This window comes from Pituophis catenifer, unplaced genomic scaffold (genome assembly GCF_029215685.1).
Source record: "Pituophis catenifer annectens isolate HBS135680 unplaced genomic scaffold, rPitCat1.0.hap2 SCAF_6, whole genome shotgun sequence".
Taxonomy (NCBI): Eukaryota; Metazoa; Chordata; class Lepidosauria; order Squamata; family Colubridae; genus Pituophis; species Pituophis catenifer.
Genome location: NW_027256886.1, coordinates 91,661,704 through 91,733,041, shown reverse-complemented (window position 1 = coordinate 91,733,041; position 71,338 = coordinate 91,661,704). Strand labels below are relative to the sequence as shown.

At 44.4% G+C, this 71,338-nt stretch overlaps 2 protein-coding genes across 3 annotated transcripts; one reads left to right on the top strand and one right to left on the bottom strand.

Moving 5' to 3' along the window:
- Positions 1-11,959: 11,959 nt before the first annotated feature.
- On the top strand, positions 11,960-31,636 carry SHLD2 (shieldin complex subunit 2). The gene is made up of 8 exons (XM_070945221.1): positions 11,960-13,327; positions 14,445-14,552; positions 16,722-16,916; positions 18,899-19,033; positions 20,658-20,864; positions 24,338-24,572; positions 29,785-29,896; positions 31,387-31,636. The coding sequence occupies exons 1-8, from the start codon at positions 12,157-12,159 to the stop codon at positions 31,471-31,473; spliced, it is 2,250 nt and encodes a 749-aa protein (XP_070801322.1). The 5' UTR covers positions 11,960-12,156; the 3' UTR covers positions 31,474-31,636.
- A 6,647-nt stretch (positions 31,637-38,283) lies between these two features.
- Positions 38,284-44,173, bottom strand: NRBF2 (nuclear receptor binding factor 2). 2 transcript variants are annotated; one of them, XM_070945085.1, is made up of 4 exons: positions 44,036-44,173; positions 41,983-42,067; positions 41,169-41,209; positions 38,284-39,701 (listed from the first exon to the last, which is right to left on the bottom strand). In XM_070945085.1, exons 1-4 carry the CDS (start codon positions 44,081-44,083, stop codon positions 38,976-38,978), a joined length of 900 nt encoding a protein of 299 aa, XP_070801186.1. In that variant the 5' UTR covers positions 44,084-44,173; the 3' UTR covers positions 38,284-38,975. The 2 variants fall into 2 exon arrangements, with proteins under 2 accessions (XP_070801186.1, XP_070801187.1); XM_070945086.1 differs by lacking the exon at positions 44,036-44,173 and having other exon boundaries at positions 41,905-41,985.
- Between the last annotated feature and the right edge of the window lie 27,165 nt (positions 44,174-71,338).

Below are 71,338 nucleotides of genomic sequence, written 5' to 3'. Positions count from 1 at the left end.
TCTCTCATCTATTATCTATCCATCCATCCATCCATCCATCCCATGCCTCTAGTCTGTCCGTCCATCCATCCACCTTCCATCCCAGGCCTCTTGTCCATCTGTCTGTCCATCCACCCACCCACTCATCCATCTATCCATTCTAGGCCTCTGGTCTGTCCATCCATTCATCTATCCCAGGCCTCTGGTCTGTCCGTCCATCCATCCATCCATCCATCCATCCATCCATCCATCCATCCCAGGCCTCTGGTCTGTCTATACATCCATCTATCCCAGGCCTCTGGTCTGTCCATCCGTCCATCCATCCATCTATCCATCCCAGGCCTCTGGTCTGTCCGTCCATCCATCCATCTATCCATCCCAGGCCTCTGATCCGTCCATCCATCCCAAGCCTATGGTAGAGGACCCTAGATTGAGGAAGACACAAACCACCCATAAGAGTGAGAAAGGAATTTTTATATTTTTCTCTGTGGCTAAGTGTCTGTGTATACAGTACAGTGTGCTGTGGTGTGTGTGTGTGTAGTATTTCCCACCATTATATATACTGAACCTTAATTCATAATTTTACAATCACTGACATAAAAAAAAAAAGAAATGTGCCAAACCTTTCAAAGCTCCCCCTTGACCCCATGATCAATTTGATGTTGCTATTAAAGAGTCCTCCATCTTTTGATCTTTTTTCCGAGCTAGCTTTCTGCTGAGCACAATAGCAGTCCCTTCTCGTAGCTGTCTTGTGACAGGCGAGTCCATTCCTTGCTTTCATTCATTGCATAATACGGTCTTTGATTAGTTATGCATTCATTTTTCACATTAGTTACATTTTAACAGGAACACTCCATATTGTATAACTGTAAACTTCCTTGATTGTGCCAAAGGTATTTGTTTACGTTTCAGACCTAACTTCTCTCCGAGTTCCCATTTTTATTGGAATCTGGTTAGAACCTATAATGATGGATGGTTTTTAATTGGAAAATGTGAGTATGGAAAGAATAATTGCGAGAAAGGTATATCTTGTTGGACTCCATGGGATTGGTGATCCTATCATAATTGAACATCTACATAAAATATTCCGAAACAAAGTACAAACACACGTCATTCAGAAAAAGATCCTTTTCAAGTGAGAGGATTCAATATAAGGAAACTAAATCTTATTGCGTTGGAAGTTTCATCTTGCAATTGTCCAAAATAATAAGGAGAGATATAGATAGCAACAAAGAACATAGAGTGAACTTGGTGATAAAGCTGGAAAGAAAAATAGGAGCAAATAGCTAGAAGGATAAGGAAACAGAGTAACAGAGTTCGAAGGGACCTTGGAGGTCTTTTAGTCTAACCCCCTGCTCAGGTAGGAAACCTTACACCATTCTAGATAAGTGGCTGTCCAGTCTCTTCTTAAAAACCTTCAGTATTAGAATACCCACAGCTTCCAAAAATAAACTGTTTCAATGATTAATTGTTCTCACTGTCAGGAAATTTCTCCTTAGTTCTAGGTTGCTTCTCTCCGTGATGGAAAATGACTGTCCTCCATTCTTTTTGAAAACAGTGGCAAGAACATACATGTTTCTCTTATCCTCACACCTATTTTTTTGCCCCCAACAATCTGGGTCAGGGGTGAAATCTACCTACCAGTTCGGAAGTGCATGCACCATGCATGCACGCAGACCCTCTGCACATGTGCAAACCCTTCTGCACATGCGCAGAGGGTAAAAAACATGGTTTTAACCAGGAAGTAACGATACCCAGATGGGTGGGCGGAGCCTCGCACTGTCGTCGCTACCGGTTCTCCGAACCACCTGCCGCCATCGCTACCAGTTCGGCTGAACCGGTCCTAACCGGTAGCATTTCACCCCTGATCTGAGTCCTCATGTTACCGACCTCGGAAGGATAGAAAGCTGAGTCGACCTTGAGCCAATGAGAATCGATCTGCCGAACTGCTGGCAGCTGGCAGTCAGCAGAAGTAGCCTGCAGTACTGCATTCTCACCACTGCGCCACCACAGCTCATTAGATGATGTTGATCCATTGAAGTCGATGCTGGGCCATTTTTCAGGGTCAAATCTGATTATGCTACATGGCATTTTCTTTGTACGCTAGATAATCCGTGACCCGTTGGGTTCCTGCAAGGTCCCCATTGACTTTCTCCTTGCGAACTTCCCAGGAAAGAAATTGCAAGTCCAAATCTGTGCTCCGGCCATCAGCCGAGTCATAAAAATAAATAAAAATAAATAAAATAAATTGGGTGATCCCCATTGATTTTTTTTAAAAAACTTGCAAGCTTCTGAGGCCTCCCCACTGACTCATGGGAAGATGTCAAGGAACATGGGAATTTGATTCCCATGGGAGTCACAAGTCCTGGCATCCCGTAAAATTAGCCTGTGTGAGATATGTTGGTTGAAAAGATTTTGCTCTTTGATGCGCTGTTTCACCCAGTTAAAAGTTACAGACATGGGAGATTATGTAGAAAATGTCATGAACTGAATCTCAGAATTTCTTAAAAAGCAGTTCTTCCTTTGATCTAAGATTTTGTCTCCCAAGTTTTTTTGAATATTCAGTTTTGTTGTCATTTAAACCAGATCAATAACTTTAAAATGCAATCAAATGAGACTGGCCAAAATATATTCCATAGAAAAGCACAGTACATCTGAGCAAATACCCTAAGGATTTACCAGCTTATTATGCGAATTCCCTTTTGTAGCTTTTTTTATGCAACACCAAACTGAAAAATTAAACTTGACTAATGATGCAGTTGCAACGCAGGCTTAATTTTAAAAATGCACTTCGTACTTTTGCCTGTTAAATTTTGGCTGCATGAGCTGCATGTTATTGATAACTTAGAACATCTCATTAAATGGTTTGTTAGTCTATAAAATCTGCCCCTTGCTGATTTTTTTCAGTCAAAAACTGGAATATCCCAGCTGTATTTTAGCTATACCTGCCCACTTGATAGCCAAGGTGACCCAAATCTTCATTATTATTTTCATGGCACCCAGGTGTTCAGCATACATAGTTATCTAATTTGATGCCTATCCTTATCTGTTGTTCTAAGAAATAACGATTAACTTGATTTCGAGATAGCTGCAGATTTTACAGTGGCTTGTGGTAACCTGTCCATTTCAAACCTAACTCTATTCTTCCTATATAGTAACACCAGCTGGCACGAACACTAACATCCCTGGTGCTAAGTTGCAGTGCGAGTTCTGTAATTCTGAATAATTACAATGTGCGAGCCTGGCCTTACGGTTGGTAAAATATAGTTTACAGTTCTCTAAGGTGTAATCCAGGCCATTGAGAGAAGTGATCTGGAATCATAGTTGCAGAAAAATATATGTTGCATTAAGTCCTCCTCCTCCTCCTCCTCCTCCTCCTCCTCCTCCTCCTCCTCCTCCTCCTCCTCCTCCTCCTCCTCCTCCTGAGATGCAAAGTTTTGGCTCTTGCTCTTTTGCCAGCTTCATCCATTGTTAATTGATGTTGTTGTAGGGCAGTGATAACTAACCTTTTTGCCATTGTGTGCCAAAAGTGGGGGGAGCCTGGGAGGGTCACGTGCAAGCATATCCACACCCATAATTCAATGCCCCCCACACCCCGCCCCCCGTGCTTTTGGCACGCAATGGCAAAAAGGTTACTGGTAGGCCCATTTTTCACCCTCCCAGGCTCCAGAGGTTTTCTTGGAGCCTGGGGAGGGCAAAAACAGCCTCTCCCCCCACCACCCAAGGCCCTCCGGAGGCCGGAAACTGCTGTTTCCTGACTTCCAGAAGGCCCAGAAGGCCAGCTCACACCTGCGCTTTGGAGCTGAGCTAGGGCAACACTTGCGTGTCTATAGATATGGCTCCGTGTGCCACCTGTGCCATAGGTTCGCCATCACGGTTGTAGGGTGTCTTTGATGTGGTCTCTCCATCTTCTTCTGGGTCTGCTTCATGTTCTTTGACTTTCTCTTTTTGTATATGCCTCGAACTGCATTGAATCCCACAATATTAAGACTTGGCTGTATAAATCCTGTAGGGCTGGGTATGTTTCAGAAAAGATTCCTAAGAATGGATCTGGAATAGGAAGAGTGCAAAGACTGGTTTTTTTCCCTTTTCAAAAAGAAAAAAAAGACCTGTCCTCTTTAAAGAGATGTTCCATGGTGTGTGTCTGAACGTATTCCAAAACCTCTGTTCAAATTCATTTTCAAAACACGTACGGCCTTAGTATAAAAACGTACCAAACAGTATTGCCCAAACCATAGCAGATGATCAAGAATCGCACGTACAAATCCTTCATCTTATTAACATGCTTGTGCAAGTACTTTTTTCCCTCTCGGTCTCTTCCTTGCTTTCATGTGTTCAAATAGTGTGGTAAGAGCAGTTTCAACAATTGGTTGCGGTTCCTAGCAAAGCTCAAAAGCTGCTGATGCAACTAGTTGGATTTTAATAGATCATTGACCCATCTATAAGACTCTGACCACTTTACAGATAAAGAGGGAATGTTCTATTGGCTGCCCATATGGGGAACATATTGGGAAATGGTGTAATAATTAACTGTGCTAATGGAAATGTGCCTTTTCACTTCCAACCAGGATATGTGAGTGGCAGATATTTTTCCCCCATTCAGTAACATTAACCTTTTTTTTTTTTTTAACTGTATTGCACGGTCAAAATGTAAGTTAGAATTTCAGGTGGCCATTAAGCCCCCAGGGAGATGCAGAAACGTTGAACCAAGGGGACTCTCAACAGGTGGCAGTACCTAGCTTGGCTGTAGCTTAGTCTAAAAACCAAAGTAGGGGTAGATTTGATTGGAATTAATGGAAGATCCCACCACCCCAAGACTATAGGCTACACCCCAGGACTATAGGCTACACTGGCAATTAGAACCAAAAAACGGAGGAAGAAGAGGAGCAGAAAGGAGGAGGAGGAGGAAGAAGGAGAAGGAGAAGAGATGATGATATGATGATCATGATGATTCACAAGGAATTCACATTCACAATTCACAAGGAACTGAACAACACCAAAACCAACAGGGAGGCACCTCAAATGTCATTACATCCCCAAAATCTCCCCTGGCTTGGCTATTGGTAAAACATTCTTTTAATAATAAGAATAACTTTTGCCAGGCATGCCATATGGCATGTTTATTGTCAAGAATACTTTTGGGGTTCACTAAACCAATCTTGTTAGGTTAGACTTGAGTAGAAAGGTAGGATATTAGTTGATTAGATAATCAATAAAATCCCCCAGAAGGCAACTTTCGGATTAATGGTGGGGGATGATGTGTACTGGTCAGCCCTTTGAAAGGTGGCCGCCTCTGGCTACTCTCCGTTGCATGTCTACTTTGACCTTCAGCCTACTCTTTATCCAAGAGTACTGTATGTATATGCGGTCTATAGAAGTGACTAGGCAAATAATCCCTGTCTAGGGATGAAATGACCAACAAGGATGTATGTAACAAAACCTAGGTTAGGCCTCTCATAGCTGCAATTATCCAGATTCGATTTTATCTAAGAACTTGAGCAAATTGTTTGACCAGTGCTGCAGTGTGCTTGCTCAACCCTTGTCCTTCTTGGCTCACAGCAGCAAAGCCATCAAGCCTCCACTGGAGGATGGAGGCTTCCTAAATATAGTGATCAAACCAGGTTAGAGGCCACCTTTTTTGGGCCACGCATGATTTTGGAGCTGGAGGCCAGATAAGGCCAGAGCATACAATTGTTCCACGCCTTCCTTTGCAAGACTAAACTTATTGTTAAGCCTACTTCAAACTAAAAAAAGTAGTTTGAAGTAGGCTTAACCGTAAGTTTAGTCTTTACCTTAGAATAGTCAGAAACCATAGTACTGATTTTGATCATTATGCATTTTCCCCTCAAGTCTAGGAGTAGAAAATTTAAAATGATGATGTTCTTCATGTAGAAGACCAGAGCTAACAACTGCTACTTTGACTTAGTTATCCTGTTTTTCACATGGATCAGAGATAAATGCTATCTGGAATATACTGTATTTTTCAGACTATAAGATATATATAAGACACACCAAGATTTCGAAGAGGTAACTAAGAAAAAAAAGGTTTTGCCCTCCCTGGCCCCCAGGAGCACTCTGCAGGCCTCCCAAACCCTCTGCGTCCCCCGTTTTTGCGAAAAACAGGTCCATTTTTTCACAAAAATGGGACGAGCGGGACGGGGCTTCGGGAGGCCAAAAATGGCTGTATTCCGTGTATAAGACGCACCAACATTTCCAACCTCTTTGGGGGGGGCGGAGTGCGTCTTACACTCGAAAAAATACGGTAAACAGTATTCACACAAAATAGCAGGGTGATAATAACTGGCAAGATGGGCATGGATGGCTCATGATTTAGGATTCATCATCCATAACGGTAATCTATATACAGTATATAAAAGCGAAATCCACTCACTCATCACGAAATCTCCAGAACGGTAAAACCTACAAACTTGAAATTTGGTACATATGTTCCTCTTGGCGTCTAGGTGCTCGCTAAGAAAGGATTTTTCAAAATGACCATAATTAATATTTCATATACAGTATATTCATATACAGTATATTCACATGCTCTGATGCTAAGGAGTTAGAGGTTCTATTTCCCCTCCCCACCTGAAAAGTTCCAACTGCCGGTTGCCTCACATTCCGTTACCTCAGTTCACACTGGCAGACGTTCCACTCCTTCACTCAGGAGCGGTCTGGGGCTCCTTCCAATACTAAACATCCCTACCTCACCAAAATGTCTACGCCTTCCACCTATGGAATTGCTTCCAAACTCAAGACGGCGGGAGAGATATTCCCTTATGAGTTTCAATCACCGACCACCGAAAATATTTCAAAAAATATAGTTCAAAACAGCAACGTGCTTGTAAAGTGAACAGTTTGGAAAACTAGGTATTGTCTAGTACCGTGATGGCGAACCTATAGCACGTGGGCAACAGATGGCGCGCGTAGCCATATCAGTGGGCACGCCAGCTCAGCTCTGGCGCGCATGTGTGCACCGGCCAGCTGATGTTTGGGCCTTCTGGGCCCACTAGAAGTAGGAAAGCTGTTTCCTGCCTCGGGGGGGGGGGTTCTTTCTCACCTGGCTCCAGATCCCCTCTATGCATCTGGGGAGGGTGAAAACATTTTTTGCTGTCCCTCCTAGAGAGGCCCTGGAGGCTGGGGACAGCAAAAAAGTCACTTCCTGTCAAACCAGAAGTTGGGAAACGGGCCGTTTCGGGCCTCCAGAGGGCCTCCGAGGGGGTTGGGGAAGGCTGTTTTCGCCCTCCCCAGATGCATAGAGGGGATCTGGAGCCAGGTGAGAAAGAAAAACGGGCCTACTGGGCCATCACGTGCCAGGAGCAGGGGTGGGAGGGGGGGTCACGTGCGCAACGTGCAGGGCGGGACACAGAATTATGTGTGGGCACGCGCACACGCAAACCTCCCCCGCCCCGCCCCTCCTGGCACGTCATGGCAAAAAGGTTAGCCATCACTGGTCTAGTCTAATGAAGAGAACTAGAATGACATGACAATTGTAGTCTAGAACTTGAGGGTTTGTCACAGAGAAAGGGGGGGGGGGTGTCAACCTATTCTCCAAAGCACCTGAGGGCAGGACAAGAAGTAATAGATGGAAACTAATCAAGGAGAGAACCACCCTAGAACTAAGGAGAAATTTCCTCACAGTGAGAACTATTAATCAGTGGAAAGGCTTCCCTCCAGAAGTTGTGGATGCTCCATCACTGGAGGTTTTTAAGAAGAGATTGGACAACCATTTGTCCTCAATGGGATACAGTTTGCTGCTTGAGCAGAAGGTTGGACTAGAAGACCTCCAAGGTCCCTTCCAACCTTGCTATTCTATGTTAAACCACTTCCATAAGTTCAATAGACGATTTTCACCAGCCAAGAGGGTTCCACCTTGTAGATGCAGACCCATAGAAAACCCAATTTTTTTCCTGTGTCTAAGGTAACATAAATATGCAACTAAAAGTATCAGCAAGTGATGTCAGACCTGCTTCAAGAGCCCTGCAGAAGTGGGTCTACAGATTAAGGGACCGGTCCCAGAAAACAATTGACAGATCAGAAATGGCAGGCCACGATTTTCACTTTGTTGCCTTTTTGCTTAATATGTGTTCTCCTTCAAGTAATCTTCCAAGGGTGTTTTGCTGAGCAATCTCAAGATCAGAGTGGATAAAAATCAATGATTTTTTTAAAAAAATCAAAAAAAATCAGATTCTTTTTATTTAAATCGGATTTTTTTTTATTTAAATCGGATTTTTTTTTATTTAAATCGAATTTATTTTAATAAAAAACTTTTGGGGTAAAAATCTATCGTAAGATAGTTTTCTATTTAAGATACATAATTTAGTTTATTCAGCATGAAATGGAGCTTAGTTATGTAGCATGAGGCTGTATATTCTGCAACACTGGGACTATCGGTGAGTCAACAGTGGGTCAAAGGAGTAGCAGAGATGACAGTTGCTCTTTAAAAATTATGATTTAAACGAGTTGATTTAAATCAAGCCTTTTTACTAGCGAGTTAAATCATGATTTAAATTGTGATTTAAATCAACTCGATTTAAATCAAATCCACCCTGCTCAAGATTTCCAATGAATAAATACTAACTGAGGATTCTGAAATTTTGAGAACATTACAAAGTTACAAATCTAAAATAAAATATCCCCTTTTTACTAGTAAATGTAATTTATCTACGAACGAGGATGGAGTGGAATTTCAATTTTTTTTTTTGCCTGAAATATTTACTTTTGTTATTCTTTTTTTACTTTTGAACTCTCCCAACAGATAGCAAATTCCATCTTGCTGATAGTAGGTCACTGCCTAAAATTTCATCATGTCTCTTGTTAAACATAGCATAACCTTTAATCTGTGATTGGCTATTACTGATACACAACTGTTTATGGAATTTTCCCAGGATTATAATACAGAATAAACATGTTTGAGCCCAATCAAACTGACTTAACTCCTACAAATTTTATTTAAATATTTAAGCATTAAATTTGTTAGCTGAAACTATTCTTCATTGAATTTAAGAGTTTCTCTTTTTTTTTCCCCCCTTTACTTGATCCTTGAATTCTCATCTGTTAATTCCATCCTTGGTTTATTTGGTTTGGTAATCTACAAATGTTTGTAGTGATTTCATATTGTATTTTACTGCAGTGAAAAAGATTGGAACTCAATACCTTTTTTTTTCTCTCCCTTATCCTACACCAGTGATGGCTAACGTTTTCTGGAGCGAGTGCCCAAAGCGCGTGCAGCCCCAGAACATGACTTTGTGCCCCTCCTACATGCGCCCCCCCTGCATGCACCTGTGGCCACCACACACACACACCGCATGCAGCTCCCCGCATGCCCCACGCATGTGCACTCGCCCTCCCGCTCGCGCCCTGCCCCCTGCATATGCACGCCGGAAACCTGACCCCCAGCTGGCCGGCAGGAGGTGCGCGTGTATGCACGGTGGAGCTGAACTAGGGCGACGGCTCGCATGTCCACAGAGAGGGCACTACATGCCACCTGTGGCATACATGCCATAGGTTCACCATCACGGTCCTACACCTTTCTTTTCCTTTTCTTTCCATCCCCTGCTTCCCTACTACCTTTATTTTATTTTCATTTTCATTTTATAGTATGATAATCTCAATAAAATGTATAGGGGGGAAAAATAGGATAGGGAAGGAGGTTTTCAGAATTTTGTCTGAGATGGCTTGTAAATGACCAATGTTGCCACCAGATGGTCTTCGTTGGGACCTGTAGGTTTCTGCATCGGTCATCTTCTGTTCTTAACTCTTCTAACTTATTACCTGTATACTGTAGTAATAAAATATTCCTGGTATCAGTGTCTGTGGAGATTCTCCATCATCCAAGTCATGGTTGAGCCAGAGTTGCTTTTCCAAAAGGCAAGTGGGCTTTCTTCTTATTTACCTTGAGAAAGTTTCGCTTCTCAGTCAAAGAGCTTCTTCAGTTCGGAATGAAAGAAGCTTCTTAGATGAGAAGCGAAACATTTTCAAGGAAAAAAACCCCAAGAAAGTCCAATTGTCTTTTGGAAAAGCACCTTTGGGTTTAAGGGATCAATTGTCAACCGTCCCATTCAGTCATCTAGCAAAGAAAGACTCCTGCCCATTATACTTCTGGAGTATACTTTAATGAAGCTTAAACAGTTAAGAAGTAGCGTAAGCTGGCTCTGACGTTTTCCCGTGCAAACAACACAAAGGAAAGTTCCCAGTATTGCTCTCTTCATCTTTTTCGGCTGCATTTATTTAATGACTATAAGCCAGGGGTGTCAAACTCAAGGCCTGGGGGCCAGATTGGGCCCCCGGGGTGCTTAGATCCGGCCCACAGGGCCACCCTAGAAACAGCAAAGGACCAGCCCGCGTTGCCTCTGCCAGTGAAAATGGAGGTCTGGTGGCCCTCCCGACCTCCGTTTTTGCAGCCAGAGGGTTGCAGGAGGTTGTCGTAGCCAAAAAGGGAGCTTAGGAGCCTGTTTTCGTTGGCAGAGCGCTCGGGCCAGCACAGGCGCCCCTGATATGAGTGACGTTGAGCTGACATTCCCCCCCCTCGCCCCGAGGTCAAACACAACCCTGTCCGGCCCTCAATGAAATCGAGTTTGACACCCCTGCTATATGCAGTTTTAAGAAAGGCCGACTAGAAATCCTTAAATGTTTTTGTATTTGTATGCAATTGTGTAGCGCGAACCTAAAAAAATACCATTATTTCTGGAAATCTTTTCTCCCCCCCCCCCCCATTTTTTTACTTTTTATATTTTATAAACGCTGTTTACAAAAGCGGAATGAAAAAAAAATGTGATTCCGATGTCCAAAAGTTCAGGACATTTTGCTTGAAATAATGATTATGATTCAAATTACCTTCAGAGGGACTTCTATCTTAGTGCTTTTCATTGGAAATATAAGCTTCGTATTTAACTCTTGAAACTGGAGATTAAGTGATCAAGTTCCTCATTATGGTTGGATGATGCTGTAATTTTCTGCAACTGGATTAAGTATAAAAAATATGCATTGCCATCCCATGGAGGTTTCTGAGGACATGGTGACCTCTAATGGTTAGATAAGCATCAACATTCAACATTTTTGCCTATATCGGGAAAGCGATTAGTGTATGCTACTGAACTCCTATTTTAGAAGACAACTGGAGATCGTTATTAAAATGCTTAATCGGCTTTTTGTATGTTTTTCAATTCTTCCCAATAGAACAAAACCTCTGAGATTTCTACAAGAGATATTGGATTCCTGACTCCCAAACTCTACCAGAGTATATTTTGCCATAATAGTCAAAAATTGCTGATGCAAGAAATCAACTTTTTACGCTTGGTAACGTAACACAAAGCTTGAAGTTTCCAGTAAGGTGAAAAATGGTCTACCTCATTTCAACAGAGAAAATTGGGAGATTTTCATCTTTGACTTTTTCATTTCATGGTATTGAACAACACTGGATATTTTACCATTTTTAAAAACAACAATGTTTCAGTGTATACATCGTGTTCCCTTTTTCTTTGTCTATATTGATGGAGGTCAATGGTTTAGGAGGAGCTTTTGACAGTAAATTAAAGAATAAAAAGGTAGAATGACCATTGTATTCTCTAAGAGTTTCAAAATATAAAGTACAAAATAAAATTAATTTTGAAATACAGAGAATATAAACTCCAAGAGGACTATAAATTCAATGTTTTTAATCCATTGATGAAATCCATTTTGAGTATTTTTATGAATATTTATTATTGTGCATTTCCCCAAAATTCCATGGATGGAATTTGTTTCTTGAATATTTTATGACAGGTTAGCACCACAATCCTTGAATGAATTGTTTGGAAATCTATGAATGAGTAAAGATGATGTTTTAGGCACTATTTATAAAATGAACTGTTGTGTACATCACATTATACATTTTCCCCATAATCCAAATCCTGCAAGGAAAACAAAATGTCCAGAAGACCTCAAATTCACATGTTCTTTGGTGCACCCATTCTTTCAACTACTCCAAGCAACCCCAAAGAAGAGAATGGTTCTTCGGCTAATGAGAAGCCATGGAGAGAATTACACCTTTCATTTACCAATGACACTTTTAACCTTTGTAGCACAAACTTCAGGCCTCTTGACTATGAGACCGCAAATGATGCAGTTTTGGTTGTCAATTCCAAAGATCACTTCCCAGTAAACTTTGAAAAAAGAGGTGGCTCGGTTGATGCCTTTATGACCGATTGTGCAACATCTGTTGGATGTGTCAAATCCTTCAGCCATAAAAAGGAGGTCCTGGGTGAGTCACCTGAAGATGGTTCTTCTATCTGCAGCGATATAAGCAGAGGGAACCAGAAAAAGCACCATGTATGTCAACAAAGCAAAAAGGATTATACCAAAGGAAATGCTAGTTGTATCATAGATAACCATCTTGATTCTTCTCCTTTGGTTTTTGAGATGAAGGACTTTAAAAATTGTGTGGTAGTTAATCACAACCCAACTTATCTTAAATCTCAATCTCAGGGTGAAAATCTACTCCTGAGTCAGTATCTGAAAACATGTTCACAAAAAGCAGATGAATTGAAACCCGGCAACCTGCTAGATGCACCTTCAAATCTTGTTCTATCAACAGACAATGAATTCCTTAGTATTCTGACTTTAAGCCAAGTAGCTCTCTGCTCAGGACAATATGCCGTAGGACAGAATGAAATGCAAAATAAACCTGTAGCAGGTGAAGGAGTAGAATTGGCCCTGCCTTGTAGGGAAGACACAGCAGATGGAGAACCTCTACTTAAATCAAATGAAGATGGTGATACAGCTGCTAAGAAAGTTGACACAAACTGTGAAGCCAACTTTGAGTCTTCCATTCAACTCTTTGACTCCGATAACTCAAGTCAAGATAACTCAGATTTCAAAAAACGTAGTCTTCTTTCTTCACCTGTTAAAACTGAAGGACGGGACCTTAAACCCCAACGGAAAAGACAGCTACATTCTCCAGAAGAGCACCATGCTGAAAGATCTCAAGCAACTGATGATAATGTGATGACTTCTCGCTTTACTTTTGGAGATCAGCAGCTATCCAAAAGAATCAAATTAGCGTGTTCTCCTCTTCGTCCGGTTAAAAAAACTGGAAAAACCAGGATCCCAGGAATTGAGAAAGCTCAGAAGCCACTATCATTGCTTAAGGATTGTGTTGAGAAAAGCCAGAAGTTCTCCGTCTTGGTGGTGGTGCTACATCCTTGTCATATCAAAGAAATCAAGGTGGGAAGTACCGCATCCTGCAAAGTCCCCTTAGCCACAGTAGTCGTTGCCGATCAGTCAGAAGTGAGACAGAAGGTTGTGTTGTGGAGAACAGCAGCATTTTTATCACTTACCATCTTCCCTGGAGACATTGTACTCTTCACAGGTGAGTCCGTATTTTTTGGAGTATAAGAGGCACCGGAGTATAAGACGCACCTTAGTTTTTGGGGAGGAAAATAAAAAAAAAAGCTGATTGGCAGGTGGATGGGCCTACCAGAATACCCTCAATCAACTGTTCCCGGAGGTGAATTTTAGCAACAGGTTTCTTAGTTTTGAGCTCTGTGCCTTGCTTTTTTTTTTTTTTTTTTTTTTGCTTTTTTTTCTGCCTCCGAAACTTCTGAAACCCTGTTTCAGAAAAAAAAAAATATTTCTACCTCTGAAAGCCTCCGAAACAGAGCTTCAGAAAAAAAGCCTCTGAAGCTCTATTTGGGGGCTTCTTTTCTGAAGCTCTGTTTGAAGGCTTTTTTTCTGAAGCTCTGTTTGGGGGCTTTATTCTGAAGCCCTGTTTGGAGGCTTTTTTTCTCAAGCTCTGTTTCTGAGGCTTCTTTTCTGAAGCTCCGTTTGGGGGCTTTATTCTGAAGCCCTGTTTGAGGGCTTTTTTTTTTCTCAAGCTCTGTTTCTGAGGCTTCTTTTCTGAAGCTCTGTTTGGGGGCTTCTTTTCTGAAGCTCTGTTTGAAGGCTTTTTTTCTGAAGCTCTGTTTGGGGGCTTTATTCTGAAGCCCTGCTTGGAGGCTTTTTTTCTCAAGCTCTGTTTCTGAGGCTTCTTTTCTGAAGCTCCGTTTGGGGACTTCATTTCTGAAGCTTCATTTCTGATGCTTTTTTCAGCCTTTGAAACCTCCATCTGAGAAGCTGGGTGGGACTACATTCGGAGTATAAGACACACCCAGATTTTCACCCTCTTTTTTTGGGGGAAAAAGGTACGTCTTATACTCCGAAAAATACAGTACATTTTCAACTGTAAGAGGGATATTTATATATGCTTAGTTTTCACAATTATTATGCTGTTCAAACAAAACCTAAGCCATAATCTTCCATAAACTCTAAACATGACCTGGAAACTCTTCCGTAAGTGCAGATTTTTTTTTTTTTAAAAGTGCAAAATAAAAATATTCCGATAACTGCATGGACAATGGGGAACAAAACGAGTTACACACCCCAAAACCAAATGGCACCAAGGCAAGTTCATTTTCCATTGATGGATCTCCTCTGTCTTTTTCTTGCAGATGTCGTCGTTTGTGAGAACCGTTGGGTTGGAGAAATGATGCTGCAATCAACTTTTACGACCAAGCTGGTCAATCTTGGAAGCTGTTCAGCTATTAATCCGAAGGAAGGTGAGGATTGACAAATTCCAGGCAGAGAAATCTTATCTCGTCACTAACTGATACTCCCTTCCTTCATCAAGCCATTAACTTCTTGCAGCTTTTATTAATAGAAATATATTTTTCTAAGTCAGTTAAACAAATGACAAGACAGAATTTAGAAGTTAGAATAGAATAGAGCTGGAAGGGACCTTGGAGGTCTTCTAGTCCAGCCTCTTGCTCAAGCAGAAGAACCTATACTATTTCAGGTAAGTAACTGTCTGGTTTCTTCTTAAAAGCCTCCAGTGATGGAGCAGCCACGATTTCTGAAGGCAACTTCTGTTCCACTAGTTAATTGTCCTCACTGTTAGGAAGTTTCTCCTTAATTCCAGGTTGCTTCTCTCCTTTGATTAGTTTCCTTCAATTACTTCTTGTTCTACTTTCTGGTGCTTTGGAAAATAAGATGACCCCCACTTCTTTGTGGCAGCCCCTCAAATACTGAAATACTGCTATCATGTCACCCCTAATTCTAATTCTAGCCAGACCCAAAACCTGTAGCTGTTCTTCATATGGTTTATTCGTTTAGTGACTGCTCGAAGTTCCAACAGCACAGAAAAAAGTAACTTACAACCATTTTTCACACTTATGACCATAGCAGCATCCCCCTCGTCACGTGATCAAAATTTAGGCACTTGGCAGCCAGTTCATATTTATGTACTCGGGTCCCTTCAAATTCTGTAATAACGAGAGCTTTCCCAATCAAAATTACAAACTAAAAGATTAGAAAAGACAGATAGAATGGATAAGACTTTGAAGTCTAGTTCTTCAAGGATTCAGAGGAAGCCCTAAGGTGACATTTACAGTATATCCAGTTCAGAGCAGGATAATTCGTAACGTCTCTGACCTCCAGGTCTTTCGCTGTGCCCTCAAGACGCTACTGTTCCGACAGGTGGGGCTGTCTAACTGAATGATTTTAAACTGGGTTTTAATATTGGGTTTTAAAATTTGGCCAAAATTATTTAATGATTTTAATTAATTTTAACTATGATATTTATATTTCTGTTTTTAATCTTGGCTGTACACCGCCCCGAGTCCTTCGGGAGAAGGGCGGTATATAAATAAAATAATAATATTATTATTATTATTATTATTATTATTATTATTATTATTATTATTATTATTATTATTTAATGGAATGCAATTGTCCCTCCCTATTGAAAGGACTAAAGGATTAAACTCTCTTTTAATGGCAGAATCAAACTCCATGATGGAAATCTGAATGTCCACTTCTACTGTCGATAGTAAGCAAGGGAAGTCCACAGAAATTTCAGAATAACGGAACCTTGGAGATTTCCCCTCCTAAGCAGGAAACGGATGATATTCCCTTGGTGTTCATATTGCTTAAAATAATACCATGTTTCCCCGAAAATAAGAACCTGTCTTATATTTTTTTGAACCCCGAAATAAGCACTTGGCCTTATTTTCGAGGTCTTATTATTTTGGGGCACATGGAGGAAGACGAGGCTCCTCTTGCCGTCTTACCTGATTTCAGCTCTGTCTCCCTAACCCTAACCCTAACCAGAGAAATTTATTTATTTTATTTTATTTATTTTATATCAAATTTATATACCGCCCTTCTCCCTGAGGACTCAGGGCGGTGTACAGCCAAAGTAAAAACATAAACTACAAACATTAAAATACAATTAAAAAGATATATATATATTTGGCCCCATAATTAAAAGCAATGACAAAACAATTAAAAACATTTTAAAAAGTGTTAGGCCAGCCCGGCTTGCTGAAAAAAGAAAGTTTTAAGGGCACGGCAGAAGGCACCGAGGTCTTGGATTCTGCTTATCTTTGGGGGCAGCTGGTTCCAGAGGGTAGGTGCCCCCACAGAGAAGGCCCTCCCCCTGGGGGTCACTAGCCTACATTGTTTGGCTGATGGCACCCCGAGGCTTATTTTCAGGGGAGGGTTTATTTTCAGGGAAGGGTTTATTTTAGGGGGAGGGCTAATTATCCGGGGAGGTCTTATTTTTGGGAAAACACGGTATCTGTTATCCCTGTTTAATAAAATCGTATCAGGGACATAAAGCTAATTCCACTTGTTGGTAATATTTGGTGGTATAACCGCCAACAGAAGAAATATACGCAACCTCCATAGTCAAAGGTGAGATCAATTATCATCTCTTTTATTTTCCCAAGCCTCCCATATAGTAGACAGTCATCTTCTCCAGGATTTGCTGACCTACGTTTCTGCAAAGCACGGCCCTCTCCAAGCTCTCCCTCCAAGGCAAAGGCAGAGCCTGGACAACGTTTCGTGCGTCCTTCTCAATCGGCTCAAACCAGATACTTTGGTGCATGCAGTGCTGAGAATCATCAACATCACAGTGCTGATAGGTGAGCTTGAGTATCTAATCCAAGAACTTCTTGAAGGCCCCAAATTTGGTGTATGGCATGGCGGTGGAAAGGTATATTTAGAGATGTAAATTATAGATTTTGTATGTCTATGGAGATTCTCCGTCATCCAGGTCATGGTTGTCCCAAAGGTGCTTTTTCAAGAGGCAACTGGACTTTCTGGTTTTTCTTTGAAGACGTTTCGCTCCTCAGCCAAGAAGCTTCGTAGATTCTGTAATTCCCTTTTTCCCGCTTGTCTTCTCTGAGAAAAACGCCAACCAAACACTTGGGTCCAGCTCTTTGTGAGGGACATTATCCTGTCTTCCTATTAAGCGTGCAAATATCCTTTCCAGATCTACCTCAGGGGGAAAAAAAAAAGGAGTAATAGTAGAGTACCCTCTATCTGAAATCTTGTTGATAAGAAGAAGGTCATGAGTTGATTTGAGACCACCTGATGTTTCCTTCTTGACAAAACAAGAAGCTTAGCTTCTTGAGTGGTTGTCTTGATTTCACAACATCCTTTTCTGAGGATTGATGTGATACGAGTGACATGAAGTAGCTTGTGCCTAGCATCCGCCTTTATTAACATTAATAATTAACTTCCTAGATAACGAGAGATACTTTGTTTTCATGAAATCAGAGGCTGTCAAGAATTATTGATTATTTTTGGGACCTTTTCATCTACTGCCTATTTCCCTCATCAGATAGAATAGCGGCATAGAAACAGGACTATCTCAATCCTCCACATCAAAAAATATGTGTATATTTTTTCTTATCTTGAGAAAAAAGAGCGATTAAAAAAATTTAAACATTGCGTAGCCCCAAAACGGCACCATAATGTTTGCTATGGTGCAAAGATCCAGAGGGGGAATTTCCAAGGGGATGCCCTACAGATAGTCCCCGACTTATAACCTTTCATTTAGTGACCATTGGAAGTTACAACATCATTGGAAACATCGCCCACCCTTCAGTCAGAGCTGAAGATGATTCTTGGATGAGAAGCGAAACGTCTTCTTGTGGGAGCTTCATCACTGGAGGCTTTCAAGGGGAGATTGGACTGCCATTTATCGGGGATGTTGTAGGGTCTCCTGCTTCAGCAGTGGGTTGGAGTAGATGACCTACAAGGTCCCTTCCAACTTTGTTAATCTATCTATCTATCTATCTCTTGCTCTCCATATTAACTTAAATAACCTTCTTACTTCTCAGTCCTAAATGGAGAGCCTCAGGATACTGCAGGGTTTCTGCCACTCCTAAAGTATTAGTTACCCATTAAATAGACTGAAAGCCTAATTATAAACATTCACTGGAATCCTGGTTTTTAAAATTTGGTGGTTTTAAAAATGTAACATCTGGAATCTGTTAATGAATTTGAAGGAAGTATAGCTACCTCTTCCCTCTGCCTATTAAATCCAAAACACCACCGTCAAAAGCCTTGAAACTCATTTCTTCAAATACCAGGTAGAAATCTTTTTTTAAAAAAACATAAAGTGAGTTATCAGAGCATTTCTTCATTTAATATGAAGTTTTGGGGTGTAAGGGAAGGGGCTAGTTCTTCATGCTGTTGTACTCTGAATAAAATTACAGTGGTATCTTGATATTCAACCGCTTCAAAACTCATTGAATTTGATACTTGACACGTTTTGATGCTGAAATGTTGTCCTGGTACTCATAGTTTCTTTGGTACCTGGCGTGCTGCAGAAGGCAGATGGGAAGTAGGAAGTAGGACATAGGAAAAAGGACAGAAAGTTTTTACCAGCCAAAACAAAGGGTCCTGTGGTAAGTCACTTGGCTTGCCTGGCACTCATAGTTTTTAGTACCCCTCGTGCCTCCCAGAACCAATTTACGTTGAGTACTGAGGTACCACTGTGTAGTCAAATTAAGTTCCCAGTGACAAGACTGGCCAGTCCTTACCAGGAAAGGGTGGGGGGTGACATCATCACAGAAGGAAGCAAACTATGTTTATTGTTCCCCTTGTTCAACCTTAGAATCCGTGTATAGTTTTAAAGAAGAAAAGCAAAATAAAATCGTCTTAACGGTGGAACAAATCAAGGGCCAGCCTTATGCCTTGGTTGTTTGGGGTGATGCAGCAGCCCAATGTCTTCAGCTTCAAAGGAAAAAAGGTAAAACAACCATTCAATATTTAAAAATAATTTTAGGTACATGACTATATCACACTGCCTTGCAAAAAACAAGTAATACAGGACGATCCTCTTTTGTTTTAACATAAATCAGCTTTTCAACAACGGACTGTTGAAAAGGAGGACAGAAGCAGGAGCCCCAGATGGTGAAAAGTTCATTCATGTTAAAACAACTCCAAGAATTTTAAGCAATGACTCGAATGGCTGGGATTTTATTTCAGTTATTATTACTTAGTTCTGTTGTTTCATAAGCTTTATTACCCTGTTTTCCCGAAAATAAGACATCCCCTGATAATAAGCCCAGTCGGGCTTTTGAGCACAAGCACTAAAATAAGCCTTCCCTGAAAATAAGACCTCCTTGAAAATATTTAATTTCCAGCAGAGCTGGAAATCAGCTAAGATGGCAAGAGGAGCCCCAAAATAATAAGACCTCCCCGAAAATAAGGCCAAGCGCTTATTTCAGGGTTCAAAAAACAAAATAAGACAGGGTCTTATTTTTGGGGAAACATGATATATAGCCACCCACTCCAACAGATTCTGTATTCTTAGGTTCACACATGTAGAACAAGATTGAGATACATTGGCCTAGGCCAGGAGTCTCCAAACATGGCAACTTTAAGACTTGTGGACTTCAAGTCCCAGAATTCCCCAGACAGCATAAGGAATTCTGGGAGTTGAGGTCCACAAGTTGTCAAGTTTGGAGATCCCTGGTCTAGGCCCTTAACTAGGAGCGGGAGCCATAATATTGCTTCTTCCACTGCTTTGGTTATTCCCCACAAAAAAGAGATTTCCTCAAGTTGTGTAGAAACTGTGTATACTCAAAATATAATTCAATTACTATTTTCACAAATAGTAAAATACGAGTTACTACAGGTAATCCTCAATTTACGATTCGTTTAGTGAATGGCACTGAAAAAAATGCCTTATGACCATTTTTCACATTTACGACCGTTTGCAGCATCCCCGCAGTCATGCAATCAAAATTTAGATTCTTAGCAACTGTCTCACATTTATGACGGTTGCAGTGTCCACGGGGGTCATGTGATCCCCTTTTGTGACCTCCTGACAAGAAAAGCCAGTGGGGGAAGCCAACTTCACTTAAAAACCATGTTATTAACTGCGGTGAGTCACTTAACAACCGTAGCAAGAAAGGTCATAAAATGGGGCAGAACTCACTTAACAGATCTTTCACTTAGCAACAGAAATTTTCGAGTTCAGTTGTGATCATAAGTTGAGGACTACCTGCATTTTAAGATGGGGTAAGATTTTGAGCCAATTGGTGCACCGATTAAGGCCCCAGACTGGGAACCAGGAGATGGTGAGTTCTAGTCCTGCCTTAGGCACAAAGCCACTTGGGTTTCCTTGGGCCAGATACTTTTCCTCAGCCCTAGGAAGGAGGCAATGGCAAACCACTTTTGAAAAACCTTGTCAAGAAAACCACAGGGGCTCGTTCAGGCAGTCTCCAAGTATCAAACCTGATTGAACGGAAAGGAAAAAAAATGATTTTGAAGCTGGCGTCTCCTTTCTTAACAGTTCTTTTATCCTTAAAAGAACTGTATTTTGTCCGAAACTTTACTGATATTAATGCTTTCATTCTCCTCCCTAGATCATATTTGGGAATTTAAATATCTCTTTGTAAAACACAACCCTGTCTCTGGTGACTTGGAATTGCACACGACACCTTGGTCGGTCCTCGAGTGCCTTTTCGATGATGATAAAAGAGCTCTGGCCTTCAAAGAGAAGTTTGAAAGGAAGGTCCAAGAGTCGATGAAGATGACCACTCTGGCTTCACATCTGGAAGAAAAATGTTCGGGTGAGATTCCTCCTCCAGGATTAAGACATCCTGTGTTGTAATATAACTCTTGAATACTTTATTTGGCTCAGCGTGATTAGACACAGGACGAAATTTGCCTCCTTTTCACTACCGAAGAGTTTGAGGCAAAGCATTGCATCTCAAAACCAGGCTCAAAACTCCTTGAGAAAGTTTATAACTGACAGGCAGAATGGGATATTTAGACACGGACCCTTGGCCGCACCTCCTTCGTCCCCCAGCCACCCACCTCAGCCCATTTACAGCCAGCTTTCCTCCTCCGCTGGGCCTCCCACGGCCAATGGGACAATGGCCCTCCACCCTTGCCCTTCATTTCTGCCCATTCGCCCAAACACAGTGTTCTGTCCCCGTCTCACACACGCACATAAACAGTCAGCCAGGAGTTAAATAAAACTTGCCGACAATAAATTCCTTTGATAACAGGATTGGCAGCAACCCAGTAGCTGCTTGCCAAGAACTTTACTCACAGAGGGAGGTGTTCCTCCTCTGTCAGATAAACCAAAACAAATACACAAAGCCACAGAATTGTCATTAAATCCAAGGCAGGCAGATAACGTAGTTTCAGAGATACAATGCGGCTCGCTAGTTGTTTAGTTTTGTCCATCATGGAGCCTGAATGGCCACCACACCCCCTTTTATCCCCTGTGGGGTGTGGTCCAGTGACTCAGCTTAATCTCTGTCACTCCTCCTTTTCTGCTGCGTGCGCTTGTCTCTCCGACGCTAGCGTGGATCCAGCCAAGACTTATCTCCGTCACTGTCCGACTGCAACTGTTTGGAGATACCTGGCTCCTGGCCAATCTCTTCTCCTTCGGGAGACACCTGAGGCATTGCCAGAGAGGAGGGTCCTGGAGAGGGAGGCCTGGCCAACTCCTCTCCTTCACCTTCAGAGTCTTCTCCCTCCGATAAGACGGGCTCGGGAATCGGAATCACAACACACAGTTTGACCTGCGCCTTTGGCTGCATGGGACAAATAGCGCCCAACCCACTGCTGCCCCCCCCAGCCCCCCCGCCACAACACCAGAAGCCGTGCTGGCCTTGTTCCTCCTACCCTCTTTCATTAGAGCTGAGTGAGTTGCGAGCCAACCTGTCTTTGTGAAGCCCCCTTGAGGCGCTCCTTCCTGGTGTCCCCCCAAACACACTCTTGCTTATCTGCCACCCCAATGGCCCCAGCGGCTGCTACTCCCCCTCCCTCCAGTCCAGGTGACAGATCTGGAAGGCCCCAAAATGTGTTTTAAAAAATCTTGCATCGCACACTGTCCCCGCAGCACCATTGCTTCTGCCTGCCACCTGATTGGCTGGGGGCTATTTGTCCCATGCAGCCAAAGGCTGTGGAGAATGGCCTGGGGAGGCCCAGCAGTAAACGGGCTGAGGCAAGTGGCTGGGGGACCGCCTATTACCACCAATAGCCTCCCACCGGCCGGTACGCTCTCATAGAGAGGGGCTCCTCCGGGTGCCGTTGGCCAAACAATGTCGACTGGCGGCCCCCAGGGGGAGAGCCTTCTCTGTGGGGGCACCTACTATCTGGAATGAGCTCCCCCTGGAGATACGGAGGATCCCGGATCTGCGCACCTTCCGCCGCACTCTCAAAACTTTTTTATTCCATCAAGCCGGCCTGGCCTAAATCTTTCCCCTTTAAAATGTAAAATTTAATTTGTTTTTAAAATTATTGTGTTTAATATGGGTGTTTAATTCGGTTTTATTCTGTTTTTAAATTTTGTATTTATGTGTTTTATTTTGTGGCTGTTCACCGCCCTGAGCCCTTCGGGAGTAGGGCGGTATACAAATGGGGGGGGTCGCATGCACGGGGGGAGTGGGGGTCACGTGTGCATGTGGGGAGCACTCTCTGTGCTCTGATTTGACACAGCAATGGTATGATCAAGAATTAACTCTTACACGCGTGAGCATAAGTTTAGGATGGTTTTCCTCTGGGTCTGTATGGACACTGCTGATCTTTTTTTTTTTTTTTTAATTGAAAAAGTTTTTCAAATACAGATTTGTCTTCCTCTCCCTCCCTTCTTTTATCCTTCCTCCCCCCTTCTTCTTCCCTCCTCTCCTATTCCTTCTCTACTTCCCCTTCCTTTCTCCCCCTCCTCCTTTCCTCCCCCCTATCTAACCTTCCCTCCTACTCTTATTCCCCTTTCCTTTCTTCTGTTCCTCTCTCCTTCTCCCTTCCTTCAATCTCCCTACTCCTTCTATCTTTCTCTATTACTGTATTCATTTTCAATTCAGTGCTTTTTTTCTATGGTGTCCAGGCATCCCCGATCTGAATTTCTAATGGTCTCTCTCTCTCTCTCTCTCTCTCTCTCTCTCTCTCTCTCTCTCTCTCTCTCTCTCTCTCTCTCTCCCCCTCCCTCCCTCCCTCCCTCCCTCCCTCTCTCTCTCTCTCTCTCTCTCACACACACACACACACACACACACACACACAGTCCCACATAACTGCAATTTGGACTCTTGCCAATAGGGCAGCATTTAAGGCTACATGCGGTGTCCCACAATCACAAGATTGCATTTTGTGATGGTTTTGCTGAAAATTGGCAGTTACTTCCAGTTTTCAGCAAAACGGCACCTTGTGGTTCGCCTTACGACTGCCACATGCATTTCACGGCTGCCGCAAAAAAGGTTGCAAAATCAAGTTGGTCACATGACTGTCCCATTTTACGACCTTCATGGGCAGGCTCCATTATGATCTTAACTCTAGGACTACCTGTACTATACTCTTGCCTCCATAAAAGGCATGTAATGCCTGTACCAATTCTTTTTTTTTTTAAATGTACAGGCAGTCCTTGATTTACAATAGCTTATTTAGCGACCATTAGTTACAACGGCACTGAAAAAAGCGACTTGTGACCATTTTTCATAGTTACGACCTTTGTAGCATCCCCATGATCATGTGATCAAAATTCAGACACTTGGCAACTGGTTCATTTTATGACCGTTGCTTGCATCCCAAGGTCATGGGATCACTTTTTGCAACCTTCTGACAAGCAAAATCAACAGGGAAGCCAGATTCATTTAGCAACTGGATTATTAACTTATCAACTGCAATGATTCACTGAACAACTTGAGGCAAGAAAAGTCGTAAAATGGGGCAAAACTCGTTTAATGTCTCACTTAACAACAGAAGTTGTGGTCATGAGTTAAGGACTACCTGTATATATTTATTATGTTTTATCAATGGGAATAAAATACAAAACAGCAAAAAAAAAAAAAACAGCAAAAAAAACACACATCCAACAGTAACAACAACAAAAATTATGTACAAAAAAAATGATCCAAAATCCAACATTAAACATAAAAAAAAACCCCTATCCTGGCTGGATACTGCAAAGAAAAATAATTTTAAAAAACTGATAAATTCTCCTCCCCTTACATAAATAGTTATACACTTTCTCATCCTTATTTAACAAGAAAAATATATTATCTAAACAAATATTTCGTTCTTGTGGTTTTCCTAGGAATAATCCAAGTGAAGGCCTGCGTTTCAAAGCTGAGCTTTATGGATCCTTCCCTGTCACACGGACAGCTGGTCTTTGACGCTGATACTTCCCTGGAGCACGTATTCGCTTCCCTTCCCCTGATCACCTACAAGGGTTGTGCAAAATGCGGCCGTGAACGACAGACAGATGACAACGAGATCTACAAACAGTGCCCTACCTGCTTACCTTTGAACCAAGTCAAAATCTTCTACAGGTAAATGGGGAAAAAAATGGGTGGAAGTGTTCTGTCCCCGTCTCACACACGCACACAAACAGATAGCCAGGGGTTAAATAAAACTGGCAGACAACAAATTCTTTCGATAAGAGGATTGTCAGCAACCCAGTAGCTGCTTGCCAAGAACTTTACTCATAGAGGGAGGGGTTGTTCCTCCGACAGATAAACCCAAACAAGATACACACAGTCAAAGAATTGTCAAGTCCAGTCCGTATTAAATCCAAGGCAGATAACGTTGTTTCAAAGATACAATGTGACTCGCTAGTAGTTAGTTTTGTCCATCACAGAGTTTGAATGGCCACCTCACCCCCTTTGATCCCCTGTGGGGTGTGGTCCAGTGACTCAGCTTAATCTCTGGCACGCCTCCTTTTCTGCTGCGTGTGCTTGTCTCTCCAACGCTGGTGTGGATCCAGCCAAGACTTATCTCCGTCACTGTCCGACTGCGAGGAGATACCTGGCTCCTGGCCAATCTCTTCTCCTTCGGGAAACACCTGAGGCATTGCCAGAGAGGAGGGTCCTGGAGAGGGAGGCCTGGCCAGTTCCTTTCCTTCATGTTCGGAGCCTTCTCCCTCCGATAAGTCGGCCTTGGGGGTCAGAGTCACAACAGGAAGATGAAAAACTAAAATCTGTAAAGTTGCTGGCAGCTTCCTGCTTATCGTTCGAACGTTCTCCGTAGTTGCATCGCATATTATTTCAAGACAGTCTAGCAAAATAGCCCTACTTTGAAGACTGAGTAAATTACGTTCACTATCTGAAGGGTTGGAAGCCTATTCTATTGTTCCATTACTTTGCTACTGTTATGTTTAGTCCTTTTTACATTTCTCTGTTTTTTACTCGGTAGCCCCATGGCTAGATAGGCGGCATATAAATCAATGAATAAACTCTTCTCACAACTCTTCTCATTGTGTTAAGAGCAACTTCTGGTTGGCTGGCACCAAGTGACAGCAAAGGACAATTTATGGAGGAAAAAGGACTTTCTTCCAGTTCATATAATAATAGAAATTGGAGGAATCAAATTTGTGGTCTCACTCTAAAAAGCGGAGATGCGAAGACGCCCTCACCTTATTTTGATCCCAAAGTTTTTACAGATAGTCCTTGACTTACAACACTTTGCTTAGCGACCGTTCAAAGTTACAACGGCACTGAAATAGTGACTTCTGACCATTATTTTCACATTTATGACCATTGGGGCAGCATCCCCGTGGTCGTGTGATCAAAATTCAGATGCTGGACTCACAATTACGACGGTTGCAGTGTTCCCCTCGGGGTCACGGGAGCCCTTTTTGCGACCTTCTGATGAGCAAAGTCAATGGGGGAAACCCGGATTCACTTACTAAGTGAGCAACTGTGCAGCGATTCCCTTAACAAAGGTGGCAAGAAAAGCCGTAGAATGGGGACAGAACTCAGCCAATTTCTCACTTAAGCAACCTAAGTTTCGGGCTCAGTTATGGTTGTATGTTGATGATGATGTTTGTCCATCGTGTTCAAAGAGGACCTTGACATCTAATGGGTTGTGGGTGGTCTACAGTGTGTCCACAGGTGGCTGGTAAGGCCTATACGGGCACGGAATGTTCTGCCACATGTCAGGCAGACATGTGTGGGCACCATTGCTGCAACATTTGCAGCTCTGGCTTTGCGGAGTGCTCGCTACTCTTGTGCTTTGTGTTGTGACCTAGGCCCAAGTAGTTATTACCAGACACAATCAGTCCTAAACAAAGATATTTTATTAGAACGGCTGAGAATTACTTCATTCTCAGCTTAGTCCAAATTAAGTCCAAAACAAATTCTTCATAAACAGTCCTTCGGCCTTATCACCAACCTTTGTCTTCTTTGGCACCCTGCGAAAGGCTTTTCTTGGCAAAAGTTCAGAAGCAAGAGACGCCGACAAGAAACAGTTGCTGCTCTTTTAAGCCTTCTGGGAGGGGCCAATCATCTCCTGGCCTTACTCCCAAGTCGTCCTTTTTGCTTTAGCTGCTCTTGCCTACTGACCTTCTTCACATGCGTGTACTAGGAACAGGCTTCTCCTGTTCCTCTGCCTGTCTGCTATCCGTCTCTGGAGTCCACGCATCGCTCCCAGATGGCCCTGGCCCTATCTCTGTCTCCGACGCAGAGCCCTCATCTGGGCCTTCCCCAGACTCCAGGACTGGCCCATTGTCTTCCCCAGCCTCTTCGCTGTCCAACTCCACTGCCAGCTCCGCAGGCTGCTGGCGGACCACAACACTATGGTTGTTCTTCTGTCTTCAGATGTCTGGCAGCCTTGATCGATCAACGTGCGTCATGTCGATCGATCTTGTGCTAGGGTTTCCCAGGTGTCGATATCCAGGGACTTGAAGGAGGCTTTCAGCGTGTCTTTGTATCGCTTCCTTTGCCCCCCATGCGATGGCTTTCCTTGAGACAGATTGTCACTGCGTTTTGGTATTTACCAGATGAGCTCTTATTTTTGAACTTTCAGACTTACCGTAGCTTGCCAAGTTCTTATCTTTAAGCTAACTGCGCATGTCCACATTCCTTCACTTTCTTCAAACTTTTTCTTTGTTCTCCGGCCAAGAGAGGTGGCCGGGAAAGCTTTGCCAAGATGTAACTAATTAGATTAGTAAGATGTTTTATTTTCTTTATAACAAATAAATGAGTTTTTCATAGAAAATATATCTTCGGGTTTATTTTCTTAAAGTATACTTCAAGGGAAGGTCACGATCCATTCTCTAATCAAGGTGCAATTACCCAAAAGCAGAATGGGATTAATTGCCTGACACAGATCACCCTAGAGGAGCTGTTTAGGGATGCGATGGGTCTGGCATCCTTGCAACATGGCCTGCCCAGCGTGTCTGTCTGGGCTTTCATCAGCAGTGTGTGAACCGATGGCAGGTCTGCTCTGGAGAGGACTTCTGCATCTGGCGCCTTGTCCTGCCACCGGATCCTCAGAACTCTGTGGAGGCAGGTCGTTTGGAAGTGGTTCAGTTGCCTAGCCTGCCTCCTGTATACAGTCCAAGGCTCACTGGCCTACATCAGGGTAGTTAGCACTACTGCTCGGTAGACTTTGAGCTTTATAGCAAGGCTTATTCCACGGTGGTCCCACATGTTGGTCAGTAGTCCACCAAATGCATAGCTTGCCTTGGCGATTCTGCAGTTGACCTCAATGTCAATTGTCACTGTGCGGGAGAGGGTATGTTCTGTCCCCGTACCACGCACCCCCCCCCCCCACAGAGCTGCCAATTCAGACTTTACTCACACAAAACAAAGATTAGACTGCAGCATTCCAATAAAACCGGCAGAGTGTCAATAATACAAGGATTAGTCCAAATGCAGTCCGATAAAGCAGGCAAAGTCCAGTAACGCAGAGATCATGGAGTATTTCCAGTTTTTGCTCATCACAAACTGAACCGGCCACCACACCCACATTTATATCCTGTGGGGTGTGGTCCAGTGACTCAGCTAATCTCTGGCATGCCTTCCCCTCTGCTGTGCACGCTTCTCCCTGTGCCTCTGTCGAGGGTCCAGCCAGCACTTATCTTCCTCGTCGCTGTCCACCTGTGGCTGCGGGGACGTGCTTGGCTCTGAGCCTATCGTTTGGCCTTCGGTGTCCTCCAGAGGCATTGCCAGAGAGGAGGGTCCTGGAGAGGGAGGCCTTGCCAACTCCTCCCCCTCACTCTCAGAGTCTGCATCTGTCAATAGCCCAGGCTCAGGCAACGGAGCCACAACAGGGTGCTTCCAAGGTATGTAAATTGGTCCACTGCTTGCAGCTTCTGACCCTTCACTGTGACGGTGGGCTCTTGGTGTTGGGCTTTCGGAGCTGGCTGGTGCATCCCTTCGGTCTTCTTGGTGTTGATGAGGAGGCCGAAGTTGTCACATGCTGCTGCAAATTTGTCCACGCTGGCTTGCATTTCCTGCTCTGATCCAGCGCTCAGGGCACAGTCGCCATCAATAAAAGGAGGCCTCGTACCACAGTCTCCTTTATCTTGGCAACAGCCGGGTGGTTTTACGTCAGCATCCTGAGCAGAGGTTTGGATGACATAACTGGACGTCTGAATAACAGAAACACTCAACCACATTTTCAGCACCGTGCTGAGCGCCTTGGATTTCTGCTTCGAAAGACTTCATTCATTTGTGGGTTTTAGGTTCAGTTCTGTCACTCGGGCAGGTGGCTTAGGGCAGTGATGGCGAACCTATGGCATGTGTGCCAGAGGTGGCACTCAGCGCCCTCTCTATGGGCACATGAGCCGTCGCCCCAGCTCAGCTCCGTCACGAACGCACGCATGCCTCCCGCTGGCCAGCTGGTCTTCAGGTCTCTGCCATGCATGAGCGAGGGGCAGGACACATGTGGGGGGCACGCATGTGGGGGGCGCATACATGCATGAGGATGGTGCGCATGTGGGAATGGCGCATGCACAGGGGCCGCACGCACATTGCATTTTGGGGGTGCATGCACACGCTTTGGGCACTCAGTCCACAAAAGGTTAGCCATCACTGGCTTAGGGCCATTGTCTCTGCTTTTTTCTGTCTTCAGAAAAATAATTCCGAGGCTGTTTTCAGTGTGCTGGAGAGAAAAAAAATGCCCAGTAGATTCTGTGACTCCATATTTCAGTCCTAGCTGTTTGCTCAAGGTGATTTTTGAGTAGAGGATCTCTCTCTTAAAATTCCCCTGCTTCTTCAGGTTTTCCAAAGTCAGAGGGGGTTGAACACAGGCGGTCCTCAGCTTATGACCATAATTGAGCCCAATTGTTGCTGAGCGAAACAATTGTCTTCTTCCGCTTTTTGGCCTTCCTTGCCGCGGGCATTGAGTGCAATAGTGGGTTTCAATTTAGTTTGTTACCGGTTCGCTCGTGTTGTGCGTGTACGTTCGTGACACTTCTGCGCATGTGTAGAAGCTTCTGCACATGCGCAGAAGCATCCGGCCGGGTGGGCGGAACCTCCCTCTGCCGCCGCTACCGGTTCGCCCAATCCGGGCCGAACCGGTAGCAACCCACCACTGATTGAATGAATCGCTGCAGTTGTAAAGTTAGTAACACGTTTGTTAAGTGAATCTGGCTTCCCCATTGACAGGTTAGAAAAAGGGATTGCGTGATCCACACTCTGAGATAAACAATATGTATTGGAGACAATAGCATCCTTAAGTATCTTGTAGCAGGAAACATCAAACATTACCTTGAAATTCCACTAAGGTTTCCCCCCCTCCCTCTCTTTCCTCATTTAGACCTGCTGTGATGACCGTTGAGGAGGGGGACTATGAAATCTCTGTTCGGGTGGAATCCAAATTGATGGAGAAGATGTTCCTTAACATTCCCGCAGAATGGCTGAAGAAGGCTGTAGGTAATACCTTGGGAATCTGTGTTGTAACTCTGGAGGTTTTTTTGGTCTGTAATCCCTTAATTGCAAGTTCATGAAGCAATGAATAATCTTCTATGTATATAAAAGCCAAATACCACTCTCTCATCACAAAATCTCCAGAATGGTAAAGCCTACAAACTTGAAATTTAGCACATATGTTTCTCTTGGCGTCTAGGTGCTCGTTAAGAAAGGATTTTTTAAAATGACCATCAGATCATTAGTATTTCATATACAGAATTATATTCACATGCTCTGATGCTAAGGAGTTAGATGTTTTACTCCCCCTCCCCACCTGAAAGGAACTCTGTTCCAACTGCCAGTTGCCTTATATTAACATGCTCTGATGCTACCCTTCGCTAAACTGGGCATGGGCGTGGCCAGTTTAGAGCTGAAGAAGCTTCTTGGATGAGAAGTGAAACGTCTTCAAAGAAAAACCAGAAAGTCCAGTTAGTTGCCTCTTGGGGGAAAAACAAGGACCCTTGGAATTCCATCTCAAATATCAAGATCTGACTCAACCTAGCCTGGTGCCCTCCAGCCAGGGGTGAAATGCTCCCGGTTCGGACTGGATCGCCCAATCCGGTAGCGATGGAGGCGGGTGGTTCGCAAAAATCCCTGCCCCCCCCATACCCAGCTGAGCTGCACAATCATCAAGAAGCTTTTTTTTTACTTTTAAAAGCATTTTTTCTACAACCTCTTCAGCTGAAAAAATGCTTTTAAAAGTAAAAAAAAAGCCTCTGATGATCAGGCAACTCAACTTGGATCGTCAGAGCCATTTAAAAGAAAAAAAGCCTTTTTTTTCTTTTAAAAGCCTCTGACGATCCAAGCTGAGTTGCTTGATCGTCAGAGGCATTTGAAATAAAAAAAGCCTCTGCCGATCAGGCAACTCAGCTGGATCGTCAGAGCCTTTTGAAAGCATTTTTTTACAACCTCTTCGCCGAACAGGTTGTAGAAAAAATGGTTTTAAAAGTAAAAAAAAAAATTGGCTACACCCATCCAGTCACATTACCCCACCACCACCAAGCCACGCCCACAGAACCGGTAGTAACAAATTTTAGATTTCACCACTGCCTCCAGCTGTGCCTTTTAGCTCAGGATGATGGGATCTGTCATGCAAAAGATCAATAGGGCTCCTGCCTAGGGAAAGCTTGGTTGGTTGGACTCAGTGGTGGTCTTAAGTCGAGGACTTCCTGCATAGGAATCGCTATGATCCCCCAGAGGCATTCCCTCAGCAGAAACAAGGAATTCAGGGTTCATGGATCAGGGTTTGCCTGGATTACCCCTTGCGGAAAGGATTTCCGAACTCAAAATAGGGATGGTGATCTGTTCACCTTCCATAAATTCCCCCCTAAATCAGGGGAGGCTCCCCATACTTTTAGCATGGACGTCCCATGGCCTAGCCAGGAAAAAAAGAGATTTTCTCTGGAGCCTCCTGTGGTTGTGAAGCCCTCTCCTCCTTCTTCTGTTGCAGAACCTTCCTCAGATACCACCTATGGGATGCTGGTGGCCGATCTCTGCCACTCACTGCTCACCGACTCCAAAGCGTCCTACCTTCTAACCATCAAGAGCCATTTCGTCCTGGATGAAAACAGTTTTCCTCTGGAGAAAGACTTCCAGCTGCTGGAGTTCCACCTTGATCTCTGAAGCAGCCACTTCTAATGAGGTTCCTCACGCAATTTCACAATCGCGTAAAAAGACATAAAATGGGGGGGGGACAAGTGAATTGGAGGGGGGTTTGTTTGTGGTGGCGCAGTGGTTAGAGTGCAGCACTGCAGGCGACTTCAACTGATTGCTAGCTGAAGTTTGGCAGTTCAAATCTCAGTGGCTGTTGTGGCCCGCCAGCGGCCTGTGCAGATTGTGGCTGGATCCCGACGACAAGGAGGCTGGTGTGGGGCCGCGCCAGCAGCCTGCGCAGCCGGCACTCACGTGGGACAGCGAGGAGGCTGAAGAGGATGCGGTGCCAGAGGTAGAGACTCAGCCAGGGCCTTCAGAACCTCCAGAGGCTCTTTCAAGTGGAGAGAGCGAAGTGGAGGAGCCTCTCCTCAATGCTCGAGCACGCAGGGCTGCCAAAAGGCAGGAGTGGCTACTCAGGAGGAGGAGGTCTCCTCGAGAGTAAGGTTTGAGGATAATTGGCCACTCCCTTAGCCTATTTAAGTCGCATGCAGTTAGTAATTTCTTGCTGGAAACAACGTGTAATTATTACAGAGCATTTTGGAGAGTGAGTGTCTTATCGTATCTTGTTTTCTGGGCTGGTTGCCAACCTTTGCCAGACTTTGTTTATTCTTGGTACGTTATAACTTTGATAAGGACCATTGGTGTGTGTCACAATCCTTGGGAATTCGGAGCTGAGGCAGAACAGCGGCTCAAGGTTGACTCTGCTTTCCATCCTTCCGAGGTGGGTAAAATGAGGAGCCAGATTGTTGGGGGCATTATGCTGAACTCTGTAAACCGCTTAGAGAGGGCTGTAAAAGCACTAGGAAGCGGTATATAAGTCTAAGCGCTATTGCTATTGCCTTGGAATGAATACATGTTATTTTTATAAATACAGTTTGTACGATTTCAGAGCCATGATTTCTTCAGACAGTTATTAAAAGCTACTCAAACGATGAGTCATGTTTTCTTTTGTTGGGCTTTGATTCCCCAAGACCCCAGGAATTTCCTGAAAGGGAGTTAAAGACATCTGAAAACCATCCCTGCCAATATTTTTAAATGTGTTGCCTAAAAAAACATTTTTCCTTGCCGCACCCTTTTTCGCCAGCCCCAATTTTTGCCTTCCTGTCATTGTGCTGACTTATCTGTTAGAAGTTCCACTTTTCAAAGTAAATATTGTAATGGCAGAAAGAAGCTGGCTTTAGCTACGTTATCCAACTGCTGGCAGGAATGTCTATATTCTCACTAAAAAAAACTTTACTTCCTGGAGGAGATGTGCCAAATGCAGTCAGCCTGCAAAGCAAATAAATGCTTCAAAGAGAGAAAAAAATAGGGTTTAAATTATGCACCTAATTAAAAGATACCGGGGGAAAAAAAAGCTTATTTCTCAGTCTCTTTCTCTGGAATACAAGTGGATTCAAAGTGCAGCCTTAAGTGAATTAAACGAACACTTTCCTCTTTTTGTATAATTTATGGATTTTAGCCTGGTGGACCCCAGCTGAGCTTTGATTTCTGGTGGGAAGCCTAGATCTTAAAATGTCTGCTCTTGTACTGGGTGCAAACCTCACTCGCTTCTGGCACGGATTATGTTACCTAGTTGGGTAATGAAACATCTGTAAGAAAACCACCAAGCACAGAGAGCACCAAGGACCCCACATCTGTCTGTCTGTTCGTAAACAACTGCCTAATCAAGGATGTAGAGAATTGAAGGATGACGTCGGGCAGAACGCAGCACATTGCTTCCGTTTCTGGTGTCATCTATCTTCTTCCTGGATGATCTCATTCTTGGCTCTGATCTGTATTATCTCATCTTACCTAGAGAGGATGGCATCTTGAGAGGGGGGTGAATAAGTTATACAGTTAGAACACTGTTGCTGTCCTACCTTTTATCTGCCTGTATAAAACTGTATAAAAATAAAAGCTCTCGGGGAAGGAAGGGGGAGACATCTTGGAACAGAGCAAAAGCCTTGACCTCTGATTTATAACACAAGGAACCACCAAGAACACTTCCATCAACATCGACAGGGTAAGTCACTTGTATATAAATAGAAAGCAAACCACACTCCCTTTCAGATTGATCACGTTACCTCGTTGGGTAATGAAACGTCTGCAAGAAAGCTACCAAACTCCGAGGACCCCGCAGTTGAACCCTGAGCAAAAATAACCTCTATTGAGGCTGCCATTGATGTAGGCGGCTGGGAGTTTAGCTGGGCAGCATCTGGAGACCTGCAGCTTCCCCATCCCTGATAGAAGATTCTTCTTTCCTCAAAGAATCCAGAGTCTACAGGCACTGCTTTTACAGGCATTGTAAAGAGCCTTGGTGGCGCGGCAGACTAAGGTGCTGTTAAGTAACACCAGCTGCCTGCAATTACTTCAAGTTCAAATCTCACCAGGCTCAAGGTTGACTCAGCCTTCCATCCTTTTCAGGTAGGTAAAATGAGGGCCCAGATTGTGGGGGCAATAAACTGACTTTGTATAAAAAAGAACACCATTTAGGGGGGGCTGAAAGCCCTACTAAGCAGGTATATACAAAGTATGAAGGCTATTGCTTAACGCATTGTAAGCTGCCCTGAGTCTCCGGAGAAGGGCGGCATATAAATCGAACCAATCAATCAGATCAATCAATAAATTGCTGCTCCTTCAGCCAAAGCACAGCACAAGACGGAGAGGCGGTGTTATCCTTGTAGTCAGCAAAAACAATTGCTTGTCTTCTCCAAAAGTATTTACTATAGCAATTTTCACTACTTGAGTGGCTTCCGATGTAGGCAGGGAAATTCCTTTTGGCTTGTGTTAACCTTCCTGGATCTCCTTGTGCCCAACTCAATTGTGTACTTTGAAAACTGAGGGATGGGTCTTTGAGAAGGTACGTGTGGGAATCCAGGCAGAACCTGCTACCAGGGTCTAACGTCTCTGGATGACATGCAACAAACCGGTTCTCCTGTAAGATGACAATCTTCTCATTCAACACAGGTACGACTGGGAAACAGCTATTTCAGGATTGGCCCGTACATTGTGTTACAATTGCACAATCTAGCTGGCACTCCTGAACCATTAAAAATCATGAAAATGGCAGCCGCTGGATGTAATTTCTCCCATAGGCATGCTTTCAAATAAAAATATAAACGCAGAATATTCAATGCATAAAAATACCCCCTTAATATTTAATATATGTCATAAATGCAAGCTATTTACCATCATTAAAGAAAAAGTTCAGTTCAAACTAAACCCTGAAGTGTGGATTGAAATAAACGAACTCTATCTCTACGTTCCTAATTTGGCCCGTCTTTTTTCTAAAGCTGAAGGGGGGGGGAGTGCAAAGAGACCCGGCCTCCCAAACTCTGGGAGCGGCACCATCACCGGTTCACAACCGCTTCCTTACAGATGCACCGAAAGGCCAGGAAAAAGCGGGCAGCCAAGGTTATGGGCGATAAGCAAATGAGTGGCGGTGGGGGAGAGGATACCCCGCTAACTAGGTAATGAAATTAATCGCTATCTTTGCCTCTACCACACACTTCAGGGACTATTTCGACCACGATTGCTCAGGAATCAGGAAATGCGGAGCTGATCTGGCTCACTTGCGGCACCGCCAGGCTTGTTGCTAGACGTGCACTCCGGCAATGTAGAGCAGAAAAGAGGACGGGGAAAAAAACAGGGCACCACGCTGCAAATAGACCGGAAGCGGGGGACAGGTAAGACGGACTGACAGGAAGTCGGTCATGCTGGAAAGGTCGTTTTCCAAAGGCCTTTTAGGGGACGGCCGCGGAGGTCTGACAGGAAATCTGCCATGTCTGAAAGGTCGTTGGAGGGACGGCAGCGATGAACGGACAGGAAGTCGGCCATGACGGAAAGGTCGTTTTTAATAGCATGGGGGACGGGCGCGGAGGTCGTACGGGAAATCCGCCACGACAGGAAGGTCGCCGTGAAAGGAAGTTGAGGTTACGGCTAAGGAGAACAGACAGGAAGTCGGCCATGACGAGAAGGTCTTTTTTCCCCCCAAAGGCACTAGGGGGGCGGCAGCGGAAGTCATCATGATGGGAGGGTCGCTGTGAAAGGAAAATGGTGGGGAAGCGGCGGAGAGAAGACAGGAAGTCGGCCATTTTGAGAAGGTCGCTTGGCGAGGAAGAAGCTGGCAGCCATGCAGAGGAGTCCAGCTGCCTATGGTGGGACTATACTGTGTGCACGAACGCCATCACTCTGCTAAACAACCAATTCCCACAACAGTCAGATTAGCCCCTGTATTACTATTCTTCTCCTCCTTCCTAGCACCTACCTCTTCCCACTTAGGGCTATATCCATGTTGTTTGTATCTTTACTTATATTGTTTTTATTGTTTCCTAGTATGATTTGATTCCTTATTTGTACCCTATGATTATCACTAAGTGTTACCTTGATTCTTGACTGATGTATCTTGTCTTTTTATGTACACTGAGAGCATATGCACCAAAGACAAATTCCTTTTGTGTCCAATCACACTTGGCCAATAAAGAATTCTATTCTATTCTATTCTATTCTATTCTATTCTATTCTATTCTATTCTATTCTATTCTATTCTAATTCTAATTCTAATTCTATTCTATTCTATTCATCTATCTATCTATCTATCGTTTCCTAGTATGATTTGATCGCTTATTGGTGTCCTATGACTATCACCAAGTGTTATGATTCTTGACAGACGTATCTTTTCTCTTTATGTAAACTGAGAGCATATGCACCAAAGACAAAATTCCTTGTGTGTCCAATCACACTTGGCCAATAAAAAATTCTGTTCTGTTCTGTTCTGTTCTGTTCTGTTCTATTCTATTCATCCATCCATCCATCCATCCATCCATCCATCCATCTATCTATCGTTTCCTAGTATGATTTGATTGCTTATTGGTATCCTATGACTATCACCAAGTGTTGATTCTTGACAGATGTATCTTTTCTTTTTATGTACACTGAGAGCATATGCACCAAAGACAAAATTCCTTGTGTGCCCAATCACACTTGGCCAATAAATTCTATTCTATTCTATTCTATTCTATTCTATTCTATTCTATTCTATTCTATTCTATTCTATTCTATTCTATTCTATTCATCTAGCTATCTATCTTTCTATGTTTCCTAGTAAGATTTGATTGCTTATTGGTATCCTATGACTATCACAAAGTGTTGTTATCTTATGATTCTTGATGAATGTATTTTTTTTCTTTTTATGTACACTGAGAGCATATGCACCAAAAACAAATTCCTTGTGTGTCCAATCACACTTGGCCAATAAAGAATTCTATTCTATTCTATTCTATTCTATTCTATTCTATTCGTTATCTATCTATCTATCTATCTATCTATCTATCTATCTATCTATCTATCTATCTATCTATCTATCTACTATTTATCATCTATCTGTTTCCTAGTATGATTTGATTGCTTATTGGTATCCTATGACTATCACTAAGTGTTGTTCTCTTATGATTCGTGATGAATATTTTTTTTTCTTTATGTACACTGAACATATGCACCAAAGACAAATTCCTTGTGTGTCCAACCACACTTGGCCAATAAAGAATTCTCTTCTACCTATGCTCCCTCCTTTTCATTGGGGCATCCCCTTGTGGACAATTTTGGGGCCTATATTTTCTACCCTGCCTACTTCGGAAGTTCCCTGGGAACCCATATTCCCAAGGTTTCTTCAGCCAACTATTTTAGTTCTTGCATGGTTCATCCTATCATTCTCAGTGCCTCCCAATCCCACAACTATCCTTCGCAAATCTCCACTATCAAAAAAACTCCATATGAGAATAGTTTTATAGAATCAGTACATTGTTCTCAAATCAATACATATGTCTAATTTGCTTTCCTTATAGACTTTGTGAACTAATAACTGCAACAACAAGCTGAACCTTTTGAGGCTGAAGACGTGTTAGAAATGGTATGTACATTTATGGCAGAGAGGATCAAGGAAAAGTATTTGGAGAGGAAATTAGCAGAGCATACAGAGACAGACAGCAATAACTGTCATTTTTCCAAAGGCATGTAAAGCATTCCAATTCAAACCATTCTGATTATGAAATTTCACAAAATGGACCCCTGAATGTAAAGCTTGCCGTTTTGAACATGAAACTGTTTTGAGCATCTGGAACATGATCTTAAGCTTTGACGATAAGCTTCCAGAATGCTCAAAGTGGTTCAAAATGAAACTTTTATTACAGACCCAAAGCTTTTTGTTGTCCCACTGCATTAAAACATTTCTTTTAAAAGTACACTTTCTCTGCTGGGCTACAGGTTTTTTACCCAGAAAATAATTTGGTGTTGAACTAGAACAGGGAGATCGTAACGATTTGGGTGCAATCATTTATCTCTTCTTGTTGGATCTATTGGGGCTGATGTTGCGGGGGGGGAAACTGAAGGACATAATGCAGATCAATTGACAAATAATACTGAGAAAGAGAAAGGAGACTTCAATGACCTGATATTGAATAATATCCGGGTCTGGAAAACTTTAACAGGTGCCTGATTCAATCATCATTTTTTAAATAATAAGAGGTAAAACAAGATTATGATCAAAATGATGTCTGCTAAAACCTTCATCCTGTTGCATCTTACTATTATATTCTTTTTTTTTTTTATTTGATTTATATGCTGCCCTTCTCTGGAGACTCAGGGCGGCTTACAATGCGTATTCAGTATTGGCATTCCGAAACGCAATACTTGCATGTTAAAAAGAACAAATACATGATTCGAGATAGACCTGGAATATTTTATTCTTTGTCAACTATGCCTTCCTATCATGCACCAACAATTATTCTTATCTTGTTTCATGTACAGAAAACACATTATGAAGCACCCTGATTATGTAAACAAATCAAAATATTTCAGCAGAACTAAAGTTGGGTCCTTAAAAAATATCTGGAAATTTAGCTTTTTTTTTTACTCCCGATTGGCTGGCATTACGCATTAAGCTAGGGGTGCAAAAGTGTGGCACACAGATCCCATCCTACAAAAGGAGGGAAACAAGAATTGTTTACTAGTGTCTGTGCATGATTAAAAGAAACGGCAATCCAATGCATGATAGAAAGTATCTTGCACTGCCAAAATTGTTACCGTGTGCCACACATAGGATTTATCTTATGGCATAAGAGATCCGTTTACACCCAAAGAATACTCGAGAGAGCCCTGCACAACTTTGTGGCTCAAGACTCCCTCCTTCAGTCCTTTGGCTTGAAGCAAGAACAAAGAGGGCTTAGCTTTTACCAACGATGGTAAATGAAACCGCCTTTGCTTCACCAATTCATAACATCAAGCATTTTTTTTTTCAGCGACCAAGTCACTAGGGTTTTTTTCCCTTCAGTTACGGATGTCCCAGCAGCGTCCCCTTCCCAAAGCGCAGAGGGAATCCACGCCTCCCCGCCCCACCGCGGTCCTCCTCCCTTAGTTGTTCATGAGCCCCTTCAGGAGATCTTCGGAGAGCTCCACCAGTGGGAACTCCGGGGAGGGAATGTCCAAGGGGGGAAGGCTGGGGATGGGAATGTCCTTGCCCTTCCCGGCACTGACCGCCAATTTCTGCCAGGGGATGGTGGCTGCAGCGGCGGCGGCAGGTTCCGAAAGCTGCTGGAGGCCCCACAGCTCTGACTTCTCCACAAAGTCAGCATCTGCATCCAGCTCTTTTTCCAGGGGAGACTTCAGCAGCCTGGCTCTCTCCGCTTTTAGCTGCCGGTTCTCCCATCTCAGTCTCTCGTTTTCGGCAAACAGCATCTCCACGTGCTGTTCGAGGACTGCAATTTTGGTGGCCTGCTCTTCCATTTTCATCTTGTCGTCCTTGGGAGGTCTGCTCTTTACGCAGGCGTCCAGGGGAGGCTCCTTCCTCTTCTGAAGCAGAAAAAGCAGTGTGTCCGGATCCCTGTCCATGACCCCGTGGAACCCCTTCATCTCCTTCTCCAAGGGGGCCCTGTACTTGAGGCTGGCGGGCGTTCCGTGTTGGTCCTCAGGTTCCTCAGCTGAGGGCTTAGAAGAGCTCTGCAGATGGGCCACGCTCTCTTTGTCCACAAGAGGGCGTGCTTTCAACCTTTCGTCCCTTTTGGTTCTTTTCCATCGCTCTTGGATAAGGGGAATCTGTTTCAGGTGAGACTCCCTTTGCAATTCCAGGGATAACTGGGCCTGCCAAGAAACAAAAGGATAAGTCTCCTTGATCAGCTGATCGGGGGGGGAGGGGGGAGGGAGATAAAACGAGTTTTGGCATCCGAAGAATCACAAGTTCTAGAGCTCCCACCAGTTGGTGCAACGGAAATTCAGTTTTAGAAGCCCAGTTGGGGATCAAGTATCAGTACATCTGCTTTGTTGTCTGATTGTTAAGAACAAAGCCACTGATTTTAATCAGAAAATAAAACTTTTTTTCACAATATATAGAAGCTTTTTCTATACATGAACAATTTGCTAAATCATAAATCTTTTTATTTAAAGTTCATTTTTATGTCAAGCAAGCAATGACAACACATAAAGTCGGCCTCCCCACCCCAGCCTTTTCCCTCCAGACTGCAGCTGAGAAAGGCTGGTCTTCCTTCCTGGAGAAGCTGGCATCAACCCAGATGGCGAGTTCCACAAGAATAGGAACGAAGAGCCCCCAGTGCCTGATGTTGCCGAGCAGTGGTTTTACTTTCTTTCCCCGATGGCTGCCCAGTTCTTGCACAAGAATGCAAATGGTGTGGAATATTTGCGCTCAGGTAGAAAATCAACTGACCCAACTCAGCAGTGTACCAATTACTAGTAGCTGGCTTGTCAAGCCATACTCCCAGTTGCAGCCATTCTTCACTCCTTCCAAGATAGCCACATTTGGTGCAAAAAAAAACAAGGCAGGACAAGCTATCGTGTCCTGATGCATTGCAGCTTCTATGTGGGTAAATTTCTTCCTTTATATGCTACCTTTATTATTTTTTACACACAACCCAAGGTGGTTGTCGAAGCGTGAATCAGCTTCGTTCCCCCCCTGGGAAACTGTAATTAATTAGAGGTGACTGGACCTTGTTTTCCATGGTGCATACTCTAAAAGAAATAAAACCCGAAGTATATATTCTAAGAAACATTTTATTATAAAGAAATAAAAAACAATCTTACTAGCTATTAATTACATCTTGGCAAACTTCCCTGCCTTGCCGGCAGAAGTTCTGACAGACGAACAAAGAAAGTGAAGAAAGAAAAAGAATGTGAACATGCGCAGTAGTTTAGAGATAAGGTGCCCAGCATCTACCGTAAGTCTTAGAATGGGAGCACAGCTGGCAAACACAAAAAAACGCAGTGACAGTGGTGAACATCCCCAATACACTGTCCTCCTCCTATTTTCCCCACAACAATCACCACACAACCCTGTGAGTTGGAGCAGAGATGGAGTGACTGGCCCAAGGTCACCCAGCCAGCTTTCATGGCTAAAGCAGGACTCAAACTCACGATCTCTGGTTTTCTAGCCTGGTGCCTTAACCATTAGACCCAACTGGGTATTGATATAGCAATAAATATGTGAGGCATACAAGTCATAATCTCCCCCCCCCCAAATATCTGTTATTTTCTGGGGTCACAGTCACACCTAAGACGGTTCACTGTTAGAGCGGCCATTGAGGAGGGAAGCCTCACCTGATCTGATTGAGTCAACTTCATAGCTTCCAGAAGATACGCTGCATAAGACACAAAATAGTGACACAGTTTAGAGAGGCTGCTTTGTGCAGCTGCCCTCCCCCCATCTAAAGTGAACTGGAGGATGGGTGACCTCGGTCGGGCAGGGCTTCTACAGCCACTTGGCACAGACAGAACACCCAAGGCAGGACAAAAGGTGCCCTCTTTTAAAAGGAGTCTCCCCCCCTCCCCATGGCAACTTTTGATAAGTGATTGGAAAATCACTTTTATTTTCAAACATGAATCTTAAAAGCTGTATGTGAAGTACAACTTGGCAGCCAAACTGCTTCCTGCAACCCCTTTACAAGCAGCATTGCAAGAAGACCTTCACGTTCTGAACTGGGAGTGTTAGGACAACAGACTTAACTGTCGATTCCCTGTAAGAACTGTGATTCCGGTTTCAATGGCAATGACAAACTTATTTTTTTCCATTTATATCTCACCTTTATTTTGATAAATAACCCAAGGCGGCAAACACAGCTAATACTCCTCCCTCCTCTTATTTTCCCCAAAACAACTAACCCGTGAGGCGAGGTGAGCTGAAAGAGAGCTACTGGCCGGTCACCCAGCTGCCATTCAAGCCAAAGGCGAGGCTAGAACTCCCAGTCTTCTGGTTTCTAGGCTGGTGCCTTCACCACCACCCAACTTTTCACTGTGATCCTTATATCCTGACCCAGTAAGGATCTCGCCTACTTACCACACCTTTTGCACTGATTTAGCTTCTGCCCTAACAGGGATGCCTGAGGGATTCAAGCAAACACCCACAAGGGCTCACCTGCTGCCTTTCGGTGACAGGACACGGCTTCTTCGTACTTCCCCGCAGCCAGCAAATGGTCAGCTTTTCTGCTCTGCTGATGAGCCTAGAAAAACCCAAATCTTTAAAGCACCAGGAGAGGATGCGGCTGCTTGAATGCCTCTAATGAGAGAGATCTGCAGATTAACTGACCCCGTGGAATGACATGTACATGACTTGCAAAAATGGTAAAAGGATTACCTGCCCGGATGTTCACTGTCTGGGCACAAAGCTAAGAGAACTTGCAAAGTGGCTCACAAGATGGGAGAGGCAGAGTAAAACAAGAAAAGCAAAAGGCCACACACACACACACCTTGTGAAACAAGAACATCTAATCTCTAAACTGAAGCCATTCACACCCCATGTTCTCTATTCATGCAAGATTATTGCTCCAAAGTATTTTAATTTGTTAACGTAAACATAATTTAAGTGTTTGCTTACAAACAACCGATTCTCTGGTTATTCCTAAAGCAAGAGCACAATAACCCCCCCTCTAACGCCTAAAATTTATCCCCAAAATAGGTTAAGATAGATGTCACAGGTGGTCCCCAACTTACAACTGAATTCCCATTGTAGGTCATGATGGTCGTTGAGGCACTCACACAACCAACTTGATTTTACAACCTTTGCTGCAGCGCTCATTAAGCAAATACCTTGGTCGTTAAGCAAGTCAATACATTCCTACGGGCAATACAGCAACTGTATTACTTAGTTGCTTATCCTGCGACCGAAGGAACGCTGCAACTGGCCGTAAAGGCAAGTTGGTTGAAATGCAGCCATGTCATCACAATTGTTGTGTATGAGTTCCGGAACTGGGTTGTAAGAACCTTTTGAGGTCCATTGTAACATCAATCGGTCACTAAGCAAGAACCACCTATACTGTGACCCAATGAGTGTCTGACCGCTGCATTTTTTGCCTCGGACGTGGCTTTTCTGTGTCCTCTCCAAAGGTCCTCCTGGAGACAGGATCGCAAAACTCCAACCGGATGATGGGCGATCAAAGCCTACATTGCTTGGTCAATGTTACAAGAAACCTCTCTGCCTTCCTGAGGGACGGGAGAGGGAGGACGCTTTGCCCTGCCCAGACCCATCCCATCCCCCATTTATTTATTTGTTTGATTTATATGCCGCCCTTCTCTGGAGACTCAGGGCGGCTTACAATGCTTTTAAGCAATAGCCTTCATACTATTGTATATACCTGCTTAGTAGGGCTTTTGCCCCCCCCCCCCAGCGGTGTTCTTTTTTATACAAAGTCATTTTATTGCCCCCACAATCCGGGTCCTCATTTTACCTACCTCGGAAGGATGGAAGGCTGAGTCAACCTTGAGCCTGGTGAGAATTGAACTCGCAGTAATTGCAGCTAAATACTACTTTAACAGTAGTTTAGTCCACTGCACCACCAGGCTCCTGCACCACCCATGAAATCAGCCAGGAGGGCTACAAATCGAGTCAAAATTTAGACTCCCGAGGGCTCCGTCCACTTCCACAAGGAAAGGGATCACAAAACAATGCGCCAAATCCCCAGCCGAGAAAAAGGGAGAAACGGCTTTGTCGAGATATCTCCCGATTCATCCCCTGGAAAGCCTCGTTAGACCCCAACAAAGGGGCCAGGATTCTTCCCAGGAGGCTGCCAGGACAGGAGCCTCTCCGAGCGGCGCCAAAGGCCCAGCAGCAGCCTGCGGGCACCGAGTCAGGTCGCCTCCCCCCGCCCCACAGAGGCACTGAGACCCCGGGGGGGGGAGAGCCTCGGAGAGAGCCGCCTTGCCTGCGCAGCGCCTCGAGAGCGGAGGGCCGCCTGAGCAGACGCCGCCCCGGGACCCTCTTCTGACCGGCGGCCCCGGGGCGAAGGCCGGCCAGGCTCCGCGCCCACCACCTCGCCTTTCCCGGGAAGGAGGCGCTTTAAATCGTGCTTGGCTGCTCGTGGGCCGATATGGGGCCTTAGAAGGCCGGGCCGGGGACGGAGCCAACGGGGAAGCACCGGGCCGGCCGGATCTTCCCCGCTCGCCCGACCAAGGTCCCTCCGAGCGGCCCTCACCAGGTTGAGCGGCGCCTCCATCGCCTCCATGGGCGGCTGCGGGGACATCGGCGGCGCCAGGCGGGCCTCCCCGCCGCCCCGCGGGCGTCTCTCTCTCTTTTCCCCTCAGCCGCGCTTCCGCCTGCCCGCGACGTCACTGGCACGCGCCGCCCGCCGCCGCCGCCAATCGCCAAACAGCCACGACGTCACCGCGCGCGCCGCCAGCCAGTCACGACGTCATCGCGCGTCGGCGGGCCGTCGCCTCTGATTGGCGGGATCGCCTCGCCGGCAGCTCCCTCTCCGATTGGGCCCGGCTACCTCTGACGTCACCCCCGACGGAGCCTGAAGTATGGGGGCCTCCAAGCTCTTTCGCCTCGCGCCCTGCTTGGGGAAACGGCCCGGAGGAAAGCGGCCTCCGTACTGGGCTTCGTCCGGCTATTTCAGCGTCCCTCTAGGCTTCCCAAAAACCTGGGCGCGCCCCCAGCTGCCAGGAACACCGGCCCCGCGGGGGCCGTTGGGAGTCGTAGTTCCGCGCGGGCCGCTGGGAGTCGCCCTTCTTCCGCATCTGGAGGCTGCAGCAGGGCAGGGCAGCGAGAGGGCGCCGGAATGAGCGGCCGTGCCCTGGCGGGAGGGAGGGGGCTACTTCCGCCCCACGAGCGGGGGAGGGGGGAGGGGTTTTCCCGGGGCCACCCCCTGCCTCCTCCCGGGTGGGGGAGGGGCGGTTGGGATCCCGGAGTCCCAGAGGAACGTTTGGATTCAAAACTTGACCTGAACACGTGTCCTACTTCAGAAAAAGCTTTCGATTTGTTGGTTGCCTTTGAATTTAGCATAATAATAATAATAATTAAATAAAGTTTGGCCCATAGTTTAAAACATTTCAATTAAAATCAATATCAAATTTAAAAAACCCACCATAAAATAAATAAATAAATAAATAAATAAAATCAGGACATAATAAATATTATATTTAATAAATATTATATTTATTATTAATAATAATAAATATAATAATAAAATAATAAATAAATAAAAATAATGAAAGCCAGAACGAAGAAACACGTTGAGGTGGCTTGATCTATTTTGACATGCGAGTAAAGCACCACATTGAAATAGGCGAAATTTACATCTCAGACTTAAAACTTTCAAGAAGAAACTGGACTGCTATTTGTCAGAGATGGCGTAGTAGGGTCTCCTTCTTGGGGGGGGGCGGGTGTTGGACTAGATGACCTACAAGGTCCCTTCCAACTCTATTAATCTGAAAAAAACTCTCTTAATCTGCAAAACTTGAGAAACTATTTTATCAGAAAATCACATCTGCTCCCTCCCCTGTTCGAACTGTTGTGAATGCTGCATTTGAGACCCGAGTTTTTTGAGCCAGAACTTTCTAGAACACGGGTCTCCAACCTTGGCAACTTTAAGCCTGGAGGACTTCAACTCCCAGAATTCCCCAGCCAGCAAAGCCTGCAGGACTTCAACTCCCAGAATTTTTCAACCAGCAAAGCCTGGAGGACGGAATTCCCGGGCCAGCAAAGCCTTCAACTCCCAGAATTCCCCAGCCAGCAAAGCCTGCAGGACTTCCCAGAATTCCCCAGCCAGGTGGGAGTTGAAGTCCGCCAGGCCGTAAAGCTTAAAGTCACCAAGGTTGGAGACCCCTGTTCTAGAAGAGGTTTGAGCCCTTATGGGATCTCTTCCGTGGAGGTTTTGAAGCTGGCCAAAAGTGTTTCCTTTTTCTGTGTTCCTAACTACCTTTGGAGTGTGAATTTGGCTCTGGCACACTTGAGTTTTCTTCACCTGCTGACCTTCTTCAGTTGCTTCCGGTTCCACAGAATGCATCAAGGAAAGATGCAACAAAAAAAAGGCTGCCTTTTTCGTCTATTGCCTACAATTTATTTTTAACACATTCGTACGGCTGGCCATCTCACATACATGACTACAGACTGCTAACATTAAAAAAACAAAAACATTTTTAAAAAAACCCCAAGTTTTCATTGCTGGGCAGATCCCACCAGGGTCACAGCAAGCCTAATCTTTGGAGGGATGAAGGTGGGCAGAAGAGGCCTGGGCCTTGCAGATGGTAACCCCAGTCTCTCCTGATGGGATCTTTTACAGGACAGGTATGGTTCCGTAGGATATTTATCTAGAAATATGACTCATTTTGCTTGTTAAAGCAGGGGTGAAATCCAGCAGGTTCTGACAGGTTCTGAAGAACCGGTTGCGGAAATTTTGAGCAGTTCGGAGAACCGGCAAATACCACCTCTGGCTGGCCTCAGAGTGTGGTGGTAATGGGGATTTTGCAATATCCTTCCCCCATGAGTGGGGAGGAACTGGAGATTTTACAGTATCCTTCCCCTGGAGTGGGGTAGGAATGGAGATTTTGCAGTATCCTTCCCCTGCCACGCCCACCAAGCCACAGCATGCCCACCAAGCCATGCCCACAGAACTGGTAGTAAAAAAAATTTGGATTTCACCACTGTGTTAAAGGCACATTGTTATTATCTGGCTGCAGACTAATGCATTCTAGTTAGATGCTATGGAGGGAATCATTAGCTACACCGGCAATCAAATTATTACAGTCAGGCTACTTACAATGTTCTCAGCTTTATAAACTCCCATCGGCTATGGCTGATCAAACTAGGGTTGTTCCCCCCCCCCCCCAAACAAACAGTTCACCTTCTTGCAGCTGCAAAATATATTGATTTATGGCTGGATAACCTTTAGTGTAAAATAGGCAAAGGCGTTCATATGCACACAAAGTCCTTCACCCAAAATTAATATAATATTAAAAAGAAACAAACATGTTCCCTACAATTCTTTGCCCCTTTTCTTTTATATGAATAGGGAGGCAGTAAAACTAAGCCACTTCCAGACACTTAGCTTTATTGTGTTGTGGGAAAAGAAGAGTGCTGTGCATTTAAAACCTGAACAGAAACTTAACTTTGAATCAAAACCTATTCAGGCAGGTGTGATCTATTGAGAACTGGGAGTTCGGCATAGGTTGACCATGTATTCCACATATCAGGAGGCAGTGGTGAAATCCAATTTTTTTTTACTACCGGCATGGCTTGGTCGGTGTGGCTTGATCGGCGTGGCAGGGGAAAGATACTGCAAAATCTCCATTCCCACCTCACTCCAGGGGAAGGATACTGCAAAATAATAATAATAATAATAATAATAATAATAATAATAATAATAATTATTATTATTATTATTATTATTATTATTATTATTATTATTATTATTATTATTTTATTTCTATACCACCCTTCTCCCGAAGGACTCAGGGCGGTGTACAGCCTATTTAAAAACACAAGACAAAACATCGATTAAAAATTTAAAATAATTAAATAAATTTGGCTCAATTTAAAACCTCACAAATTTAAAATACCCCAATTTAAAATTATTATGTTGATAGCCCAGCCTGGCAGAACAACAGGGTCTTCAGTGCACAGCGAAACACCCGGAGGTCGGAGATCTTACGTATTTCCGGGGGCAGTTCATTCCACAGGGCAGGGGCTCCCACAGAGAAGGCCCTCCCCTTGGGTGTCGCCAGCCGACATAACTTGGCTGATGACACCCTGAGGAGACCCTCTCTGTGGGAGCGGACTGGCCAGTGGGAGGTTATTGGTGGCAGAAGTCTGTCTCGAAGGTACCCGGGTCCTGTGCCATGGAGCGCTTTAAAGGTGGTAACCAACACCTTGAATTGCACCCGGAAGATCACTGGGAGCCAGTGCAGCTCGCGCAGGAGGGGTGTCACGCGGGCACAAATGAGTTGCGCCCATAACCACCCGCGCGGCCGCATTCTGGACCAGTTGGAGCCTCCGAGTGCTCTTCAAGGGGAGCCCCATGTAGAGAACATTACAATAGTCCAGCCGGGAGGTGACAAGGGCGTGAGTGACCGTGCGCATGGCGTCCCAGTCCAGAAAGGGCTGCAACTGGCGAATCAGGCGAATCTCCATTCCCACCTCACTCCAGGGGAAGGATACTGCAAAATCTCCATTCCCACCCCACTCCAGGGGAAGGATACTGCAAAATCTCCATTCCCACCTCACCCCAGAGGAAGGATATGGCAAAATCTCCATTCCCACCTCACTCCAGGGGAAGGATATTGCAAAATCTCCATTCCCAACCCACTCTGGGGCCAGCCAGAGGTGGTATCTGCTGGTTCTCCGAACTACTCAAAATTTCCGCTACTGGTTCTCCAGAACCTGTCAGAACCTGCTGGATTCCACCCCTGCCAGGAGGAGAACTAAACACAACCACACATCCTGGTGATCCAGGCACTTCCTTTGCAACATGTCTCCCCTCTCTTGAGAAGAATCCTCAGTCCTTGGGCTGGAAATGCTGCAGTCCCAACAAAGCCACAGAGCGCAAAGGTGGAGCAGCTTGAGTGTCTGTGGAGATTCTCAAATCACCCATGTCATGGTTGTCCGAAAAGTGTTTTTTCCCAAAAGGCCACTGGACTTTCTTGGGTTGTTATTTTTGTTTGAAAACATTTCGCTTCTCATCCAAGAAGCTTCTGCAGTTGGGCAGGTTAGCAATTTTGGACCTCCACAATCCTAAAAAGTGAAGTAGAGCCATTTTTTTTTTACACATTACAGGCCTGGGAAGAGAAACTTTTTCCTTTTGCTATGGTGCTTACATTCCCTTCTGAAAGGGAGCCCATTTCAGCACCTGCAGATGCAGCTGGCTGGTTTCAGTTGTCCAAATAGAGCACGCAGGGGTTTGGGGCAGTGGTGGGATTCAATTTTTTTTACTACCAGTTCTGTGGGCGTGGCTTGGTGGGCGTGGCAGGGGAAGGATATTGTAAAATCTTCATTCTCTCCCCACTCCAGGGGAAGGTTACTGTCAAATCCCCATTTCCTCCCAATCAGCTGGGACTCAGGAGGCAGAGAATAGATGGGGGCGGAGCCAGTCAGAGGTGGTATTTACCGGTTCTCCGAACTACTCAAAATTTCCGCTACCGGTTCTCCAGAACTGGTCAGAACCTGTTGAAACCCACCTGTGGTTTGGGGATCAATTGATGACCCAGCTGAAATGGGGCAAGAGAAGAAAATGCAAAAGACCGAAGACCCATTTTTCAGATTCATACTTGGATCAGAGTCCTTACAAAAGCAAGGCCTCTGATTCAAACTCGGTGGGGCCAGGAAAAAAAGTATTCTTGATAGACTCATACAACCACTTGGAGATTTAATACTTTCTCTCTCTGTCTCACTGAGTATCCCCCAACTTTAAAATCTCCCCCGCATTCAAGTGTGCAATTTGCCAATAAGTTTTGGGGAGAGGGGTGGGGGGAAATCCCATGGAGGCGAATTCGTCATGACGAAGGTTGTGCCAAAGCAGTTGCTCTGTTAAGGGTGCTGGAAAACATTCTGCTAGCGATCTTCCCTTCAGTAACAGTAACAGAGTTCGAAGGGATCTTAGAGGTCATCTAGTCCAACCCCCTGCTCATCAGGCCTCTTTCTAAGGTTCAGTATGGAAATGAAAGCACGTGGGATACTCGAGGTGAAAAACAGACACTTCAGATATGAATCTAGGCATTGAAGAAGCTGATTTAATCCATGGGGAAGTATGGGCATTTCTTATTTGATCATCTTTGTGGAACCCGCGTGATTAAAATTGAGCAGGAGGTCGGACTAAAAGACCTCCAAAGTCCATTCCAACTCTGTTATTCGGTTACAATCGTCTCCACTGGTATGAAAAATAAAGCAGGGCTTGAAGTCTTCATAAGTAAAACGATTTTAAAAAATGCGAGCAAATAAGTGCAAATAATTTTTTAAAAAATAAGTGCATAAGTACAACAGCGTGCCTACCGTCCCTGTCCTAATATTCCTTTTTACTTACTCTTCTCATGTATTCAAATTATGTTTATACTTTTACCTGTTATCTTATATATGCTTGACAAATAAACTTATGATGATTATGATTGCTGCAAATGAAGAGCAGTTATTTTTTCAGTGTTCGTTCTTGCTATAAATAGCAAGATAAGCTCTCCTAATTTTTTTTTTAAATGCATTTATTTCTTTTTATTCCTTTAAAACCCTTTGGGATAATAGCCATATTTGTTTAGATTCCGTTGCTGAATTCAAAAGCAGAAGATTAAATGACTAAAATGTTGGTGATTCTGCTTCAGTTCATTTTACTGCAGCGAAAGAAAGAAACTGTCATTCCACTTCAGAATGGCTGCTGTCCATGCTATAAAATAGCATCGTTTTTTCCTCCAACTGGGTGGTTACTACTAGTCAGCATTGCCATTTGTCCCCATCAACAAGGAGCTTCCTGCAGGATTCCACATTTTAGAGAGGAATTTGAGAGTAGGAGGAAAGCGTTTCTTGGCTCTTTCACCTGTCAAAATCCTCGCTTGACCCACAGGATAGAGGAGCTTGCTGGACAGTCCTCTCCTTAAGAGATGGAATTCTTCAACCCACACTCTGCCTGGCACGGACGACTCTTTCTCTCCTCTTTGTGTCTTCGAGTTTTGACTGGGTTGGGGGGTTTTTCTCTTCACATGTCGCTGAAGACAAGCTTCTCAGTTGCAAGGCTCCATAACCACCCACACAGTGTCTTTCTACCCCAAAGAGAAACCGGGGCTTCCTTTCTTTCCGAAGAGCACTTTTCAGACAAAAGAAGTTTCCTTTCTGTTGCTGGCACCAGCTATATTCCTTGCTTTGCAGCTCTCGGACTGGCTAGGGACATCCCCCTTTCAGAAGCCACCAGCATTCTTGCTGGTGAAGATAACCATGAAGCGGTCCAGTTTCTGAACAGTATTCTGTAACAAAAAATACAGTGGACTTCGGAACTATTTGTTGTTGTTGTTAGTTGCGAAGTTGTGTCCGACCCATCGCGACCCCATGGACAATGTTCCTCCAGGCCTTCCTGTCCTCTAACCATCCTCTGGAGTCCATTTAAGATCACGCCAACTGCTTCAGTGACTCCATCCAGCCACCTCATTCTCTGCCGTCCCCTTCTTCTTTTGCCCTCAATTGTTCCCAGCATTAGGCTCTTCTCCAGTGAGTCCTTCCTTCTCATTAGGTGGCCAAAGTATTTGAGTTTCATCTTCAGGATCTGGCCTTCTAAAGAGCAGTCAGGGTTGATCTCCTCTAGGACTGACCGGTTGGATCACCTTGCAGTCCAAAGGACTTGCAAGAGTCTTCTCCGGCACCAGAGTTCAAAGGGCTCAATTCTTTGGCGCTCAGCCCCAACTTTCACAGCCGTACATTGCAACTGGGAAAATCATAGCCTTGACTATACGCACTTTTGTTGGCAGGGCGATGTCTCTGGTTTTTAGTATACTGTCTAGCTTTACCGTAGCTTTCCTCCCCATGAGCATCTTTTAATTTCTTGGAACTATATCACATTTTTAAAAGCATCCCATGCTCCCCAGACATGAAAGCATAACAAGCGATTCACGGGGTTTCTTACAAAGTAAAAGAATGATTGGCAAATCAATTTAAATTTGCGGGATCAGCATCCTTTCGAAGCTCAAGTTCTACCCAGGCTTCTTGCTTACACGATGCTTAATAAATCCGAGCCAAATTAAAGGCGACAGGATAACCACCTGCCCTCATTCATATATGCTCTGGTAAGGAATAAGGCATTATCTTCGGTCACAACTTCCTGGGTTTTTGCTGCAACGCCTGATATCTGAGCTGTGTGGGAGAAAGTTATTCAGAATTATAAAACAGGATAAGCTGAGGTGATAGAGGACATTGGGTTGGGCAGCGGGAAAAGGACATCATAGCAGTAACCTCAGTTGAAATGTCTGGTTACACTTTGTGGCAACAGGCAGCCCAGCCCTTGGGGGGGGGGTGTTTCATGACAACCCCCATAATAGGAAACGCATCAGTTGTGCCTTGGCCCAGCTGGGACTGAACCTTTGAACTGGGCCTGGGAAGGGTTGCATTTCACCGTCTGCCTCTGCGGAGGATGGAGGCAGCGCCCGGCTCCTCTTCCAGGCATCCTTTGGATGTGAAGGACTTAAGGCTGTAGCGCCTGAGACATCACGGCTGCTGCTTGGTGTGTGCCAGGCGCTCCTCAACTACGGCGCAATATTGCCTCATCCATCATGATTTACTTAATGTTTTCTGAATGTAGCTATTGTTGATTAACATTTAATGTGAACATATCATACGCCTGATATATTATTGCAGCCATTAATCAAGTAATTTTATTAATGAAACGTAGGAAGGAGCCAAATCTTTGGCATACTTCTGTGAGTGATTATTAAAGATGGTAGAAAACTGAAGCCAATTGTTCAGAGTGTCATTAATACCCATTTATTTTCTTTAGTGTACAGTGTCGTTAGATACTTTAACCTTAGTTAAGTTTGATGCTTAATTTGCTGAAGACACTAAATATTAATAAGCCTGAAAAATACAAAGTATGCTATGAGCTCACATAATGGGCAGATGATTCATGCCACTCCTTAATGCTTTGAAACCGGTACACTGCTCCTCTGGCAGAATAGCAAATGTTTCATGCAACACTTTTGCAACCAAATCTTCAGTTAGAACAGTGTTTCTCAACCTTGGAAGATTGAAGATGGGTGGACTTTAACTCCCAGAATCCCCCAGCCAGCGCTGCTGGCTGGGGGATTCTCGGAGTTAAAGTCCACCCATCTTCAAGCTACCAAGGTTGAGAATTTTATTAAAGTTGCCAGGTGTCCACTTTTGGACAGTCCACTTTTTTCACATTATGTTCACTATTTTTTTTCACAAAATAGTGAACGTTTTTTTAATTCAAAAGCTTTATGATGAAATGGTACGTAAGTTTTGCGAGTCAGAATTCCATGAAGTTTTGCGCCATGTTGCAAAACGTTGGTTAAATTTGTTTAAAGCGGTTAAAAGACTTCTTTTAAACTGGATACCTCTAAAATCGTATTTTATTTCTCTTGGATCTGATGAGTGCCATAAGGTTATCTGGAACCTTATTTGGGATGAGGAAAATGAACTCGCAAAGGACGATGAACCAACAATTTCAGAATTGTATTTATATTTCATGCACTTCTTCATGTCAATAATGCAAGACACCCTACTGAAGCTGGAAAGCAAGAAAATTCTTGCATGTGATCTTCACATTATCATGTGTAAGCTGCGTGATTCTTTGCAAAAAAAAATATGATGAGCAGTTTTTTGGAATGAAAGTTTTATTTGCCTTACATAAAAAACATTTGCCTGAGAATGCCGTGCAAAAGTTCAAGAAAGAAGCCATCAACGTGTATCAAAGAGCCATTGCGTACCTAGAAAAGTGGTATAATTTCACCGATTCAGTATATGAGACGCTAAGTTGTTTCAATCTAATTGATCGCAATAATCCTCCAACTTTAGAAGAAATGATGAACATCTGGTTATTATCACCATGGCGAGAAGAACTTCCACCCAACTCTCTCTTTGATGAAACTTCTGCCTTAGAAGAAGTTTATGTTCATCTGCAGGGCGATTCATCCCTTGATAAGTGGACGTACTTTTTCAAGAAAGAGCCAGCTCCAAGTTTACTGAAACTGTTCCAGTATTGTGCATCAATTCTGGTATCAAATGCAAATGTTGAACGAATTTTCAGCGTCATGGGAAATTTGTGGACTGACAAACGTAACCGACTGCTTGTACCATCAGTTCGAAGTGAGCTTTGTATATTTTTTAATATTTCTCAACGTTGTACTGAAATTAAAGAATTATTCCTTAAACACAAAGAATTGATCAAAGCTGCGCAGTCAAATAAAAAATACACACGACAGCAAAGTAAAATGTAATTTAATATTTTACATATGATTATAATATATTTGATGTTTTGAATTTTTAGTCAAGTTTTGAAGTGATTATTTTAATACGTGTTAAAATGTTTGTAAGAAAATATATAATTTAATTGTAAATTTTTTTTTAATTTTTTTACTATTTAACACACACACACACACACCCGCTTGTCCGCTATTTTTTGGAAGCAGACCTGGCAACCCTATTGAGAAACACTGAGTTAGAATAACAGGATTTATTTCTTCGTTTCCAAAAAGAGATGGCCATCTGTTTCCCTTTGTAAGGAAGGCTGACTTACAGGCCCACCAGCTACCCCTGGCCATCCAAAAGAGTTTTGAAAAAACCTTCCAAGAGGCTGTCCATTCAGCAGACATGTTGGCCGCTCTCTTTTATTGAATCACATGCCCACAATAAGCCTTTGGGGCAGACTCAGCCACGATAAAACATGTTTGCCTGCTCCTTTCATCTATAAAATTGATGGTGTTGTTGAATCATAACTCACCACAAGGGCAGCGTTACAATGCGGTGTTGGCTAGTGTGTCGCTTGGTGTCCTTTCAGGAGAATACCAAATCTCCCCACTCTGGGTCATTCAGGAGCTAAAATCCCAAAAAGTGCTTTTTTCAAAGATCAACTGGACTTCCTTGTTTTTCTTTGAAGACGTTTCGCTTCTCATCCAAGAAGCTTCTTCAGCTCCGACTGGATGGTGGGGAATGGAAGGATTTATATTCTTTGGTCATTTGAATTATTTTATTTTATTTTATTTATTTATTTTAGTCAGATTTATATGCCGCCCTTCTCCCGTAGAACTCGGGGCAGCTCACAGCAATAGAACAACCCGACAATAAGTGAAAATTAAATAATATTAAAACCAATTTAAAATCCCCAAATCCCCAAATTAAAATCTGCGGCAGATCAGGGAAATTGATGGAAGAGCCATGTCTTTAGGTCGGTGCGGAAGGTGGAGAGGTTGGGGGCCATCCGGAGCTCGGTGGGCAACCCATTCCAGAGGGTCGGTGCGGCCACAGAGAACACCCTCATCCTGGGGACCGCCAGCCGACACTAGCTGAGGGGACCCGGAGGAGGGCAGCCCTATGTGAGCGCACTGGGTGGTGGGAGGCCAGTAGGAGGTGATCCTGCAAATACCCCGTGCCCGTGCCATGACAATGACTTTAGACAGTCATTGAGGACACTTGGAGGTTTATCTGTGTCCTCAGGTCACCTGAGTGGTGCAAATGGGCATGGAGCCTTCTTGAAAGGACTGTGTTGTAGACTGGAGATAGATGATGTCATATCCCTCCCCCTCTATTGAGAGGGCTGTTCGTAGGCCATCTATGTCAAAATTGAACAGTCCTCGCTCAACAGAGGGGGAGGGATGCGACATCATCTATCTCCAGTCTACAACACAGTCCTTTCAGCGGTTCCAAGAAGGGTCAAAACCCATTTGCACTACTCAGGTGACCCTGAGGACACAGAGAAACCTCAACAACTCTCTAAAAGAACGCAAATGACCAGCTGTCTGCAAGGAGTATAAATCCTTCCCTTCCTCACCATCCAGCCAGAGCTGAAGAAGCTTCTTGGATGAAAAGAGCAACATCTTCACAGGAAAACAAGAAAGTCCAGTTGCCTCTTGAAAAAAGTACCTTGACCTGGATGACTGAGAATCTCCATAGATATTCAGGAGCTAAACAGCTCCTTGTCTAACTCCCCAAGCACCAAAATCCATTGAGTAGCCCTCATCTTTCCCAAGCAGAAGCAATACAAAGGCATAACTGAGGTGGCACAGTGGTTAGAGTGCAGTACTACAGCTACTTCAGCTGACTGCTAGTTCAGCAGATCAGCGGATCAAATCTCAGCGGCTCAAGGTTGACTCAGCCTTCCATCCTTCCGAGGTGGGTAAAATGAGGACCCAGATTGTCGGGGGGGCAATATGCTATTTAGTATACTGTCTTTGGTGTAAGCCGCCCAGAGTCCTCGGAAAGTGGGCGGCATAGAAATATGAATAAGCCTGAGTGGCGTAGGAGGCTAATGCCTCCTAAAGGCAGCATTTAACATCCAGCTGCCTGCAATTACTGCGAGTTCAATTCTCACCAAGCTCAAGGTCGACTCAGCCTTCCATCCTTTCTAAGGTGGGTAAATTGAGGACCCGGTTTGTGGGGGCAATAAGCTGCCTTTGTATAAATATACAAAAGTATGAAGGCTATTGCTTAACACATTGTAAGCCGCCCTGAGTCTCTGGAGAAGGGCGTCATATAAATCAAAATAAATAAATAAATAAATAAATAAATAAATAAATAAATAAATAAATAAATAAATAAATAAATAAATAATACAATCCCCAACAATGCTAACATCCGTGAGATCCCAATTATATACCACTCTGGGCCAATTTCCTCACCTTGGTTAGAAGTGGTTTACGAGGACTTAAGACTGCCCTACGAATCAACCAACAAATGCTCTGTCTTACACACTGGCAAAAAAAAATAAAAAAAAATCAGAACACAAAATACAAGCTGGACCGATATGACCTAACAGACGACCCTCACTCTGTCAAAGACCTTGGAGTACTCATCTCAAATGATCTAAGTGCCAGAGCTCACTGTAACAGCATTGCTAAAAAAGCATTAAGAGCATTAACCTAATCTTGCATAGCTTCTTCTCTATTGAACTGCAAACTAGGGCATACAAAACTTTTGCCAGACCAATTCTCGAATATAGCTCATCTGTCTGGAACCTGCACTGCATATTGGACATTAATACAATCGAGCGAGTCCACAGATATTTCACAAGAAGAGTCCTCCACTCCTCTGCTCGCAACAAAATACCTTATGCCACCAGACTCGAAATTTTGGGCTTAGACAACTTAGAACTTTGCCGTCTTCTGTCTGACCTAAGCATAGTACATAAAATCATCTGCTACAATGTCCTACCAGCCAATGAATACTTCAGCTTCAACCAAAACAATACAAGAGCACACAAATTCATGGTAAACTGATCCAAACTAGACTGCAGAAAATACGACTTCAGTAACAGAGTGGTCAATGCCTGGAATGCACTACATGACTCTGTGGTTTCTTCCCGAAACCCCCAAAACTTTAACCTTAGATTGTCTATTGTAGACCTCACCCCATTCTTAAGAGGTCTGCAAGGGGCGTGCATAAGCGCACCAGCGTGCCTACCATCCCTGTCCTAAAGTCCCCTTTTATTCGTATCCTTTCCATGTATTTATAATTATGTTTATACCTGTATCTGTCATAAAATACATGCTTGGTGAAAATAAAAAAAATAAAATAAAAAAATAAAATAAAATAAATAAAGCTAAGAGCCTCTGGCAGTCGAGCTCGGTTCCCAGGGACTGCGTCCTTAGGCAGCCATGCAGAAGTGGGACTAGGGTTAAGGTTGAATTGCTGACTTTACACACACACAAACACAGATTAGCTGATGCCTGAAATGTGGCCACAAAAGTTACAATGGCTTGAACCCCATTGTAGTTTAACGGGGTTTCATAAATGCCACTATTTCAGGAATATATTATTTCTTGCCACAGACAGCGGCAAATTGCAAAGCATGCCACCCTCTATTTTATATCTTTTAATATCTCTGCATTAGAAATGAGTGATTACTTTTTAATATTATTGGTAATCACCTATCCCCTCCTGTAAAGATACATTTCTTGGGTGATTTTATTATATGGTTAATAATAGTACCAAGAAGCTCGGTTTTCCTTTGAATAAAAATGATGTGAAACAATACCTACCCTAAAGCGTCTTTAACGACATTACCGAACGGTAGGAGTAAATTAAGCGGTATTTAGCCACCAAAGTCTTTAATTTCATTGCATTTGAGTGGGAATGAGACATTATGAGGTCCAATTTAAAAAGTCACTAATGTTTTTACATCAGAGTAGGAGTAAATTAAACAAAACCACTCCTGAACGGCTAATACCATTTTAATTGAATGTCATTCCGTTTCCCGTTGCTGTTCTGGTGAGGCTCCTAGAGCTGACCAGGATCCGTGGCGGCTGCTCAGGGACGGATCCAGAGTTACCAACAAAGGTGACAACTGGACAGGAGGTTCCACATCCTTTTAAGCTTCATTAAAGTATTGCGATAAAAAAAGTATTGAAACAGAGACGATCCAATCTGGAAAGTCTACAAGCAAAGCCATCATTCCTATCTACATTTTTAAAAAGATAATATAGAAGATGTGAAGGACATGTGAAGTTGCATGACTTGATTTTAGTGTACAGTTTGTTTATGTATAGTTTGTTTTTATGTGTGTATGTTTGTATATGTATGTTTTTTTATTGTTAATAAAAAAAATTTTTAAAAAAAGAAGATGTGAAGGACAGAGGTTGCATTTTAAAATGAATACACGGGATCCGCTTAGCGTCAGCGGTATAATTCACTCTTGGCTTTCAGTTTAGGTCTTAATGAGAAGATAAATGGGGGAAGTACCAGTGAGTGAGCTCTCTGCCACAAGGTAGCATGGAAGGGAGATTTGCAGGGCAAAGGCTGCCGAATGACCAGACACACCGAATCTGTCAGAGAATGAATGTTCATAGACTAGAATAGACATGGCAACAGGTCAGCCAATGGGGGCTGTTTGGATAGACATGGTAACAGCTTTCAGCTATCAAATTTTTATTGACAGTGCACAACGTATGTACGATGAGATTGCTTGAGCTCCCTCAGTGCACACACACCCCCAACACAATACAACTCACAGGGAAGACAGAAAATCCCTAACCCAATAAATCATATTAACAAAACACCCAGTCCTATTGCACCAGTGTGAACATGTTACACGTTGCGCCAGCCCTGCAAGTCCATCGTACTACGTAGTTATGATGTCATTACCCATTCAGGAGTCTGACAGCCCACGGATAAAAACTGTTCTTCAGCCTGTTTGTGCAGCTGGCGATGCTTCTATACCTCCTTCCCGATTGTAGGAAGATAAAGAAGTGGTGACCGGGGTGAGAGTTGTCCCTGGGTAAAAGGGTGAGAGGTCAGCCAATGGGGATTGTTTGGAAACTGAAACATGGTATTTGTATGGGGCCATAAGAAACAGTTTGGAGTCTGGGCGTGGCTTAGACTTGCTGAACTGTATATAAGAGTTGGTTTGGCCTCTGTAAATGCAGCCTCTGTACAATATATTAGCCTTTGTATCTCTTTACTCTGTAATGACTTGCTATGAATATGGCTTCTGTGTTCCTGATTTTGTACACTGAATTCTGCTGTATGGTATTGTATATAAAGAAGTTTATATACGATGGGGAAACTTTGGTGCAGAATCCCAGCGACTTCTGGGCAGTTGGAAATTCCAATAATCTCCAGCCTCCTGGGCAGGGTAGATGGGCATCAAAATAGCGGGGGTGGAGAGCGAGCATTTAAGCAGTTATTGCAGAGGTCTTCAAACTTGGCAGCTTTAAGACTTGTGGACTTCAACTCCCAGAATTCTCCAGAATTCTGGGAGTTGAAGTCCACAAGTCTTAAAGCTGCCAAGTTTGGGGACCCCTGAGTTATTGGATTGAAAATGTAGTCTGGAGAAGGTGCTGATTATCACCTTCAAAGCTCCACATGGCAAGAGGTTTCCCCAGTGGTTTCTACTCCTCCCACCAGATCTGGCAGATCGGAGGCCAGGAGGTGTGCCTTCTCTGGCATTGCACTGCCTCTTCCGTAAAACACAGAGGGCTCCACCTCTATTGGCTCTGCCCCCAGGCAGTGCGGCTGGGAGATTAATTATGGGAGTTGTGATATGGGTACGTGCAGTGGTGGGATTCAAATAATTTAACAACCGGTTCTCTGCCCTAATGATTTCTTCCAATAAACCAATTCACCAAACTGCTCAGAAAGTTAACAACCGGTTCTCCCGAACTGGCTGAATCCCACCATGGGTATGTGTGGTTGGTGGCTTTTGCTTTTACTGAATCTCAAGTTGGTTTCTCCTATTTTAATGGAATGCCTTGTTCTTATTTCATTTGCTACTCGGATGGATGGATGGATAGAAAAAATAAATCTATTTCAACTGTATTGAAAGGAAAAGCTACTTGCTGGAAATTTCAGCTATCTGACAAGCGTATCTATTTATTTGGCAGGGTACAATTTAAATACACACACACACATACACCTACACACACAAACACACCTATATGTAAATTATTTTCAGATCAGAGTTTAAAGGCCGAATAGGAAATGAGGGGGTCCTTGATGCTCTCTGGGCTTAGTTGTTTTCTTGCAGACATTTAATTACCCAAACTAGGTTACATCATCAGTGCTAGTGGGTGGGGTGGATGGGAAATACTTTTATCTCCAATAACTTATAGGGTTGAAACAAACCACTATCAACTTCGAGAAGGCCCAAAACGCTGTTGCCTTAAGTATTTTGCTGTAAAGTGTCAGAGTTTTTACTTGTGTCTACTTAATTGTGCCTTTGGGATGCTTTCAACCTTGGCTCAAAGTAGCCTGATAGGTCATAGCAATGGCTAGTAGTTTATTCCGTTACAGATCAAATGTCCTTGCCATGGTTGAGGTGGATTGTACTGTTCCATTGGCTAATTGTCCTGGGCTAGGAATTTATTTTATTTCCTTTGTGTGGTAGATTCACAGATTTAACAGATTTAACAGAGTTGGAAGGGACCTTGTAGATCATCTAGTCCAACCCCCTGCCCAAGCAGGAGACCGTACACCATTTCTGACAGATGGCAGTCCAGTCTCTTCTTGAAAGTCTCAGGTGATGAAGCTCCCACAACTTCTGAAGACAACTTCTGTTCCACTGGTTGATTGCTCTCACTGTCAGAAAGTTTCCCTCATTTCCAAGTTGAATTTCTCCTTGTTCCGTTTCCATCCATTATTCCTTGTCTGGCCTTCAGGTGCTTTGGAAAAGAGCTTGACCCACTCCTCTCTGTGGCAGCCCCTCAAATATTGGAAGACTGCTATCATGTCTCCCCTGGTCCTTCTCTTCACTAGACTAGCCATGTTCCTACAACCGTTCATCGTATGTTTTAACCTCCAGTCCCCTAATCATCTTGGTTGCTCTTCTCTGAACTTTTTCTAGAGTCTCAACATCTTTTTTATAGTGTGGTGACCAAAACTGGATGCAGTACTCTAGGTGTGGTCTTACTAAGGTTATATAAAGTGGTATTAGTATCTCACTTGATCTTGATTGTATCCCTCTGTTAATGCAATTTAGGATTGCATTGGCTTTTATGGCTGCCGCTGCACACTGTTGGCTCATATTTAATTAGTTGTCCACTAAGACTCCAAGATCCCTCTCACAGTTCCTGCTATTAAGCCTGGTTTCACCCAGTCTATATGTGTATTTTTGGTTTTTCTTGCCTAAGTGTAAGACTTTACTTTTCTCTACATTGAATTTCATTTTGTTAGATAGGGCCCAGGGTTCAAGTCTGTCAAGATCTCTCTCGATCTTGCGCCTATTTTCTATCACTTCTCACTTTAGCAGCTTCTTTCTATCCAGGTTGATACCATTGTAGGGAGTTGATTGGAGCTTATAGTCCAATATACGAAGTGCAGGTGACATTTTTAGGACTTTCAATCGCTTTAATCTTTCTCGCCTCCAGGAAACCATGGGATTTGTGGTCTGGCTGCAAGAATCATGAGGCAAAGCGTTTCTGAGCATCGTGCAGAGAAGCCATCAGTTCAAGCGATGTGGGATAGGAACTGTTAACTATCATGATGCCCGCAGCAGCAAAGAAGGAGACCGAGAGAAGGCCGAGACGAGAGTTGGGATCCTGAAGGATAATCCTCAGAACCAAACTCTGCATTGAGGTCTGGGCATCACAGACTATGTTGGAAGTGGTGTGTGGATTCCTGTGTTTTGTGTTTCCAAAGTGGCAACTTAAATAAATTCAGGAGAATTCTGCACATGTTAGTGGCACTACTGTAATAGCTACTCTTTCCTGGTATATTGAAAACAGCAAAAATTCGACAAGTCCTATTAGTTCTTCTTAAAGAATAGAATAGAAGTATAGAATAACAGAGTTGGAAGGGACCTTGGAGGTCTTCTAGTCCAACCTCTTGCTTTGGCAGGAAACTCTACACCACTTCAGACAAATGGTTGTCCAACCTCTTCTTCAAAACATCCCGTATTGGAGCATTCACAACTTCTGGAGGCAAGTTGTTCCACTGATTAATTGTTCTAACCATCAGGAAATTTCTCCTTAGTTCTAGGTTGCTTCTCTCCTGGATTAGTTTCCACCCATTGCTTCTTGTCCTACCCTCAGGTGTTTGGAGAATAGCTTGACTCCCTCTTCTTTGTGGCAGCCCCTGAGATATTGGGACACTGCTATCATGCCTCCCCTAGTCCTTCTTTTCATTAAACTAGACATCCTCAGTTCCAGCAACCGTTCTTCATATGTTTTAGCCTCCAGTCCCTTAATCATCTTTGTTGCTCTTCTCTGCACTCTTTCTAGAGTCTCCACATCTTTTTTACATCATGGCAACCAAAACCGAATACAGTATTCCAAGTGTGGCCTTACCAAGGCATTATAAAGCTCTTGCAGCTCAGTCCAAAACCAAAATCAATAGGAAGGAATTCCTCCTCTCATTTTTAGGTGTAGCATGTAAAATGCCAGGCAGTATAGATTTTCATAACGCCTAAGTGTTTGTGTGTGTTGCACGGAAATTTCATTTTAAAATTTGGAGAAAAGTCAGATACCGGTAGTCGCTCGCTTAGCTCTTGATGTTCCTCAGAGGTGCCTAAATGCTTAAGCATACACAAACAATTCACACCACCCCTTTGTAAGCTGTTTCCTTTCTTGTTAATATCCTCCTTGTGCATCTCAAAACAATGAACGTCTGTTAGCACCGCAAAAGCTGATGATTAGTTAGAAACGTCTGGACTTCATCGGCGGGACTTCTTGTAACCTCATCAAGCGGTGCTTTGTCATGGTTCGTAGGAGGGGCCTCCTTCAGCACAGAGACACCCAGAAGGAAGACAGCAGCTAATAGGACATGGCAGCACACAAGGCAGCTACACGCAAAGCAAAGAGGCCGCTGTCGTGGCAGATCTGTCTGGCCGTCTCCCTGGTCTTCTGAGTGATCGCTGCCAGGGCTGAAGCTGGTTGAACATTAACCACCGACTTTGCTGATCTCCAGCAATCCCCGCCACCTGCAGAGAGAGTTCTGAAGAGGTTTTTGCTGTTTTGGGCTTTGTTTCTGGCCGAGATGTTGGTTTGCTCAACACATTAGAACAAGACATCAATCTCTGATATGAAAAGGAAGAAGGAAGCGGGGTTTGGAGGGGAACCCACCACCCCGTCTGATCTTCTTTTCACGGTCTTGCAGAAAATCTGGGGTTTTTTTGTCATCGTCTTGACTGAAGGTTGTAAAAGGGAGGAAGCTGGCTGTCAGAATCAGCACCGCTGTTTCCTCAATAATGCTGAAATGCCCGTATTGCGTGAAAAGTAGCAAATAACCAGTTTTGTTTTGTTTTTTTTAAAAAAAGAGGACATTGTTTGTCATTCTTCTGGGCTCCGGCTCATGGTATAAAAGGACCAGTTAAGATCACTTGTGGCTGTCTGGTCCTTTCACAGGTGTGAAATGTGTGTGTGTGTGTGTAGGGGTGTTATCCTCATTCTGTGTCGATCCCGCTGATAACTTGCTTCCAAAGGACAGCAGAGTGAATTGGCTTCGGCAAAAACCTCAAAAGATCTTCTGTTGAAACTGAGGCGCATGATAGCAGAATAGAATAGAATAGAATAACAGAGTTGGAAGGGACCTTGGAGTCCACCCCCCTGCTTAGGCAGGAAACCCTACACCAATTCAGGTAAATGGTTATCCAACTTCTTCTTAAAACTTCCAGTGTTGGAGCATTCACAACTTCTGGAGGCAAGTTGTTCCACTGATTAATTGTTCTAACTGTCAAGAAATTTCTCCTTAGTTCTAGGTTGCTTCTCTCCTTGATTAGTTTCCACCCATTGCTTCTTGTTCTACCCCCAGGTGCTTTGGAGAATAGCTTGACTCAATAATAATAATAATAATAATAATAATAATAATAATAATAATAATAATAATAATAATATTATATTTATATTTATATACCGCCCTCCTCCCGAAGGACTCGGGGCGGTGTACAGCCAAAATTAAAAACATAAATATACAATATCATAGTTAAAATTAATTAAAATCATTAAATAGTTTTGGCCGAATTTTAAAACCCAAAGTTAAAACCCAATTTAAAATAATTCAATTAGACAGCCCCGCCTGTCAGAACAGTAGGGTCTTGAGGGCACAGCGAAAGACCCGGAGATCAGAGATGTTACGAATATCCGGGGGCAATTCATTCCAGAGGGCAGGAGCTCCCACAGAGAAGGCTCTCCTCCTGGGTGTCGCCAGCCGGCATAACTTGGCCGACGGCACCCTGAGGAGTCCCTCTCTGTGGGAGCGAACTGGTCGGTGGGAGGCTGTTGGTGGCAGAAGGCGGTCCCATAGATATCTTGGTCCTATGCCATGGAGCGCTTTAAAGGTGGTAACCAACACCCTGAATTGCACTCGGAAGACCCCTGGGAGCCAGTGCAGCTCGTGCAGGAGAGGTGTTACATGGGCATAACGAGGTGCGCCCATAACCACCTGTGTGGCTGCATTCTGGACCAGTTGGAGCCTCCAAGTGCTCTTCAAGGGGAGCCCCATGTAGAGAGCATTGTGACAATGCTCTGTACATTGTGACTCTTCTTTGTGACAATGTGATGGAGCATTGTCCTGCATAAAAATCATGGTCTTCTTGAAAGATGCAGAGTTTTTCCTGTATCGCTGCTTGAAGAAAGTGTCTTCTTAAAACTGGCAGATTTGGGAGTTAATTTTGAGTCCATCTTCAACCCGAAATGGTCCATCCAGCTCATCTTTAATAATACCAGCCCATATCAGTATCCCACCTCCACCTTGCTGGCATCTGAGTCGAAGTGGAGCTCTGTGTCTGTTACTGATCCAGCCACAGGCCCCATCCATCTGGTCTGTCAAGGGTCACTCTCATCTCATCAATCCATAAAACCTTTGAAAAACCTGTCTTCAGATATTTCTTGGCCCAGTCTTGCCATTTCAACTTATGTCTCTTGTTCAGCGGTGGTCGGGTTTCAGCCTTCCTCACGTTGGCCATGTCTCTGAGCACTGAACACCTTCTACTTCTGGGCACTGCAGGTAGGTTGCCGTTCTGGAATATGACAGCACTGGAGGATGATGAGTTCCTGGCAGCTTCACATTTGATTCTTCTCAAATCTTTGGCCGTTAATGTGCGTCTTTTTTTCTCAACCCGTTTCTTGCGACCCTGTTGACTATTTGCAACAAAACGTTTGATGGTTCTGTGATCAGGCCCCAAATATCTTAGCAATTTCAAGAGTGATGCATCCCTCTGAAAGACTTTTTACTATTTTTGACTTTTCAGAGTCTGTTAAATCTCTCTCTCTCTCTCTCTCTCTCTCTCTCTCTCTCTCTCTCTCTCTCTCTTTTGGCTCATTTTGCCTGAGGAAAAATAATTATGCACACCTTGATATAGGGCAGTGATGGGGAACCTATGGGCATGCGTGCCGGAAGTGGCATGCAGAGCCATCTCTCTGGGCATGCCAGCCGTTGCCCATTGCTCTTCCGAGTTGCAACGCACACATGTGTGTCGGCCAGCTGGTCTTCGTACACAGGGGAGTGCCAGAAACCGGAAGAGCAGCTCCCAGGTGCGCATGCCAGCTGGTCTTTGCTCACATATGCGCACCAGAAACCAGAAGACCAGGTGAGCATGCGCGCTGGGGAACTGCTCTTCCGGTTTCCGGTGCTCCCCCTGCGCGCGCGCTCCCGTTTCACCACTCGATGCCAAAAGGGTTCGCCAACACTGATATAGGGTGTTGATCTCCCTTGTGTAATGAGGGAGGCCCCACCCTCCCTCATTACATAACACACATTATCTGATATGCTTTTTTCCACTAAGCATTCAAGCTTGGAGGTGGAAAATACGCATAAAAATGATGATATGGTCAAAATACTCACTTGCCTAATAATTGTGCACATAGTCCTTTGAGAAACATGGTAATTAATATGTTTTTGGCCTTTTTGTCCTCCAAGCTCAGTGTCTGCCTGCTGCCTGCCTTCTGAAATGGTTTGCATTTGCGAATGCGGACCGGTTCCAAAGACATCACTGCCTATCACTTCTCTGGTGCTTTCTTCCGGCATAAAGTTACCCAAATACCGTATTTTTCGGAGTATAAAGTGCACCTTTCCCCCCCAAAAAAAGAGTGTGAAAATCTGGGTGCGTCTTATACTGCGACTGTAGCCCCGCCCAGCTTCTCAAACGGAGGTTTCAGAGGCTGAAAAAGGCATCAGAAACGAAGCTTCAGAAAAGAAGCCCCCAAACGGAGCTTCAAAAAAAAAGCCTCCAAACAGAACTTCAGAAAAGAAGCCCCCAAACGGAGCTTCAGAAAAGAAGCCCCCAAACGGAGCTTCAGAAAAAAAGTCTCCAAACAGAGCTTCAGAAAAGAAGCCCTCAAACAGAGCTTCAGAGGCTTTTTTTCTGAAGCTCTGCTTCAGAGGCTTTCAGAGGCAAGAAAAGAAAGTTTTTTCTGAAACGGAGTTTCAGAAGTTTCAGAGGCAGAAAAAAAAAAAAACCAAAAAAAAAAAAACACCAAGGCACAGAACTCACAACCAAGGAACCTGTTGCTAAAATTCACCTCTGGGAACAACTGATTGGGGGTATTCCGGGAGGCTTTTTTCTTATTTTCCTCCCCAAAAACTAAGGTGCATTTTATACTCCAAAAAATACAGTAGCTCAAATAAAATCTTGTATGAAATAACTTCAGAACTGGCTCCCGCACTCAGCAAGCAACAAGACTTCCTCAGCCACTCCCCACCCCACCTGCCCCCATCATCAAATGTTTTTCAAGTTAATAAATTCCTCCAGAAGGGATCCTTAGGGCAAGACAATGCGCTGCACACGCTGAAAAATTAGCAAAAGCTTCTTCCACATTGCTAATGACTTGGTCAATTGAGAATGTGTAATAAAGCTCATTCTGGTTCGTGGTTGAGCTTCGCCGGCTGAATTCCTTGGTGTCGAAAATATGAGGTTTTGATATTCCTGCTTAGAATAATTGACTCATCTGAGCCCCGTTTGAACCCCGTGATTCATGGTTTCTCAAATTAGTAGGGACATAGTTAGGCTAATCGGTGGATGTAATCAACAAAGCCTTTGCGGCGCCTTTTGCAATAATAGATTAAGCTGTCAAATAGAGCATCTCTTGTTTCAGTTACGACCAGGCAGAGAAGTCCAATTAAAAATCCTCATTAGCACATTTTCTTCCAGATTTGATTCTCTGGCTGGGCAGGGGGAGAGGGCACAACTGAAATGAGCTCATTTGAAATATGCCCCAGTTTTCCTTTCCTTTCCGCCCCAGGTCGCTTTTCCCGGGTCGAAGATGTTCTCCAAAGTATCAACCTTTTCAAGGACCATCCATCTTCTTGGGCCATCTCCTCATCTCCCCGGCTTGAGCCACGTGCTCCCGCTGCTTGGTCCCCGTTCTTTGTTCCCGAGCCTTTGTTTATTCCGTGATTAATCACTCCTTGGATAGGTCTCTTGGGCGGGGACAGAAAAGGAGCTACTCCTGCAGGTGTGGCTTTCTTGACCAGTCCGTGCAATCCTGGCCTTTGTTTGCTGCTTCTCAGAAACTGGGGAGATCCAGCCATTTCCAGGGCTTAATTCGGGATTTGCCAGCCTGGGAGTCCTGGAAGAATTGAGCTCAAATTCCTGGGATTGAGTGACCAGCGAAACATGGGGGTGGGGAATGGGGGTTGGTGGATTTCACCTTGGCTGATTTCAGATTACTCAGCAGGGAGAGATGTGGAGATAAGGACACCAGGGGGAAATCCCTGGGCTGCCCCAAAGGCCAGGAAGTCAATCATCGTTGCAGATGAAATAAATGTCAGAATAGAGTTGGAAGGGACCTTGGAGGTCTTCTAGTCTAACCCCCTGCTCAAGCAGGAGACCTATACCCATGATGGCAAACCTATGGCATGCATGCCACAGGTGGCACGCAGAGCCATACCGGTGGGCACGCGAGCGTTGCCCTAGCTCGGGTCCGGCGCGCATGCGCACACTGGCCAGCTCATTTTCAGGCCTTCTGGGCCCGCCAGAAGTCAGGAAACAGGCTGTTCTGGCCTCCGGAGGGCCTCCAGGGGGGGTGGGGAAGGCTGTTTTTGCCCTCCCCAGGCTCCCAGAAAGGCTCTGGAGCCTGGGAAGGGCGAAAAAACTGGCCTACTGGGCCCACCATGCCATCATGTGCCAAAAGCGGGGGGAGTTCAGGGGGATGGGGCGCATTGATTTATGGGTGTGGGCACGCGCACGCATGGCCCCCTGCGCTCCCCTTGCTTTCGGCAAACGATGGCAAAAAGGTTAGCCATCACTGCCCTATACCATTTCAGACAAGTGGCTGTCCAGTCTCTTCTTAAAAGCCTCCAGTGATGAAGCGCCCACAACTTCTGGTAGCAAGTCGTTCCACTGATTAATTATCCTCACTATTAGGAAGTTACTCTTTAATTCCAGGTTGCTTCTCTCCTTGATTAGTTTCCATCCATTGTTTCTTATTCCTGCTTTCTGGTGCTTTGGAAAATAAATCGATCCCCTCTTCTTTGTGGCAGCCCCTCCAATACTGGAATACTGCTTTCATGTTTAGAGTTTAGAGTTTATTGGATTTCTATACCGCCCTTCTCCCAGGGGACTCAGGGCGGTGTACAGCCACATTAAAACACATGAATTTATAAAATTTAAAACCAATTAAAACAAATATATACAATTTGGCCCTCAATTAAAACACACATACACCCACTTAAAATTCATATTAGGCCAGTCCGGCTTGCTGAAACAGGAAGGTCTTAAGGGCGCGGCGAAAAGTGCGCAGGTCGGGGCTAAGACGAAGCTCTAGGGGCAGCTCATTCCAGAGGGCAGGTGCCCCCACAGAGAAGGCTCTCCCCCTGGGTGTCGCCAGTCGGCATTGTTTGGCCGACGGCACCCTGAGGAGCCCCTCTCTATGGGAGCGTATTGGCCGGTGGGAGGTTGTAGCTGGCAGAAGGCGGTCTTGTATATACCCTGGTCCTAAGCCATGGAGCGCTTTAACGGTGGTGACCAACACCTTGAATCGCACTCGGAAGACCAACGGGAGCCAGTGCAGCTCGCGCAGGAGGGATGTTATATGGGCGCGCCGAGTTGCACCCATAACCAGCCGCGCAGCCGCATTCTGGACCAGCTGGAGCCTCCGAGTGCTCTTCAAGGGGAGCCCCATGTAGAGAGCATTGCAGTAGTCCAGATGGGATATGACGAGGGCATGAGTGACTGTGTGCAGGGCATCCCGGTCCCGAAAGGGACGCAACTGGTGCATCAGATGAACCCGATAGAAAGCTCCCCTGGCCACGACTGTCATGTGCTCTTCCAAAGACAGCCGTGCATCCAGGAGAACACCCAAGTTGTGAGCCCTCTCTGTGGAGGCCAAGATCTCATCCCCAATAGTCAGCGATGGCACCAGCTGACTATACCGGGACGCCGGAAGCCACTCAGTCTTGGAGGGGTTGAGTTTGAGCCTGTTTCTCCCCATCCAGATCCGCACGGCCTCCAGGCACCGGGACATCACGTCAAGGGCATCATTGGGGTGGTTCGGAGTGGAGATGTACAGCTGAGTGTCGTCAGCGTACTGATAGAATCTCACTCTGAAACCACGGATGATCTCGCCCAGTGGCTTCACATAAATGTTGAACAGAAGAGGCGAGAGGATAGACCCTTGCGGCACCCCACACACAAGGCGCCTCAAGGTCAACCTTTGCCCCCCTGCCAAAACAAACTGCATATGGTTGGAGAGGAAGGAGGAGAACCACCGCAACACGGTGCCCCCCACTCCTAACCCCTCCAATCGTCGCAGCATGATACCATGGTCGATGGTATCAAAAGCCGCTGAGAGATCTAATAGGACCAGGACAGAGGAACAACCCCTGTCCCGAGCCCTCCAGAGATCATCAACCAATTCCCCTTAGTCCTTCTTTTCTTTAGACTAGCCATACCCAGTTCCTGCAACCATTCTTCATATGTTTTGGTCTCCAGGTCTTTAATCATCTTAGTTGCTCTTCTCTGCACTTTTTCCAAAGTGTCAACATCTTTTTTGAAAAGCCATGACAAACCCTTGTCCTTGGAGTGGATCCATAAACTCAACAGCAACGAAGGAGGAGGAAGGCGAAGAGGAACCTTTAGAAACAGATAGAAAGATAGTGAAGGCTATTTTAATGCAGGCCTTCAATCCTGGGAACATTAAGACCTAGTAGCATTTCAAAGCAAAGACTAATTTTGCAGTTTCCCAAATCCAGGGGAGTCCATCCAGACGTAAATCCAGTCAACGTTCAAAAGCACACATACCCAGGTCTGGAGTATGTCCCCAGCAGCCCCACTCCGAAGTCCTGATGAGGGAGGATCCCCCCCTCTCTTCCCTGCCTCCAAGAGGGCCTTCCCCAGAGCAACAGACCAGCATGTGGTTTCTCTGAATCTGGCTTGAAGAAAACAAAAACAAAAAACAGCAATTTCTCTGGCCAAATGCACCCAGGACTTTTAAGTACCTGCAAACTTTAAATGAAGCTGAAGAATTTTAGGTTAACATGGGTCGAGTTTTTCATTTCTGTTTCCTTATTTTCTGCTCCTTCGTGCTTTTAAGGGAAAAGTAAAAACAGGAATTCATTCAAACAAGGGAGCTTTTTTGGAAGGGGTGCAACATGAGAAAATGGGTGGGACTGCGGGACTGCCTGTCCCCTTCAGTGATTATGAGAGCCGTAAATTATTTGAAGGTGCACGTGGCTTCATTAGGAACTGATTACCTGAACCATTAACATTTGGCTTTTTGCTTGATGATTGTGAAATACTGTCCACATTAATGGGGCAAGAAAGTGGACGTGGTTAACTTGATTAACCCATCAATAATCATTTGGAATAATTTTTCTTCATATACTATTTGAAACATTTGCAGGTCTGAAATAATGGGCACTGTGTGATTTCAGTAAGTTCAGTAGATTTCACTCCACGCTATTTACTCTGGAGGAAGAATTCTGTTTCGAGCTTTACCAAAGGCGGGGGGGGGGAGGGGGAGAGAAAGGAAGGAAAGAGAGAGAGGAAGAGAGAAAGAAAGGAGAGAGAGAGAAACTAAGGAGAGGGAGGGAGGGAGAAAGAGAGTGGGAGTGGGAGAGAGAGAAGGAGGGAGAGAAAGAGAAAGAGAGAAAGAAAGGAGAGGGGAGAGGAGAGGAGGGAGGGAGAGAGGGAGGGAGGGAGAATGAGAGGGGGGAGGGGGAGAGAGAGAAAGAGGGAGGGAGGGAATGAGAAAGAGAAAGAGAGAAAGGAAGGAGAGAGAGGAAGAGAAAGAAAGGAGAGATAGAGAAAGAAAGGAGAGGGAGGGAGGGAAGGGAGAATGAGAGAGAGAGAGTGGGAGAGAGAGAAGGAGGAAAAGAAGGTGAGAGAGAGGGAGGGGAAGAGAAAAAAGTGAGAGAGAAAGGAGAGAGGGAAGGAAAGGAGAGAAAGAAAGAAAGAAAGGAGACGGAGGGAGGGAGAGGGAGGAGGAGAGAGGGA

What these genes read in the sequence shown, in the direction of transcription:
- SHLD2 (XM_070945221.1), top strand. Translation starts at nt 12,157, where the DNA reads ATGACCGATTGTGCAACATCTGTTGGATGTGTCAAATCCTTCAGCCAT. An exon ending in TCAGCTTCAAAGGAAAAAAG is followed by an intron (nt 19,034 to 20,657) that starts GTAAAACAACCA and finishes TCTCCTCCCTAG; the next exon opens with ATCATATTTGGGAATTTAAA. An exon ending in CAAGTCAAAATCTTCTACAG is followed by an intron (nt 24,573 to 29,784) that starts GTAAATGGGGAA and finishes TTCCTCATTTAG; the next exon opens with ACCTGCTGTGATGACCGTTG.
- NRBF2 (XM_070945085.1), bottom strand. Translation starts at nt 44,083, where the DNA reads ATGTCCCCGCAGCCGCCCATGGAGGCGATGGAGGCGCCGCTCAACCTG. An exon ending in CTGTCACCGAAAGGCAGCAG is followed by an intron (nt 41,210 to 41,982) that starts GTGAGCCCTTGT and finishes TGTCTTATGCAG; the next exon opens with CGTATCTTCTGGAAGCTATG. An exon ending in AGTTGACTCAATCAGATCAG is followed by an intron (nt 39,702 to 41,168) that starts GTGAGGCTTCCC and finishes GTTTCTTGGCAG; the next exon opens with GCCCAGTTATCCCTGGAATT.